A 63,695-nucleotide genomic window follows, 5' to 3' on the forward strand; every position below is an offset into this window, starting at 1 on the left:
AGTTAAAAAAAGTCATAGTATTGTATGTAAAAAAAGTCATAGTATAGTATGTCAAAAAAAGTCATAGTATAGTATGTCGAAAAAAGTCATAAAAAAAGTATAGTATGTCGAAAAAAAGTTAGAAAAAAAAAAAGTCATAGTATTGTATGTCGAAAAAAAGTTAAAAAAAAGTCATAGTATTGTATGTAAAAAAAGTCATAGTATAGTATGTTGAAAAAAAAAAAAAAAAAAAAAGTCATAGTATGGTATGTCGAAAAAAGTCATAAAAAGTCAAAAAAAAAGTATAGTATAGTATGTTGAAAAAAAGTCATAAAAAAAAAAGTCATAGTATTGTATGTCGAAAAAAAAAAAGTCAAAATAGTATTGTATGAAAAAAAAAGTCATAGTATTAAAAAAAGTCATAGTATTGTATGTCAAAAAAGTCATAGTATTGTATGTCATCATAGTATAGTATGTCGAAAAAAAGTTAAAAAAAAAAAGTCATAGTATTGTATGTAGAAAAAAGTCATAGTATAGTATGTCGAAAAAAAGGCATAAAAAAGTCATAGTATAGAATATCGAAAAAAAGTAATAGTATTGTATGTAGAAAAAAGTCATAGTATAGTATGTCGAAAAAAAGTTAAAAAAAAAAAGTTAGAAAAAAGTCATAGTATTGTATGTCGAAAAAAAGTTAAAAAAAAGTCATAGTATTGTAAGAAAAAAGTCATAGTATTGTATGTAGAAAAAAAGTTAAAAAAAAGTCATAGTATTGTATGTAAAAAAATGTCATAGTATAGTATGTTGAAAAAAGTTAAAAAAAAGTCATAGTATTGTATGTAGAAAAAAGTCATAGTATAGTATGTTGAAAAAAAGGCATAAAAAAGTCATAGTATAGAATATCTAAAAAAAGTAATAGTATTGTATGTAAAAAAAGTCATAGTATAAAAAAAGTTTTAAAAAAAGTCATAGTATTGTATGTCGAAAAAAAGTTAAAAAAAGTCATAGTATTGTATAGTATTGTATGTCAAAAAAGTCATAGTATAGTATGTCGAAAAAAAGTTAAAAAAAAGTCATAGTATTGTATGTAGAAAAAAGTCATAGTATAGTAAAAAAAAGTTTAAAAAAAGTCATAGTATTGTATGTCAAAAAAGTCATAGTATATTGTATGTCGAAAAAAAAGTTAAAAAAAGTCATAGTATTGAATGTCGTTTTTCATAGTATTGTAAAAAAAGTCATAGTATTGTATGTAGAAAAAAGTCATAGTATAGTATGTTGAAAAAAAGTTAAAAAAAAGTCATAGTATTGTATGTCGAAAAAAAGTTAAAAAAGTCATAGTATAGTATGTCGAAAAAATAGTTAGTAAAAAAAGTCATAGTATTGTATGTCAAAAAAGTCATAGTATAGTATGTATGAAAAAAAAGTTAAAAAAAAAGTCATAGTATTGTATGTCGAAAAAAGTCATAAAAAGTATAGTATTGTATGTAGAAAAAAGTCATAGTATAGTATGTTGAAAAAAAGTTAAAAAAAAGTCATAGTATTGTATGTAGAAAAAAGTCATAGTATAGTATGTCGAAAAAAGTTAAAAAAAGTCATAGTATTGTATGTAGCAAAAAGTAAAAAAAAAGTCATAGTATTGTATGTAGAAAAAAGTCATAGTATAGTATGTTGAAAAAAAGGCATAAAAAAAAATCATAGTATGGAGTATCGAAAAAAGTAAAAAAGTCATATATAGTATGTTGAAAGCAAGTCATAATAAAAGTCATAATATAGTATGTCGAAAAAAGTAATAAGTCATAGTATTGTATGACGAAAGTCATAAAAAACTCATAGTATTGTATGTCAAAAGTCATAGTATAGTATGTCGAAAAAAGGCATAAAAAAGTCATAGTATAGTATGTCGAAAAAAGTAATAGTATTGTATGTAAAAAAATAGTATAAAAAAAAGTCATAGTATTGTATGTCATGTAGTCAAAAAGTCATAGTATAGTATGTCGAAAAAAAAGTTAAAAAAAAGTCATAGTATTGTATGTCGAAAAAAAAAAAAAAAAAGTCATAGTATGTATGAAAAAAAAATTAAAAAAAGTCATAGTATTGTATGTAAAAAAGTCATAGTATAGTATGTCGAAAAAAAAAAGTCATAGTATAGTATGTCGAAAAAAAGGCATAAAAAAGTCATAGTATAGTATGTCGAAAAAAAGTTTAAAAAAAGTCATAGTATTGTATGTCGAAAAAAAGTTAAAAAAAAGTCATAGTATTGTAAAAAAGTCATAGTAGTATGTTGAAAAAAAGGCAAAAAAAAATCATAGTATAGTATGTATGAAAAAAAGTCATAAAAAAAAAAGTCATAGTATAGTATGTCGAAAAAAAAGTCATAAAAAAGTCATAATATAGTATGTCGAAAAAAGTAATAAGTCATAGTATTGTATGACGAAAGTCATAAAAAAGTCATAGTATTATGTCAAAAAAGTCATAGTATAGTATGTCGAAAAAAAGTAAAAAAAAAGTCATAGTATTGTATGTCCAAAAAAAGTTAAAAAAAGTCATAGTATTGTATGTCAAAAAAGTCATAAAAAAAGTATAGTATGTATGTAAAAAAAAATAGTTAAAAAAAAAAAAAAGTCATAGTATTGTATGTAGAAAAAAGTCATAGTATAGTATGTCGAAAAAAAGGCATAAAAAAGTCATAGTATAGAATATCGAAAAAAAATAGTATAGTATTGTATGTAAAAAAGTCATAGTATAGTATGTCGAAAAAAAGTTAAAAAAAAGTCATAGTATTGTATGTCGAAAAAAAGTTAAAAAAAAGTCATAGTATTGTATGTAGCAAAAAGTTAAAAAAAAGTCATAGTATTGTATGTAGAAAAAAGTCATAGTATAGTATGTTGAAAAAAAGTTAAAAAAAGTCATAGTATTGTATGTAGAAAAAAGTCATAGTATAGTATGTTGAAAAAAAGGCATAAAAAAGTCATAGTATAGAATATCTAAAAAAAGTAATAGTATTGTATGTAGAAAAAAAGTCATAGTATAGTATGTCGAAAAAAAGTTAAAAAAAAGTCATAGTATTGTATGTCGAAAAAAAGTTAAAAAAAAGTCATAGTATTGTATGTGGAAAAAAGTCATAGTATAGTATGTCGAAAAAAAGTAAAAAAAAAGTCATAGTATTGTATGTAGAAAAAAGTCATAGTATAGTATGTCGAAAAAAAGTTTAAAAAAAGTCATAGTATTGTATGTCAAAAAAAAAAAGTCATAGTATAGTATGTCGAAAAAAAAAAGTTAAAAAAAGTCATAGTATTGTATGTCGAAAAAAAAAAAAAAAGTTAAAAAAAGTCATAGTATTGTATGTAGAAAAAAGTCATAAAAAAGTATAGTATGTATGAAAAAAAAAAAAAGTTAAAAAAAAAAGTCATAGTATTGTATGTAAAAAAGAAAAAAAAAAAAGTCATAGTATAGTATGTCGAAAAAAATAGTTTAAAAAAAGTCATAGTATAGTATGTAAAAAAGTCAAAAAAAGTCATAGTATAGTATGTTGAAAAAAAGTTAAAAAAAAGTCATAGTATTGTATGTAGAAAAAAGTCATAGTATAGTATGTCGAAAAAAAGTTTAAAAAAAGTCATAGTATTGTATGTCAAAAAAGTCATAGTATAGTATGTCGAAAAAAAGTTTAAAAAAAGTCATAGTATTGTATGTCGAAAAAAAGTTAAAAAAAAGTCATAGTATTGTATGTCATAGAATGTAAAAGTCATAGTATAGTATGTTGAAAAAAAAAAAAGCATAAAAAAAAAGTCATAGTATGGAGTATCGAAAAAAGTCAAAAAAAAGTCATATAGTATGTTGAAAGCAAGTCATAAAAAAGTCATAATATAGTATGTCGAAAAAAAGTAATAAGTCATAGTATTGTATGACGAAAAAAACTCATAAAAAAAAGTCATAGTATTGTATGTCAAAAAAAAAAAGTCATAGTATAGTATGTCGAAAAAAAGTTAAAAAAAGTCATAGTATTGTATGTCGAAAAAAAGGCATAAAAAAGTCATAGTATAGTATGTCGAAAAAAAGTTAAAAAAAAGTCATAGTATAGTATGTCGAAAAAAAAGTAAAAAAAGTCATAGTATAGTATGTCAAAAAAAAAAGTAAAAAAAAAAAGTCATAGTATTGTATGTAAAAAAAGTCATAAAAAGTATAGTATGTTGAAAAAAAAAAAAAAGTCATAAAAAAAAGTCATAGTATAGTATGTCGAAAAAAGTAAAAAAAAAGTCATAGTATTGTATGTAGAAAAAGTCATAAAAAAAGTCATAGTATATAGTAAAAAATAAAAAAGTCATAGTATAGAATAAAAAAAAGTAATAGTATTGTATGTAGAAAAAAGCCATAGTATATTATGTCGATAAGTCATAATAAAAGTCATAGTATAGTATGTCAAAAAAAGTTAAAAAAAAAAGTCATAGTATTGTATGTAGAAAAAAAGTTTTAAAAAAGTCATAGTATTGTATGTATGTATGTCAAAAAAAGTTTAAAAAAAGTCATAGTATAGAATATCGAAAAAAAGTCATAGTATTGTATGTAGAAAAAAGTCATAGTATAGTATGTCAAAAAAAGTCATAGTATTGTATGTAAAAAAAGCCATAGTATATTGTCATAAGTCATAAAAAAGTCATAGTATAGTATGTCGAAAAAAGTCTTAAAAAAGTCATAGTATGTCATAAAATATTCATATCATAGTATAGTGTTATAAAAAAATAAAAATATATAGTTTAGTCAAAAATTCACAATATGAAAAAAATCTAAGTATAGTTTATTAGGTGTCACAAAAAGTCATAAACTGGTTTACCACTCCAATTTCATTGTATAGTTGGTCATACATAAGTCATAAGTTATAGTATATTATTTCATAAAACATCATAGTATAGAAATGTCATAAAAAATTGTTTTGTAATTTATTTAATAAAAGTCAGTGTAATATTTCAGTTTAAGTCAAAGTGTAGAATGGCACTAAAACTCATAAAAATGCCAAAGTTAATACAAAATGTCATTAAAAAGTAATATGTTATACATTTATTCATAAACAATACAATTGCTTTTTCAGCAGTAACAATACCAGAAGATACAAACAGGTGTTAAAATACTACATAGTTTAAAATTAGTTTTTAGAAATGACAGTTTATCGACTTTTCTTTCCTCAGTGTGGGCCTTTTATGTTGGGTTTTTATTGTATGTATTTGCTCCTTAGTTTGTTCTTATCGTGTCGTTTGGTTTTATGGTTTCATCAATTTGCTGTTTTATCAGAGTTGAAACTTTACCTAAATGTGTCATGCCTCACTTGTTATATTGTCTTGTTTTGTCTGTTCAAGCACTTTGTAAGCGCATGTTTTTAAAGGTGCTATATAAATAAAGTTTTTATATATTGAACTTCAAATGGACCCTGATGAGTTCTTGGGTGCATCTTAAAATGTTTTTCCCCCCGTGGTTTATTAGATATAATGGCTCCATCATATCATGTTCTAACAAGATAGCGTCTGTGCTGTAGTTATTAGCCGTCTTTAAAATATTCCAGTTAAAATGCATCAATCTGGATGCAGGATAAACACTAATCTGTTGAAATGAACATCATTTTATAAAACATATTTGAAAGGACAAACATCTAACCAGCCTTGTCATGTGTGATGATCATGGTGACATTTTTAAATACATCAAAAATCACCTGATAGCAACAATGAATATTTCATCTGTAGGCAAATAACAGTTAAGCATTAAAGGGGCTCTGAAGATCTTTTACATGCATTTTTACTAATTATTGCATTGTATGAAAACTTAAATGGATGGTGTTTGCAGCCCATAATAAAGACTCAACCTGCGATATCCTTAGTTTTTATCCCACTTAACAGAGATCATGAAAGTGATTTTGGTTACTTTTTCAAATTTGAATATAGCTCCTCCAGAGGCAGAAAATGCAAAACAACCATTTGAATAGTAAACTGGAACATTTAAGTGGGTATCCTTTAGATTTCAGTCCTGGTTGATTTAGAATTTCTACTTGAGTGAAAACAATTTAATTGTGCTTATAGAGTTTATCAGTCTAGAGTCTTTGGCTGCATCTGGAATTCCATACCAACACATTTACAGAGTTGTGTAGTTTAATTATTTTGTCTATAAAATGGAGCAAAACTGTAATACAGCATTTTTCCCCCAGGAATGGCACCACAGACACCCAGATCTAATACTGCAAATGTATAAACGTTGCAATACTCAATCATTGCGTTACCTCCCTCAGCAATAGCAACATTTATGTTAATAAAAAGCTTCAACATTGCCACTTTAAAATAGTCCCAAAACTGTAGTACTCCTTACAAATGGTAAACATACTTTGGCATCTCCAATTTCCCCTTTAAGCAAATTCCACGTGCCTATACAACATTACAAACTTATAAATTCTCAAGCACAGATTCAGTGATTACTTGTGGACGTTAATGAGACCAGGACAGTTAATTAAAGACTCCAGACATATCAGTTAATGCTTAAACACCTTTATTGTGCCCAATCTGAACAAACTCCACAACTGTAAGTAGCAGCAAACTTGGCAGACCACAATGAGGTAGACTTTCAAAACTCTAAAAAGCAGCTGGGCCAAGTGACAACAAGCTCAGCATGACAAACTTAATGGAAAAAGTAAAAAGACACTCAAGTCTTTGGCACACAGCTTATTATGCATTTATGTCCCAACTGGAACAGGAAGGCAAAATGGGATTAAGAAAGCGTTGGAATCATTTACTGGGGTCTACTCAAGCTCTGGATCGATTAAATTTATCATCAGCTAAGTGGAAGTTCTTACATTCAACGGGAAACTAGCAGCTGTTCTAACGAAGGCGTGTCCCCCTGCTGATGTACAAAAGTGATTAAAAACCACCGCCACCTCTCCACACGTGCAAATTAAAAAGTGCAACAAAATAAATCAAACTTTGTACAATCAAATGCTCATTCACTCGAGTCTCACCGGGATCCATCAGGTGCTTGAGAAACGACGGACAGCCCAGTTGAGGCGTATCCAGTACTATTGTTACTTACATTTAATATAACTGGACAAACAAAGCAAGTTAAAGTAGTACTTCCAACATTTTGTGCCCATTCAGTTGAAATTTGGGAAAAATTAAAAAAGAAAAAAGCTACAGAAAAATCGTATGAGATAAATTGAAAAAATAAAAGATGGGTTTTCCCAAAAAACAGCCGCCTGATAGAATTGTTCAAAATTTTTCATGTCATGACTTAAAACCGTTGGTGTACAAATTAGTAAAAAACTGCGTAAAAATGTCTGAAATGCGACTGGTTTAAATGAAGCCCAACATTCAACTCCCTAAAGTAAGAAACACCAGTTGGCTTGCACAGAAAAAAAAAGAAAAACAAAAAAAAAGAAAATAGAATTGCCAACTGGGGGTTAAGATGGGAGGCAGGGAGCAGTGGGGGGGAGAAAAATAAAAATTTAAAGGCACTGTATGGCATTTGCCAATGAACGGCAATGAGACTTGCGTGATTGCTCTTCACTATGCAACGCATGAAAAAAGAAAAAGAAAAAGAAATGGTATTTTACATCCACTTCTCTAACCGTCGGCGGACTCTCATCTTTCCGTCTGGAAAAAAAAAATGCATAAGTGTGAAGGGCACCTTGTCTTTCCCCCCCACCTCAACAAGGTCACTGTGCAAAGTGCCGATGTGAACAACAGCAAAAATGTAGCAAGTGCAAAAAGTGAACATTTTCCTCTACAGTGATATCAACCCCCGGTGCCTGGTGGAGTGCCGTTGTGCCCCCCCGTGCCGAGGGACATCCGGCACACGTGCTCTCTCCTTGGCGGGCAGCCTCGTTCTTCAGCTCTCTGGCCCTTTCAGAGTGTTTGGATCCATCTGCTCTAGCTGGAGTCCCGGTTCTTCTGGTTGCGCATGAGAGGCCGGTGGTTGCTCAAGATGTCCATGGAGTGCTGCCAGTGCCAGCAGGAGCGGCAGTAGTACTTGAAGCAGGCCTGTGTGAGAAACCGAAAAACAGAGAATGACATGTCTGATGTTTGGGAAACACTTTAAGTTGATTCATTTAAAATAGTAATAGTTCAAAATAATCTATTCCCAAAGGAGATTTTATGTGGTTTGCCAAATAGATGTGCAGAAGTCGACATTTATATCTGCAGTTCACATTTGAGCCACATGATGGAACCTAAATGTCTATTTATATTTAATCTAAAATAAAAGGCTGGCATACTTTTTTATTTTTTACAGAGGGGAAGAAAATGAGATCGTGTAAACTCCCCCAAATGTATATTTATAGGTCTTATTTATTAAGAATGTTAGTAGTTTTTAATAACCTGCATAAAACAAAGTTTTGATTTATTAAAAGATATACATCTCTTCATAATGGCTGGTTTATCTAATCAAGATAATATTAGGCAATGCGGACATGGCAGTAAGATGTCCATGAACGTTCATTCATCGCTGCTCCCACGAATTATAAACAAGGTCTATTGTGAATCGGCTGTTTTTTTAAAGTGGATCCCCAGAAAATAGAGTATAATAATTCTGCTTTTTATTACAGCTTGTCTTGTTGAATAGCATTAGCCGTTGTGTCCGTCAGTTCTAACATTGTACTTTGTTTCCACTGACCTGGTCTCTGCAGAAGAAAGGCCCAGGTTGGCGAAGGCAAACTTGACACATAGAGTCTTCCAGGTATGGGTCGATCTGGACCTGAGGGGAGAAGTCAAAGCCAAACACTCAGCTCACAGAAAGCAAGGTGCAAATAAAATTAAAAAAAGCTTCTACTGTAAGTGAGAATTTGCTGATTACAGTGGAACTTAAAAAAGATGTTTGCTGCATAAGGCATTTTATTCTTAAGCACATTTAAGAACTGCAATGCAACAAGAAAAATGCAAAAAGGCCTCATTTAGAGAAAGTGTTTAGTTTGTCCATTCAGGGCTACTGTAGAAACATGACTCAGCAAAAAAAAGACCCGCTCTGTATGTAGATGTAAATGGGTTTCTAAAAAGGTGACAAAAACAAATCTTTTTTTAGGTGATTGTACAATTTAGAAAACATACTTGATATACTATTCAATTTACAGTTCACTTAAATACAAACTGGTCCTATAAAGTACTTGAATCAGTTAATAATTAGTTAGTTTCCATTGTTGATTGCAGAAATTACCTTCTTTGTAAACTTGGGGGTTTTGATTTCCACAAATGCTGCACACACAGCCTTCAGGTAACTGCGCTGATTGTTAAAAGTGACACGTCCAGAGCCTGAAATCAGCAAAAAGTTTGAGAATCAAGTTTCCATGGCAATAAATATTCTGCACAGAAGCTTAACATAAAATATATTTGATAACAGTCGGTATAGGTTTTCTCTTAGTAGCTCTTACATTTCTACAAAAGCAGATTTTTGCCTTTCATAAATTTCACTCTAACAATTTTAAAAGCAGGTAATCTGACTATGGGCTCTCACCTATGGGGTACTTGTGCTTGTCCGTGTCGATGCCGGCGTACATGACTCCTCCGAACAGGTCGTTCATGATGCTGGCGAGCGCCTCGGCGTTCAGCATGCCGTGCAGCGCGCCGACAAACACCGTCTTACTCGGGTCCAAACGCTGAGCCGGGCAGCGCACGTAGTTACTGTCAGAGATCACCCACGGGATCACCTGCACCTGTAGCAGAACACAAACGGGAGTCTGTTCACAGATTGTAAGTTTGAACTTTTCCATGCAAAGTTTATGCACGTGTAACATTTTGATATTAATTAAGGAGCGATCTGATGTTGCAACTGATTAGAAACCCATTTACTTTTTTTTTTTTCATTAAATAAATATAAAAACATTAAGTTTAAGACTGTTGGAGAAAACAGATGCATTGATTCCAATTCCCTCTTGTTATAATAACTAATTTACAGAATATAACAATTTTCTATCATTTTAGAAAAGTTAAATTTTATGCTCATAAAAATATTCTATGCTGCCTATTGTAGAGTCTACACTGAAAATACTCTGGTACAAGTAAAAGTCCTGCATTCTACTTTAGTATGCAAGTATAATAACGAAAACATAAAGTACTCAAAACAAATTATATTATATTATTAAATTATCATTACTCATGCATTAATGTCAAAGTAGGATTTTACTGATTAAGTTGGTCAAGTTAATTTTGTATTATATTCTGTCAGACTGCAATTTATTTCAAAATGGATTAATCTGATGATTATTCTTCAATTAATGTATTGATTGATTTGTATAACAAGTGACCAATAGTCCAAAACTCAAACTCAAGAAAAAACACAAGTATCTCAAATTTGAACTCAGTACAGTGATAGTAAATGTACTTAATAGAAGTTAAAAGGATAGATTTAGACAAAACTCAACTTTTTAGGTCTCACAACTAAACTAATTTCCACCCACCAATGAGTGCAGAATGCCCAATTGTGCCTTTCACGTTTAGTTTCTACTCACATCCTTGCATCTCATTCTGCGGCTGGACATCTTGAAGTAGTATTCTCTGTTGTCCTCGGGGTGGAACGGGTCCTGAGAGCAGGCGTGGAGCAACGCCCGCACAGACTTCTCGTTCTCAAACACCAGATAAACGTAGCCTAAGAACACAAAATATACATTAGGATTAAGGCTGAAACTAAGGATTATATTCATTGTCTAATAATCCGAGTTATTTTTCAACTAAGCAATGTTATTTGATGTAAAATGTTAAAATTGGTGAATGTTTTTTAGTTTTGCCCAAAACACAAGATGCCATCCTCAAAGTGTTAAATTTTATTGTCAGTAAAGTAAAGAAACCAGAAAATATTCACAAATCTGGAAGCAGAGATTTGACTTTTTTCTTATAAATGACTCAAACCAATTAAATGATTATTATTACGATATTGTAATTTAATAGTTGACAGCTATTCTATTAATAATTCTATTGAGGATTTTAAAAAATGTGGCCTCCAAAATATTAAAGTGAGAATTTAGACTCGATGAATTTTAAAATGGCAACTCTTATGAATACCAAAAAGACATTAAATTGTAATCTGCAATGAGTTTACTTAAAAAAAGTTTGAAAAGGAATCTGACTGAATATAAACAATTTTAAATCAGTAAATAGTTAAAAAAAAATTCCCTAGACAGATTATTGCTGCCTTATCTATTAGGCATAAAAATGTGTGCATCATTAAAAATGTCTAAAATTATGAAGACTTTGCAACAAGAAACAAACAGCAGTCGAACAGCTTACAAACAACCAGCAAGTTGAACAAACATCTGAAAATCACAAAAACCAAACACTCATAAGCTTTTCACAGAAATTTACCACAGATCTAATACACATTGAGAGGTTTTTCTTAAGATGTCTACTTCCTCCACGTTTGATGCTACATTTAAATCCCCTTTATCACCGTCCAAAGTATCTCTAGAGCCCCACAGTCACTCACCACCATGCCATGTGTTCACCACTGTGCCACCATGAAGGGGAATAAAATATAAATAGCCTACCAGCTCGTCGTTACCTTTAGCCACATTACCTTTGGGAGGACAGCGAGGGTGCTTTCCATCCTTACCGGGCCACTCCACAGTCAGAGGGCCGTAGCCACTGAAGGTGTTGATTAGGCCGGCTGGAACAAAGCAGGACCAGTAGATTATTTGAGTCTGGCTTCCAGGAAGTCTGTCCATTTATAGTTTTAATGGGTGTGGTTGTGAGACATTTTGTCATAATTAACTCTGATTTTTAAGGTTGAGCATCAAATAAAAAGCACATTAATTTACTTAAGAATCTAGAAATGTGGCTCAAACAGCCTTTAACAATATCCCACAATTATGTCTACTAGGGGAGAAATCTCTTGTACCAGCAGGCCTCAACAAAAATCAGAGATCAGACTGACATTAACAGGTTTTTTTAAGATTATTCTGCAAAACTGGAAGAGAGGATAGGATTTATGGGTATATATATATGTAGGTATATATATATGAACGTTTGTGTATAGAGGTATAAATGTTAATGACAATTAAAGGGGGTGTTTTATGTTTTGTTTTTAAATCCAATTTAATCTCTATTATTTGTATTACCGTCGGTGAATCAATTTCTTGCAATTATGCACAATGTTAATGTGTTGAAATAAAGAATAAAAAAATATATTTTATTATATTACTTTTCCTGAAGTTTAAGGCTTTTGCCGTGGAATAGTTTCAGTATTAAGATGATTTAGGCAGGTATTATATCAAAGTCATAATTTCGATATTGTAACAGGAGGAATAAATCTAACTTGGGCAAAGTGGTCGTTACAACACAGTGATGGACGTTACATTCAGCCCTAACATAATGCCTAAAACAGAACTATGTATAAAAATTGCATTTAAGCACCAACTTAAAGGGCTGCTCACTTATTGCACTGTAAAATGAACGCCATCAATCATCCATAAAGTCCTCAACAACATGTCGGGCGCTAACATTAAAGCGGCGGTTACCTTCTGTGATGTCCCAGGGAACGCCACCAAGAAAGACCTTGCAGGAGTACAGAGGGTCCTTGTTGTTTCTGGGAGGCAGCTGACCGCTCCAGGTGAACGTGGCCTCGTTCACAGCTGACGGGGCAAAAAAATAAATTAAAAAGGAGTCAGCCAAAATTCAGAGGACACTGCAGTGTATAGCATTACAACTAATGGTGCAACATATTATAAAACTCAAGGATTGGATAAACACAAAAGAAAGGAGAAAATATGACTTTTAGAGATCCCTGATCATGTTTTTCAATTTTTGCAGATCATTGATGATCCATATTGGCAGATACAGATCATGATTTTATTTTAGAAGCTATAAACAAGGCTCCAAACATTATTATTTTTTTGCTTTTCAACTGCTCTGAAGTCAGTTTAAACCATCAAAATTGTATCCTTTAACTTGCATGTTTTTAGATCAATTTGAGATAAAGAACAATTTTACAAATTAGGAAAATGAAAGATTGTATTTTTATTGCTTAGAAAAATCAAGTCATTAGTAGTTTCTAATGATATATAGATATATAAATAAACTGCTTAGAGGTAGCGTTGGGAAGTTAAACAGCTCATAAATCATCTCTAATATCATTTATTCTATTATTGAAAAAAAATCTTTCAAACAACTGGATTTATTTACATTTCTCACCAAAACTATATTTTAAAAGACATAATTAACCTTTGCCCAGATAGTTGTTTTCACTGAACAGAGCCTGAATGCATCGTAATGTAACTGAATGGAACCTTCGTACGTTAGCGTATAGCAGTGCTGCTAACGTTACTAGCTCTCCTGTCAATCACAGATTTGTTCTTCACAATGCAAAATGATCTGATAGTGAATAGAAAGCAGAAATGCAGGTTTCCTGATCGCATATTTTAACTGAATATCAGTCGATAATGATAATCAGTAAAACTCAATTTTACACTGTGATGGTTAAACTGGGTAATTAATCTGTGGTTCACATGCGTGTCGACAACAGTCCGTTACACCACTGATCATAAAACTGAGCATAGAAAAGTGTAGAGCAGTGAAAAGATGAGATTCTAGATTCACCTGCAGCCTGTCTGTGCAGACGAGCCTCCCTCTCAATGCTGAACGTGTCGTCCGGCTGGTCGAGTATCTCCGTACCGGGCCACGGGGAGCCGCTACGCCAGCGGCGGGAGAGGGCCGAGGTGGGGCTGGCGCTGGATGGGGGGGTCATGGAAGAGCTGGAGTCCTGGGGGTCCAGACGGGAGCTCAGTCGCAGCAGATCCTTCTGCATGCTTGAGGCCAGATAAGGCAGGGGGGAAATCCTCAAAGTCGACTGGAGGGGAAGAAAGAAAGACATGTCAAGACCTTACTGGAGACCGTTTATCAAATACAAAGTGTGACGAGTTTGAATTATAATTAATATAAATGCTCAAAGAAAGTAAGCCCAAACAAAGGAAAGACATCTGCAGAAGAAGGCCATATAAAAAAATAAAAACTGTTCATCCTCTCACTGTAACATAAAATTACACCTTTACAAATCATGGAGGTGCTCTGTTCACCCTTTTGCCACTTGCTGTTGTTTGCAAAGCATTTTATGAGCCTCGCCTCCACCTGCAGGCTTAGAGTCGAGTTTCCCCCCTAAGAACCTGCTGTTTTCTTAAGGAGAACAATAAGGTCAGAGCATGTACACCAGATATTTAGATCAAATATCTGTATCTGGTTCCCCAATATGACGTTGATTCAAATATCGGACTGGGGCTATAGTGCCATGTACTGACACATAAATACTTAATTGTTGAGAAAAGTCCCTCCGGCCGTGTCTGACCTGTAAAGAAGCTAGTTAGTGACGCTAGCATCTTTAGCACGGAGGAAGCATACACTTCTAACCAAACCCAGACATTTTAAATAAGAGGACCCTTTTTTCCCCTGAAGATAATTCATTTGTTATCACGAGAAAACAAAGATCGCTTTCTCAAAATAAGAATTCATGAACTTGAGACAATGATATAGTAAAACAAAAGGTTTTATAATGTCTGTTTATGGCCTCTGCATAAATAAGATGCCTTGTGAAAAATTACATTTTCTTATTTGGTGAAATTTAAGAATATAAATAAGGCAAAGCCTGTTTTAAGAAAGAGCCAAGAAACTATGATTTATGGAAACTACAGTTCAGCATATTGTGACTCTTCATCAGCCTCAATATTTGTTAGTAAAAGTAAAGTTCAGCATTTGAAACTAATATTCCCTACCTCTGTAGGAGAAGGAGGGAGGAAGGAAGGAGCAAGGAGGAAGAAGGAAGAAAGTATTAGAAAAATGAGAAGTAGAATAAGAAGGGGGAGAAGAACAAGACCAAGAAGAAAAAATAGAACAACCACAACAACAACCAAAAGAAGAAGGAGGATGCTGCTCCTTACCAGCATGTCACAGAGGTGGTCTGAACCAGAGCTGAAGCCGCTGGTCTCCGAGTCTTCCGGGCTGCTGGATCGAGAGTCCAAGAAGGAGCTGGAGTCCAGGCGGTTGGCCATGCGGGCCATGCTGGGGAACTTCTCCAGGAAGTCAGCTGTCATGCTGATGGACTCTGGGGGCAAGTAGCCAGGGGGCTTCCCAAGGAGGCTGCTGAAGGGGCTGTTCAGAATACCCAGCACTGGAGAGACGGGACAATCACAACATCTATGAGATGATGCAGCCATTTTTGACGTAGTCTGTTTTACAATCAGATGAGCAAACTGAAGATGGGAAGTGTGTGATGAATCTACCACTGGAGCTAGCTGTTATTTTCATTGTCAATTATTGAGTCTATGAGTTGTCCTATAAAATGTCAGAAAATTGTGAAAAATGATGATGTCTCGGATATACTGAGTTTACGGCCATAGAGGATTAAAGAAACTAGAAAATATTCCCATTTAAGAAGCTTTTTTTCATTAAAATGACTCAAACTGTTTAAGTCATTCATCAAAACAGTTGGTGATTAAATGTAATAGTTAAGCACTATCGATCGATTGTTTCATGTCTCGTTGAATCTACCAGGGGGAATGAAGGAATTGAATGTTTCTAAAATTGTGCATCTTTCTTTGATCATCCAGTTGCACAGCAGGTTCCCACAAAAGAGCAAAAGTGAAGATAATTTGGTTTGTGTGCTGAATCTCAAGAACCACATTGATTTGTGAGAACTGAAAGGATGCAAAGTCAAATGTTTCAGAATGTTCATGCAGAAGAGGATACTTGATGTGAAAGCAGGCTTCCAGCTTGAGTCGACACTCGAAGCATTTTCTATTTCACTTTTGATTCTTTGCAACTTTAAATAAACTGAAACACAATCTCATCTCAGAAGCGACACTCCATTTCCCTTCTGACAATTTATTCGTCACCGTTCCCAAACAAAGTCTAGCGACATCGACGCAGCAATTCCTTGAGTATGAACAAGCAGCTTCCTTTAGAAAACAAGTGAGCTGACAGATTGGTACTGTACCAGTGAACACGAGGCTCTGAGGGGATTGTTCATCTGTAGGCCGCATTCAAAGCTCTGTCCCAGTTTGATGCAGGGCCCAGTTTAGAAAAAGCTCTAAATGAAGTTAAGTCGGTTCAGACATGCAGTGATAAAAGTACAAATGGGGTCAGGACAAGTGGGCCATCATTAAAGTCTTAATACATCTCCAAAACTCATCTCTCAAAAGCAGCCAACTTGGACTGTTTAGTCTGTGCACTCTGGATGTTAGGTTTCATGCAGTCTTGAGCAACAGGTATTTAAAACATTTAGAAGAACTTCTGCATTAATATAAAAAGATCTTTGCTTGCTTTAGGTTTTTTCTTTTAGAGGGTGAAATGAAAGTAGCTTGAGGGGATTGTTTTTGTGCCTGCTGGATTGCTAGAGATGCAGCAAAGCAAAAGTGCCACATCATCCTCCCTGGTGACGCTACAGTCTGTTCCAACACCCAGACTGCTGTTAAACCAACACATTATAAACCAGTGAAAACCAGCTCACAGATGTTATGATATTAGTAATGGTGAATAAAGGGGTTATTGGGAGAGCTAATAAACTCTTGGGACAAACAGCCACCTTGGACTAAACTCTGGGACATTCTGTGGTATAAAAACATGACAGAGCTGCAGAATATTACTATAAATAAATATAAAAGCAGGTAAACAAATGTCTGGTACTTACTGGAGGGGGAGCTGGTGTGAACCTGGGAGGGGGAGTTGAGTGCGTCCGTCTCCTGGCTGCTCCAGGGTCTGTCCCAGCCGGACAGCCGGAGGGACTGGAGGCCCAGGCCCAGGTCTGTGACACCCGGCGGGCCTCTGGATGACGGCATCTCCTGGGAGCCGTGCATGATGCCGCTGCCACCACCACCGCCAACACCACCACCGCCGCCAACGCCTCCTCCGCCGCCACAGTTGGGGAAGAGCATCCTCCTGCTGCCCACCGCAGCCAGCTCCGACTCTTTTCAATCCCAAGATCCAGTTCAGAGATTCACACACAAAAAATAAAATAGAAAGAGAAAGAGAGGAAGTGTTATATTAAAAAAGTAGCGTTGTTTCAGTCTGCGTTACATAGAAAAGGTCAGGGAGTAATCTCATAAAAAAACAAACTTCCCTTATCTCCCCCCTCCTCTCTGGCCAACAGGGGAGCTAACCTGCTGCCTCTGTTCCCGGTGAAACTGCCATGCATCTCCGTCCGCATCACTGACCCACCTAGCAGCATGTGACATGGCTGCTGATGCACTCACACACCCCTGCTAATGACATCAGCTCTCTCTCCCCCACCTCCCTGCTTCCTTGCCTAACAACTGTGTAATGAAAAATTCCTGTCGGAGCTATTGGCTTGTTGATAGAAGTGCTCCTCTCTCGGAGTCGGTGGCAAGACGGCAGTAACAGCTGCTGCTTATGCCGTCTCGCCTTGTTTCCTGAGCAAGCTGACTACGAGGGAGAGAGAGAGAGAGAGGGAGGGAGGGAGGGAGGGAGGAGGCAGAGCAACGGCAGCATGGTGGGAGTAAATGACTCAGCAGACTTTAATTTAAAAAAGAAATCCAGACATTAGCATGCTCCAAAAAAAAAGCTTTTAGATTTAAATAACTTGCCAAATCAAAACACATTGATTCTGATAATTCTTTTGCACAAACAGAGTGAAGTCACAGTGCATTCAGAGCCTCCCGATGAAGCAGCTGACTGATCAGATGTTGAGGACGGAGCGTTTTGCACAGACAGCTCCTCCCTTTGCCCTCTCCACCAGCGCCTAGAAAGCATCCATCTGCAGCCCTGATTCAGCAACACGAGAGCTGGAGCGGCCACAGACTGAAGTTTAGCGCCGTTTCAAGATGCAATTCACTTTTAATATCACTTTAAAAAACTTGCAGTAAATAAGTGTTGTACTGCAGCAGAGTGAAACCTTTATTTTTATGTAGAATTTGGAGTGAGACTGAATAATTATGCTAATTAACAAGGCACTGTGCTGATCTTAAATCTTGGCAAATCTCACCCTCTTCAAAAAAAACACTTCAAAGTGCTGCAATGCTGCAAAACGGCGATGCAGCATGAATCAGCTGTTGGCACGCAAATGAAAATGACAAGCTGAAGGAGGCTGAGAAAGTGAAAGTGGCTCCTTCTTTGGTCGGGATTAAGACTAGGAGTTTTCTTAATCTAGTTTAAGACTAGAGGTAATGCAAGTTGTGTTCAGGGTCATTTTATGAGTTTCTGGTCCAAAATGTGGCACTTTAACAAAAGGACAAAACAGCAGCAGGGGATTCAAAAATCAGTAGCTACAACTGAGGTCATGACCTCTGCATTTTTAGGAAGCCAATAAGAATTTACCGCCAAATACAATTTCAGAAAACAAAATTTATGCAAGTAATCAACTGGGTAAGTTTCATGATGATATGCATTAGTTCTTTTTTACCCTATTCACCTGAAGTGTCTTCAACATGTATGTAATTTAACAAAACGTATCTTTAAAGGACATTTTCTCTAAATTATTTTTTTCTCAGACTCTGATCCAGAAATCTCCACTTCAGTAGCTCTTACATACACCAAACTTTACAGTTTCATTCCTCTCTGTATTCTGAAGGTTTCTACAGAGGGGTTTGTTCATATATCATTCATAGCCTGATTTATACAACATTTATTACTAAAGACATGGAGAAAATGTATTTTTGCATGTCAGTTGACAGTATATTCTGATTTATGGAGTGATACAAAGAGATATCCACAATCGTCTCTGTACAAACCTTTGCCTGTAATACAACATGAAAACCCAACTTCATCCAATGTTCACATTTCTGTTCTGGAAATGTATGCAAATGAGCACATATTTGATAAGATAATGCCTAATGTGCATATTTAAACGTTCATTTTCAAAGAAGCAATTGTCTTAATGCACACTATCTGGAGAAGTTTCATGGTGATAAATACACATTTCATGTTGAACCCCATTCACCTGTAGTGTCTGCAATTTAAATAAAACACAAGAAAACAACATTTTGATGTGAACTGTAACTATAATGTGGTTTGATGTGTTGAGTTTAGGGCCAATGGAGGGACTTGACTTGCATTGATCCCAGTGTTTCTAAAACAATGCAACCATTTAGATTGCTTTTTTGCAGCCAACTCGACCTGCTGCAGGGTGTAAAATACTGAACACACTTTACCACACAGCAGGTCTGGCTTTCCCTTGATGGTGTTGTTGTTGTTTGGTGTGGTGCACACACCGGTGAAATCCAGAGCGTTGCCCAGCATGGTGTTCATCCTGCGGAAGATGTCTGCGTTGCTGCAGGTGGACAAGGCCGGAGACTCGGAGTCCGGGCTGTCTGGCCTGCGGGGATCGTTTCTCTGCAGGAGTGAAACCAGAAAAAGTTTAATTAATGCAAAATTAACTTTAGGAGGTTTTGAGACATGTTGTTGAATGCAAACATATTTTTGAGACATTTCTTTAAGGTAGGAATAAAAAACAAAAGTCCAAAAGAGAAGTCTGTGGTAGTTGCATGTCACACAGAAGGTCAAATGTGCACATTTAATTCTTATTCTAATTAGTGTATCTGTAATAAATTAATGCAAAATTAACTTTAGGAGGTTTTGAGACATGTTGTGGAATGCAAATATATTTTTGAGACATTTCTTTAGGGTAGGAATAAAAAATAAAAGTCCAAAAGAGAAGTCGGTGGTAGTTGCATGTCACACAAAAGGTCAAATGTGCACATTTAATTGTTATTTAATGCTTATTCTAATTATTGTCTCTGTAATAAATTAATGCAAAATTAACTTTAGGAGGTTTTGAGACATGTTGTTGAATGCAAACATATTTTTGAGACATTTCTTTAAGGTAGGAATGAAAAACAAAAGTCCAAAAGAGAAGTCGGTGGTAGTTGCATGTCACACAAAAGGTCAAATGTGCACATTTAATTATTATTCTAATTACTGTATCTGTAATAAATTAATGCAAAATTAACTTTAGGAGGTTTTGAGACATGTTGTTGAATGCAAACATATTTTTGAGACATTTCTTTAGAGTAGGAATGAAAAAACAAAAGTCCAAAAGAGAAGTCGGTGGTAGTTGCATGTCACACAAAAGGTCAAATGTGCACATTTAATTCTTATTCCAATTACTGTATCTGTAATAAATTAATGCAAAATTAACTTTAGGAGGTTTTGAGACATGTTGTTCAATGCAAACATATTTTTAAGACATTTCTTTAGGGTAGGAATAAAAATAAAAGTCCAAAAGAGAAGTCGGTGGTAGTTGCATGTCACACAAAAGGTCAAATGTGCACATTTAATTCTTATTTAATTCTTATTCTAATTACTGTATCTGTAATAAATTAATGCAAAATTAACTTTAGGAGGTTTTGAGACATGCAAACATATTTTTGAGACATTTATTTAAAGGTAGGAATAAAAAACAAAAGTCCAAAAGAGAAGTCGGTGGTAGTTGCATGTCACACAGAAGGTCAAATGTGCACATTTAATTATTATTTAATGTCTCTAATAAATTAATGCAAAATTAACTTTAGGAGGTTTTGAGACATGTTGTTGAATGCAAACATATTTTTAAGACATTTCTTTAGAGTAGGAATGAAAAACAAAAGTCCAAAAGAGAAGTCGGTGGTAGTTGCATGTCACACAAAAAGTCAAATGTGCACATTTAATTATTATTTAACTCTTATTCTAATTACTGTATCTGTAATAAATTAATGCAAAATTAACTTTAGGAGGTTTTGAGACATGTTGTTGAATGCAAACATATTTTTGAGACATTTCTTCAGAGTAGGAATGAAAAACAAAAGTCCAAAAGAGAAGTCGGTGGTAGTTGCATGTCACACAAAAGGTCAAATGTGCACATTTAATTGTTATTTAATGCTTATTCTAATTATTGTCTCTGTAATAAATTAATGCAAAATTAACTTTAGGAGGTTTTGAGACATGTTGTTGAATGCAAACATATTTTTAAGACATTTCTTTAGAGTAGGAATGAAAAACAACAGTCCAAAAGAGAAGTCGGTGGTAGTTGCATGTCACACAAAAGGTCAAATGTGCACATTTAATTATTATTTAATGGTTATTTAATGCTTATTCTAATTAGTGTATCTGTAATAAATTAATGCAAAATTAACTTTAGGAGGTTTTGAGACATGTTGTTGAATGCAAACATATTTTTGAGACATTTCTTCAGAGTAGGAATGAAAAACAAAAGTCCAAAAGAGAAGTCGGTGGTAGTTGCATGTCACACAAAAGGTCAAATGTGCACATTTAATTATTATTTAATGTCTCTAATAAATTAATGCAAAATTAACTTTAGGAGGTTTTGAGACATGTTGTTGAATGCAAACATATTTTTGAGACATTTCTTCAGAGTAGGAATGAAAAACAAAAGTCCAAAAGAGAAGTCGGTGGTAGTTGCATGTCACACAAAAGCTCAAATGTGCACATTTAATTCTTATTTAATGCTTATTCTAATTAGTGTATCTGTAATAAATTAATGCAAAATTAACTTTAGGAGGTTTTGAGACATGTTGTGGAATGCAAACATATTTTTAAGACATTTCTTTAAGGTAGGAATAAAAAACAAAAGTCCAAAAGAGAAGTCGGTGGTAGTTGCATGTCACACAAAAGGTCAAATGTGCACATTTAATTATTATTTAATTGTTATTTAATGCTTATTCTAATTAGTGTATCTGTAATAAATTAATGCAAAATTAACTTCAGGAGGTTTTGAGACATGTTGTTGAATGCAAACATATTTTTGAGACATTTCTTTAGAGGTAGGAATGAAAAACAAAAGTCCAAAAGAGAAGTCGGTGGTAGTTGCATGTCACACAAAAGGTCAAACGTGCACATTTGGACTTATTTAATTCTTATTTAATTCTCATTTAATTCTTACTTAATTCTCAGTATAATTAGTGTCTCTGGGACTCACCAGGGAAAACGCCATGCTGTGTGCTGACAGCTTCAGGAGGGATGTGCAGGATTAACCGCAGGCCCGACTGGAGGTCATCTTATTAAACGTGCTGAGCTGCTCATTAGTCTCAATTTAGGGAACGTGTGCTGGGCCTGCTGCTCACGTGACTCACATCAAAGAGCACGAAGCGAGGGATGGAAAGTCACGTGATAGTAGTTTAAAATGTTTTATGTTAAAGTATTTAAGCTTTAAACATGTTTGGGGATTTTATTTGTTTATGATTTATTTTATATTTATACAGTACCAGTCAAAAGTTTGGACACACATTCTCATTCAATGGTTTTTCTTTATTTTTATTTTTATTTTATATATTTTTTTTTTATATATAAAAAAAGTCAAAAGTTTGGACACACCTTCTCATTCAATGGTTTTTCTTTATTTTTATTTTTTTTATTTTATATATATTTTTATTTTATATATATATACAGTACCAGTCAAAAGTTTGGACACACCTTCTCATTCAATGGTTTTTCTTTATTTTTTTTTTAGATATTTTTTTATTTTATATATATACAGTACCAGTCAAAAGTTTGGACACACCTTCTCATTCAATGGTTTTTTTATTTTTTTTATTTTATATATATTTTTTATTTTATATATATACAGTACCAGTCAAAAGTTTGGACACACCTTCTCATTCAATGGTTTTTTTTATTTTATATATATACAGTTCTTTATTTTTTCATTTTTATTTTTATATATTTTATTTTATTTTATATATATACAGTACCAGTCAAAAGTTTGGACACACTTCTCATTCAATGGTTTTTCTTTATTTTTATTTTTATTTTATATATATTTTTATTTTATATATATACAGTACCAGTCAAAAGTTTGGACACCTTCTCATTCAATGGTTTTTCTTTATTTTTATTTTTATTTTATATATATATTTTTTTTTTATATATATATAAAAAGTCAAAAGTTTGGACACACCTTCTCATTCAATGGTTTTTCTTTCTTTCTTTTTTTATTTTATATATATTTTTATTTTATATATATATACAGTACCAGTCAAAAGTTTAGACACACCTTCTCATTCAATGGTTTTTCTTTATTTTTTTATTTTAGATATTTGTTTTATTTTATATATATACAGTTCCAGTCAAACGTTTGGACACACCTTCTCATTCAATGGTTTTTCTTTATTTTTATTATATATTTATTTTATTTTATATATATTTACAGTACCAGTCAAAAGTTTGGACACACCTTCTCATTCAATGGTTTTTCTTTATTTTTTATTTTAGATATTTATTTTTATTTTATATTTTTATATATATATACAGTACCAGTCAAAAGTTTGGACACACCTTCTCATTCAATGGTTTTTCTTTATTTTTATTTTTATTTTATTTTTTTTTTTATATATATATTACAGTACCAGTCAAAAGTTTGGACACACCTTCTCATTCAATGGTTTTTCTTTATTTTTATTTTTATTTTTTATATATATTTTTTTTTATATATATACAGTACCAGTCAAAAGTTTGGACACACCTTCTCATTCAATGGTTTTTCTTTATTTTTATTTTTATTTTTTATATATATATTTTTATTTTATATATATATAAAACCAGTTAAAAGTTTGGACACACCTTCTCATTCAATGGTTTTTCTTTATTTTTTTTTTATTTATATTTATTTTATTTTATATATATTTACAGTACCAGTCAAAAGTTTGGACACACCTTCTCATTCAATGGTTTTTCTTTATTTTTATTATATATTTATTTTATTTTATATATATTTACAGTACCAGTCAAAAGTTTGGACACACCTTCTCATTCAATGGTTTTTTTTATTTTTATTATATATTTATTTTATTTTATATATATTTACAGTACCAGTCAAAAGTTTGGACACACCTTCTCATTCAATGGTTTTTCTTTATTTTTATTTTTATTTTATATATTTTTTTATTTTATATATATACAGTACCAGTCAAAAGTTTGGACACACCTTCTCATTCAATGGTTTTTCTTTCTTTCTTTTTTTCTTTTATATATTTTTTTCTTTTATATATTTATATATAATTATGTGGTAAACAAACAAATGCTCAACAAACCAGAATATGTTTTATATTTTATATTTTTCAAAGTAGTTGAATGAGAAGGTGTGTCCAAACTTTTGACTGGTACTGTATATATATATAATCTATAAAAGTTATACATTTTATTGTATAATATAATTATATATATATTATTATAATAAATAAAATATTATATATATATTTATATATATGTATATATATATATAAATATATATATATATTTTTTTTTTTTTCTAAGTGGACAAAATGTATATACTTTCTCATAATGGGGGGAAAATACTCCAAGTATCCAAATATTTCCTATAAAATGCATTCTGGGATGTGCCCCATAGTATTAAAAACACATATTATGATCTACAAGTACTAATATAATGTACAAGTGGACCATTGTGTTATAAAAATATTGAAGTACTTTGCGCTGTACATGTTTTGGATTATCTTGGTACATTTTATTAAAATATTTATGTAATGTACAAATATACTTCTGTTTTTCTGTACCATATTTTAATTTAAATAAAATATAAAAAATGAAATAAAGACATGGAAACACAGGTATCAAAGCTGTGAAAATTAAAGAGCATCCAGGATATTGTTGTGTATTTTCATGATATTCACTTTAAAGTAGATATCTTGAACTCTCATGTTGCTCCACTTTAAAACAACTCACTGCAGTTTAACACACTGTGTTTCATTACAGGAGATAAATATTATATTCTTTGTAAAGAAAAAAGTAGTACATCATCAATTCAGATCCCAAACGCTGGCTGACTTACTTTGCACCATGTAAATTCAATTATTTTTAAAGGACTTTAAAACGTTTCTTCACATCCTGTTCGATGAATTCAAACTCTTATTTTTTGTGGAATTTTTCTCAGAGATGTTTTGTATTTTGCATCTGTTTGTTTTGTGTGTGACTGGCCTTTGATATCTATGAGACACCTGATAAAATAAAGGTAATAATGAGACTGAATGCTGCCCAGTACGATGCCAGTTTGACCTGTTAGTCAATGAGCCTCACTGGAGCAGTTGGCGGGTTCAGGACTTTTGCTCAAGGGCACTTCTGCAAGCACTGACTTCTTTAACTCTTATAGTCATAGAGATGATGTGCAAGATTATACAAGATATTTAATATTCTGCTAGAAATACACATAAAATAGCTCCTAAATCAAAAAATGTTTGTGGTGGTGGGACGTAACTAAATACATTTACTGAAGTACCAACTGATGTTAAGTACAATTTGAGGTACTTTACTTGACTTTATTTCCATTTTATGCTACTTTATACTTCTACTCAACTACATTTCAGAGGCAAATGTTGTACTTTTAAACTCCACTACGTTTATTTGACAGCTACTTTGCAGAGTCAGATTATTAATACGAAATATAATCAACAAATAAATCATGATGTATTATTATAGATTAATCCTTTTGGCAGAATATGAAGTATATACAATTATCTTCATCTTTACCAGCTTCAACATTAGTGTTTTTATTTAAATCCTGACACCTTCGTTATTTTACTAAAGTTCTGAAAGCAGGATCTTACTTGTAACGGAGTATTTCTACACTATGGTATTGCTACTTTTACTTGAGTAAAAGATCAGAGTACTTCTTCCACCACTGCTGGTAAGGGTCAGATGTATGCATCTCTCTATCTGACACCTTCAACGACATTAAACTATTTTAATAACATTAGTTAGAATCTTTATCTTCTGTAAAAAATGTCTTCAGCTCACCAAAACACAAAATAATAAGTAATATATAGAACAAATATCATAGCAGAACACCAAATAAAATATTTAAATAAAATATTTAAAATGCATTTAAAATAAAAGCATAACATTCGGTGTCAGCATGGTAACAGTCAGCTGTTGGTAAAAGTGAAGGATGACTTCCTCTCCATGTTGAGCTTCAAAGATGCTCAACATGGAGTTAAGATGGTTTTCAATATAAAAAAAATACCTGTAAAGGAGATAAAGTTAGTATTTCTGATTAACAATCACTTTAAAAGACACTTAACATAAAGTATAAAAAACTGAGTATTACCAGAGTACTTTTACTACAGTAAAGGATCTGAATACTTCCTCCACCACCAGAAGACACTCTTACTTCAGTAGCTGCTTCAGGGCTGCTTGTCATGTGGACTTTTGGCCAGAAGGGGGCAACAAAGTCCTTCATTCAAATCTCCAGGCCTCTTTCAACCTGGCTGTTATAAAAAATAATAATAATAATAACAACATAGTTTAGATTTTTTATTTCTAACTAATTCACACTTTAAGCAAGTTGACATAATTTAAATACTTTGTTGGAGTTCTCTTCTTTAAATTGTAACAATGGCATAAAGCACAATTCAGTGTTTTCAATCTATTGTTTACAAAAGAAGCAGTTAATAATAATACTAATACCAATGCTACTACTACTAATAATACACCAGATTTATAAAGCAGGATTCAAAGTTCTCACAAACGCTTTACAAACTGTAGGATAAAATAAGGAAACAAGTAGTTAAATATTTAATCAAAAGTTAATCAAATAAGAGGATAAGAATAAAATGGTAATAAAAACATTGGGGGAGGGGAAACGGTCGGGTCAGCTGGGGAAGGTAAGTCTGAAGAGGTGGGTTTTGAGGGTCTTTCTGAACAATGACATTGTTTGGTACATAAATGTACAGTATATATGATGTACATAGCATAAATCTGATTTAATTATGTTTGAACTATAATAAATACAAAAGAAAATGCCCTTTCACACATTTCTCACACCTAGACAGTAAGAGCACACGATAATCTAAATGTATTTTTATTTTAACAATCTGAAAAATATAAATACTTGAGATTTTATTGCACATCAGAACAGAAACCTCTTCATAAGACGATATTGTCTTCAGCCCTCCTGTCTGCAGACTTTAGAATAAAACACAAAATTCAAAGTGTTTTAAACCAACCATACAGTTATTGTGTCTCTTTCTTATTGGCCATAAACTATTCCCAATTCCAGTGTTTTATAGACTAATAAATATAAGATATTCTCAGTATGTTGTGGTTCATATCTGATCCCGACACACAGGTCGTGCCTGCAGATGAAAACAGCAGAGCAAAGAAAATGTTATGTTGCATCTCCATCTTCGCACTCTATTGATTTTATGTCAATCCAAATATTCTGTGTGAAAGGGAAGTTAACTGACCCGTTTTCTCCATAAAAGGGCAAATGGACAATTCTTGAGAAAATCATCTTCTGAACAGGCCGTTCGTTTTTGCGTGTTAACCCTTTACATTTATCAGATCTCAATGATTCTGCATCCATCTATGAGCTATAGTCTCCTTTTAGAGCTGCAACCAATGATTTTCATTAGGGATTAATCTGGGGTGGATTTTTCCTGATTTAGTAAACAAGTCAAAAAAATACTGAAAAAGACAATTTCTCAGAGCTCAGTATTTTTTTTTTTTTTTTTTTTTTTTTTTTTTTTTTTTTTTTTAAAGGTTTTGTTTGTCTGAGCAACAATTTAAAAACACAAATATATTAATCCTATAATTAAATATGAAAAGCAGCAAATCCTAATATTTGAGTAAATGTTGACAGTTTTGCTTGATAATTTAATCTTAAAAACATTAATTTCATGTCAGACAATTTGTGGATTCGGCACTTGATCTTGAGTTTTGTTTAAAAGGGGTTAAAAAAAAAAAGGAAATAAAGGAATTGAATTAACATCAACCCAAAATATTAAAGCTTTAACATTAATGCTTCCAATATAAATGCACATTATGGCGTTCAGTTTTTACTTTAAAAAAAGTCTAAATGTGCCACAGATTAATCCGTCATTGTGTTCACACACACTATACTTAATTGGCACAATATGGACAAATGTTTACAGTTAACCACCGGTACAATGAAGCAGCTGGTCGTACTGGGAACCAGTCACTTAAGAGTCCCTTGAGGAGCCGTCGCGGTCGGCTGAGCATCTCACCAGTTCACGAGGGCAGAGTGTGGAGGTCAGCACGATGCAAAGAGACACTAAAGCAGCCGTGCATGAGTTGAATTATTGATGGCAACATCTGATGACCACAGGTTTCGATCCTCAGATCTGATCGGCTGCTCACTCAGTAATAATTATAACAGATGCCCAAACACAAAATGCATTCACTTCTTTTTTTATTATTCATAAGATGGCAATATTTTATTTTTACATCTTATGCACAGCAGATACAAAGACAAACATGTTTCTAAACCACAAACTAAATTCCTCCATCGCTCAGATCCTGCTTCCCATTTCAAAATGGCCGCCCCCAAGAAAATAAACAACCTTTTACGTTTGTAGTCCAGTTTCACATTCTGAAAGATCCGTTTTTACAGCAATCTCATTTTTAAGCAGAACGGCACAAGCCACGTTCAGAATACTTCCATTTTTTTGACCGATACCCCTTTCCCCCTTTAAACAAATTGCACTTTTTTTCCTTCTTTAAAACTACGTCAACAGGATTATAGGATCAAAAAGTAACACCGAAAAACACAAGAGACGACTAAACATCCAACTTATACAGGTTCATTATTTTTTTTTTAGTTGCACAAAAATGCATAAATATACATTACGCAAAAAAAAAGTACAAAAATACTTGTACTTTACTTTTTTGCTCAAATAATGACAGACACTGATATGATTGGTAAGGACATGGGGTTGTCATATAGAACGGAGGGACGCATTCACGAGGTCCATGCGAGATAAGCCATTTTACACAACAGCCCAGCTTTCACAGAGGTAAGACCAAGGTTCTACAGGAAAAACAAAACATTTCGCTGTCTAGGCCAAAAAAGGGTAAAGAGGCAACACAAACACTAAGTAAATTAGGATACACAGAACTCTGCGTTCTAAATTCATGCCATAAAGACTAACATGCAATGACTCTTAACGCTTCTAAACCTCTCAGGAGTACCAGGGACTCCACGAGAGGACTAGCTTAACAACGGTAACTTCAATGCCTCATTTTTCCTCAGCAGTTATGATCCATGACATTTTAACTAGGCTTTTTGCATGAGGTTCTTTTTTTTTAATTCTTCTTTTTATTTTTTTATTTGAAGTGCTAAGATGGTACCGCAATAGTTGCCAAGGATAAGCTCAGATTGTCGACAGCAAGATGGTTTCAACTCAGACTCCCCCCAGAGACAATCGGGAGGAGATATAAATACTGTTTGTTTATAATAATGCACATTTGTCCATTAAATAAACCTGATTAAATTAATGAAGAGCTTGGCAAACCTCACTTCGGCTGGACAAAGGTGTGGTTTCCAGAGGCCTGAAGAAAAACAAGGAAAACAAGCGTTAGTCTAAACACAATAATAAAGCCTTCATTTAAAAAAAATAAAAATAAAAAACTAACAAAATACCTAAAAAGTATACTTTGACTTCTCCAGCCCAAGACAATTTATGCCAATTGATTATGTGAATCATAATTTCTTTTTTTTTTTAATTTAAGACTACTGAATTTACTAAAACAGCAAAGCACTGTAGTTTTTACACAAATAGTACTCCAAGATAAGTAAATGGTGTGTTTTTGGAGACTATTTCAGCTGCAGATTGATACTCATTTGGAGTTTAATTTGCAACAGGATGGTGAATGTAGAATTATCTACAAATAAATTACATTACCAAGCTCCATCATAATGGAGGAACATGTCATAAGTCACATAAGTCGAAATGGTTGATAAGATAAAGCTGTATTTGTGTTTTCCTCTCGTCAATAAATCCCATGAAAATACCACAAACCAGGATGGAGTTGATCCTACAAACTGTTTTCTTTGCCAAAGAGCTCCATTGTTTTCCAAAAACTATTCAAAAACGCATCAATGAGCCACTGAGGTGCATTGGGTGACAAAAAGAGAACATTCCCATTTAAAAGCAACGTAGTAGGATGGACGTTTTAGAGGTCACAGACTCACTGAGGTGAGGTTTTACAGAAACGACTATCAATCAGTGGAGTAGTGACGCTAAGCAGCGTACAGACTAGGAGTTAATTATTCAAATTAAACAACTTAATGCTTCATCAGCGCACTCTAGTCACAAGCAGATTGTCATCAACAGATAACTTTTTTTGGCCCAATTTCTGTAACCAGTTTAGCATTTAAGCATGGTGGAATAACTCCTCTCTCCTCTGGCTGGTTAGCTAGCTAGATCATTTCTAGTTAGATAACTTGCTAATTAACCAAGCTACCCTGCTGCTTCTCTAACTACTAATTTGTGCACCACATGTATTCATCCGCTGCTGAAAAAAGTCACTAACACTATAACTCCTGTTTGGATAATATTTGATGAAAGCTACAGAGTTCAGTTATTTAAGGAGATTATTTAGCATTGTTTTGTTTGGATTAAAGTATATATATTCATGGCCTGTTCTTGGGGCTGAGTGCAACAGGCAGGTCAGACCAACGGGCTGCTGTTTTTAATCTTTTCATGGATTTGTTGACAAAAGAGAATATCGCCAGCCGTATCCTTTAACAACCAATACGTTTTTAGGGCATTTCCACTTATTCTGCAGTTTTCAGTCAAACATTGTGTTAGTCTCATTATGCAAGTTGGCATGACATCAGGTGAGCAGTTAGAAGAACACTGTTTGACCAAAGGTTACTCACTAAAAATCTAACAAAATTGCCGGGACTTCCATCCAGGCTGGGAAGTCTCAGAGGGCGTCGGGTACCAGCGCATCTGAAGAAACAAACAGTCATGTACAGCAGAATTAAAAAACAGGCTTCACTCATCAATTCTGCAGATCAACACACTTGTGAAAAGGGGCAAACAGGTTTAGGAGGACGGTCCCTTTAAGCCCTGATCACCGGAGCCATGGGAATGTGGGTCACGTAACTTCTCATTGAGGACAATAGTCGTCGAGTAATTAAGAGGCATGGAAATGTGGAGAACCTCTCCATGTGTTAAACATTTCCACAGGAAAAAGTAAGAGATGGTACCTTTACATACATGTGGCAGAATGAGACATTTCAACACACTGAATAAAAAAGGAGGTCATCAGACATTTGATGTTACGCCGCTGTGTCAAACTACGACAGCCAGCAGTCAGTGTGGAGGGAACCTTTAGCGATCTTTCACCGGATTGCAATTAAAAAGGCTTCCACCCCCCCTCTTTGTTTGGCTACACAGTCAGCTTATGTTCCAAAAGGAACGTGGACAGTAAGTTGGCACCTCTGGAGAAAAAGGCCATCAGGTCGGACAATTTCTCCAAGCGAATACCTCACATTCCTCCGTCCTCTTACGCCCAGACAAAACGGTCCATGTAAGAGCTGCCTACTGTTGCAGCGTTTTACTCCCTGTGCTCTTACATCGCAGGAGGAAGTTAGATCACAATGAACTTTAAATGACCCAACAAAAGGAAAATATTTTCCATTGCTATTGTGAGCAAAGCTGCTCTATTTCTGTAGCATTTAGCTTGAAATGTAAACACTTTGTGGCAAAAATTCCATCGTGTCTGCAGAAAAATGTTTCATCCAGTTTGTTAATTCCAATATTTAAAATGAACATTTGCAAACCAGATGCAAACATGACATTTAAACAGTTTACATTGATTTACTGTCTGAATGCAAAGAAGCTTTAGTTCAGATTTAACTCCATTTTAAGGATGAAATTAACACTTCTTTATGACGTAGACCGAAACATGTTATATTAGTGAAAGCACATTTTATCCTGCAGCACACAGACAGGACAGTGATGCACTTAGCCCCATTAAAAAGGAATAATTTATATCTCCATCCACACACAAAGAAAGGACATGAGCCAAAGAAAGCCAGATGACAACCACAAAAAGGGATTTAAGGTAAGAGCGTGTAAAGTTACACCACATCAAAGCATGAACACGTCACTTTTGCTGACGGCAGAGCGAGAGTTGAGACATTTTCCATTTAGAGATGACAAATCGTTTTATTGCAATGTAACCTAACTTTATTGTTTTATGACAATATGAAGACTTTGTACAAGTTGTGCAGCCAACATCGACTGGAACACTTTATATCCGTTTTATCTTTGTGCCTTTATTGTTATATCTCTAATGACCACTGGGATTGTTTTAATAATCTGAACCTCTGCTTTTAATTAAAGTGGTGCATCCTTAAAAAGGTGGATTTAAGCCAAATCCATTGACATTTGTGAAGAATTTATTTTCTATGGAGAACAAGAGAACCTGCTGTGCGTTGCATATTCAATACGGAATTATAAATCACACTGCTCTTCTTGGCAAGACCTACCCGGTGTAGCTGGTTGAGGCAGAAGCGATGGTTTAGGTTAGACATTGACCTCAAGTAGTTTGGGGTCAGGATAGCACATTAAATGATTGTATAGGAATTTGCATAATCATGGCTCCAACATAACTTTATGCAAATAGTCAGTCCAGGCTCATAAAACTCAGATCAAATAGTAAAACTAGGCAACATTGATCAAAAATAAATCAACTTATTGTTATTGAATTGCCTATTTCTCACCTCAAATGTTTTTATAAGCTGGTTATTTTTTTATTTTTTTTAAATGAAAGTTTGTGAACCAGCCGCCATTTTGAAGGGTTCCGACACATCTGTTTGTTGGCCAGATATGGTGCATTTCCACCAGTAATAGAGAGGCGAAACCCCGCCACTTACAGTTTCCCCCATTGGACCTTATTTTGAGAGTATTTGTTGTAGAAGTCAATGGCGAAAGATGAATATTTTATTTATCCTTTTTTAATTGTGCAATAAATTTGTCATGTGATTTTTTTCAATTTAAAAGTTTGTCAGTTTGTCGTATCATTTACTTTTGTGTGAACCCGCTTATTGAACTACATCTCTCTTCTCACAAAATGTACCTCAACAACACGGCGGTTAGCTTGTGTTGCTAGCTAGCTAACTTGGTTATGTTGCACACACAAATTTAACATTATCTTACCTGATGTGTTTTATCAAGCGACTACTTTTATCAGCCCGGAAACAAAAGAATAAGCGAGACCTCGTAGTTAGTGCGAGTACATCCTGGTACAAAACCCACAAAATTCTGAGAGACGTCACTAATGCAAATTTCGGGTGTGTAGTATTTCTATTTACGTATTTTCATACTTCAGTTTAAGACAAAATTTGATTTTCTTGGACGTGCAAATATTATCTTTTAAATATACAAACATATGTTCGCAGTGCATGGCAAAATTCACACGGGATCAAAGTATTTGTCTCTCGCCATTTAATATTGTACATATTTTTAACGAATTTAGCTCCTATGGTGGTCGAGGATGTCGCATGTGCACAGATTGTAAAGCCCTCTGACGCAAATTTGTAATTTGTGATTCTGGGCTATACAAAATAAACTAAGAAGAAGAAGACTGAGGGGCTGGACTTTATCTCTCTATAGTCTAATTCTACGTTAACTAGGTTTTAGGATTGTACCTGGATGCAGGTGTTCATTCTGTGTCTCCACAAAGGTTTCCTGTTTTGTTAGAGCTGAAGTTGTACTAGCGGACACTTAAGAAAGAAGAAGGAAAGAAGGAAAGAGAAACACACACCGGTTGGTCCCTCACCTGGGCGTGGAGGGCTGCAGCAGCGGCAGCGGCCGCTGGGTACGTGAAGGCTGCGTGAGGGAGGCCTGGGGTCAGCTCCGTGGTGTACAGGGGGTACGGAGTCCAGGCGTCCGGAGACGCTGGGATCAGCGCCGCCCCTGTCAGGTCATCTGGGGAAGTGGAGGACGGGAGGAAACGAAAAGGCTGACTGACCTACCCTTTAAATATACGGCCCTGCATCATGTAGGGAATCAGTACAGAAGCTAAATATTCTAAATAAGCATCAAAACATTTTCAAAAATAGGTTTTGTTACTATAATGTGGTTTTTATGTTTACTACTGACGAGTCTCATTGTTGTAAGAGCTGCAACTGCCTCCAAAAGAATAGAATTTACTTTTACACCCCTTTAAAAAAAATAAAAAAAAAGAGGTAATGTCAGACCAGATTTCCCTGCCCATTCATTTCTATGTTGAACAGGCCGTGACACTTTCGATTGAGATTGACCGCCTCTTTCTCTTCGCACAGAGTTCAATCGGATGCATAACAGCAGTGTTTTTCTAATGTCACAACAGTTTGAGAGCAGCTGGAGCTGAAAGGGAATATATTAGTTATACGATGCCAGGAAAATGTTTGGGATCGCCCGACACAAAAATGTCATTAAAGTCAGATGTATAGGAGGAATACGAATCTATGTTTGAATTGTCTCTCATACTTTCAGTTAGTAGAAAGACCTCTTTACTAAATAATATCCCTCTGAGCAACAAATCATAGAAGAAATCATCAGGCATTGGTTAAAGAAACAGGTAGCTTAGCATCAAAATGTGAGCAGATTTAAACTGGAGCAGCTTCCTGTTTCACAGTCAAATGTTTTTCGCAATATTGCAGCCGATAACAAGCTGGACTTAACAGGTAACATGTTGCTTTAGCAAAGCTCTTCTTCAAACGTCACAATATTCATAGAAAGTTAGTCTAGTCTATTGGAAAATCAGCTGAACAGATCACAGTTCTAACCTCTTTGAATCAGAGAGACTAACTTAATATTTAGAGCTCAATTATGACTGAGGGTCACTGACACTCTTGACTGGAAGACAAATTTGAAAATCAAAGGGGATTTGGGGGAAAAAATGGTTCCAAAAGTATTGTTACTCTGTGGCAACAGACTAAAAGCAATTTTTAAATCATGAAATTCTTTGTCTTCTAAGGCGAAAACTAGTTCATAAGTAAATTATACATTAATTGTCTGAATTAATCAAGTTTTCTCTAAGTAGAAATCATCATTAATTTAAAAAAAGAAAAACTATTTTAACAAGTTACTCCAAACCTTTGAACAGCAGTGTTTTCTGCATGGTGAAAAACAAGGATGTAAAGGACAGACAGTAAAAGGTTGCACAGAACGCTGCACAATTTACAATTTTAGTGAACCGTTTTCTCACTTTTTTACAACCCGAACCACGTGTTTTTTCTGCTTTCTGCCACAACACGCAATGAAAAATTCCGCAGAGCGAAATCTGGTCTGAACGCAGCCTTGACACTTGTCGACAGGTGATTGTTGACATCTACAGAACCAAGCAGGTCTTTTATGCAGAGATACAACTGCTGCCCTTAAAAAAGACCCTGTGAGAGAGTGGAGAGACTTTCCCAGCTGCACAGAAGCAAAGCGGCTGAACTACGAGTCGAGATGACGCATGCATGTGGAGGTGAGTTAGTCTTTTAATTAGTCAGATACTTTTTAACCTCCTATAACAATATGATATCCTATGCTATGCCAAGGTGAGAGTGGACGAGAAAGAGCCTAAGAGTGGTGCAGCCGTACAACTTACATGGGTCCCGTGCAATGAAGTGAGCTCCTAGAGCAGGGTGGATATTTGTGGGGTTCGGTGTGGCCATCAGCTTACTCTTTGCCATCTTCGTGTTGGCTTTAGCAAACTCTAAGCGCAGGGTCTGGGGGCTTTCGGGGTCAAAACGGATTCCCTGGGTGGAGAGACGGAGGAAGGAGGGGGGGAGATAGTATCGTAAGGGAGGTGGGCTGAGTTTAAAGGGGCTGTAGCTCAGCAGTCTCACATGGCCTCCTTTTTCCTAAAGCTGTGTTGAAATACTCCGGATGCATCCTCCTTAAATAACAAACTCTCTTCAGCTTTCTTTTATTTTAAAAGACTGAAGGATACACTCCGGGAATATTCCAAACAAGCTCACATCCCTTTTCTCTCCTCGTGATCAGGAGGACAGAAAAGGGATGAGGAAAAAATAAAAGGAGACCGATGGAGACTTTTGAGTGTAACTCCTTTCAGGTGGTTGAACCCTGCTTGTGTTTTTGTGCCCTAAGCGTTGTGCCCACATGCAGGTGAGTAGTACTTTGGTGTGTATGTGTGTGTGTGTGTGTGTGTGTGTGTGTGTGTGTGTGTGTGTGTGTGTGTGTGTGTGTGTGTTTAAAAAGAGGTGATGCTCATGAGGAAGGCTATGCTATGAGAGAGAAGTGTTAGATACTGCCAGATATGGTGGGCTACTGGGTGACAAAATGAGAGGTTATACTACTGGAGATGTGTCCAAATATCACTACAGATGTGGCAAATAGAACAAAGTATTACGGTTTCAAAGCGGTGATATGCAAAAATAAGGAAAGCTATACCAGGCTAAAGAAGGGGGTGTGTATCAAGGTCAAAGTAAACTACCGTAAGGCTACGGGATTCTGGCCTCTTTCCAAAAATGGCCCTGCCATTGAATTGTAGAAGACAAAATGGGTTGACGTTGAGAGATTTTTTTGGGAAAGAAGAATTTTTTTTAAAGCTCCCAATCATGAAATAAGGGACAGTTTACCCCAAAAAGAAAAATATACATCATCCTCTGACCTGTAGTGCCATTTATTAATTAATGTAATTGGCCGTAGAGATGTCTGTCTTCTCCAGTATAATTGGACTATATGACACTTTTCTTGAGTGTCAAACGCCAAAAAGTCTGCAAAAAAAAAAAGCAGATTTACGGAAAGTGTTCATAAAAAAAAAAAAAAAAAATAAAAAAAGGTCTCAAAATGTCTGCGAGAGGGTCCTCAAAAACTCGATTTGAGAGTGGGACAGAACTAAACCCTCATTGACTTTGCAGGAACTTGTGGCGATCATGATTGGACCACAGATTCACGCTCTTCTTCTGTAAGGTGATGCGTTTGACTGGAGTAGTTCAGTAGAAAGAAAGTAGTTCCTACAAGAAACAGCTCACAACAAGGTCTGAAGATTATCTTGAGTAAAAGTCATGATTTCTGGAAAGAGACAGTTTTTCAAAATATTTTTTTTCATGCTTTGAGCACCACAAGTCGAGTGTCATCTAGTCCCATTATAATGGAGAGAAGACCGACGTCTTTACGGCTGACATCTCCCAAACAAGGCAACTCACATAAAAACAATCTTTGAATTGATAAAAAGCACTACAGGTATGAGGAAAAATATGAATTTATGATTTTGGGTTGAACTGTCCCTTTAACAAAAGGTTAGAACAAATCTAAGAAATACAAGACAACATATTTAAAAAGAGGATTTAAACAAAAAAAAGAGGGGAAATCCAGGAAAACAGCAACAGACCCAAAGAGATAAATAAATAAAAACAAGGCAATGCTTACATTTAGAGAATTTTTGGCAGCTTCGGCTCCAGTGCGACTGTCAAAGGTTACAAACCCGACAGGCTGGAAGGAAAAAAGGGAAGAAACACACTGAAAACATACATCAATAACAATCTTAAAACATGCATTTCTCAAATATCACATTGATGATTGATATTTATCTTAATATCATAAGAAAAAACAAGAAAAAACAATATTATCATCAAGTCTTTAGCCAATGTTAAAGTTACAAGTTTAGTATTTTTCAGTACAGCATTAAAACAGCTCGGAGCCGTCTCACCTGTTTTGATGTTAACTTAATCAGTGACCCTTCATAACCCTGCGGGAGAGAAAGATAGCCAATTATCCACCCTGGAGTCACATGCAGGAAGTCAGGCATGAACGCTTCTCGCTGCGTCAAGAGAAACCTGCCTGTGTGCACCTTCAGTCTGAGCTCTGCAGCAGGACGACACCGGTCCTTCAGAGTTGCATTTATGTTTGTTGTGGTAAAATAAGGCTAAACATACACACGCACTCAAATGCAACTAGACTTGGCAATAACTCAATATGGTAATTTATCGTCCTTAAATGGAATCATATAGAGATTGATAGAGATACACAATTAGGTCATCTAAATGGATAAGCACAAACTCAGGCTTCTCAGAAAATCTGCTAATTAAATTAGAAAATCTGTCAAGTATTTAATTCAGTAAAGTGTGCAAAAAATATATAGATCGGGTTGCAGGATATTTTTTTAGGGTGGCTTAATAAATAAAGTAGCAGAATTTCTTCCATAGTCTTTTATTTGATGTTTACATCTTCAGTTCACTTTTGAGCCACATGAGGAAGCCTGAATGTTCGTATTGTTCTGATCATTGTAGTCAACATTGAATCTAAAGTAAAATGCTAGCAAACATTTGTTTTTACTGATAACGAGAAAAACGAGAGCCTGATTTTTGTTGTAACTTTTTTTTATGTTTTTGATGATGCATGAATTAAACAAAATGTGTATGTCTTCTAAACAGCTGGTTTACACGTTCATGATATAAGCTGATGCAGAAACGGCATTAAAAAGGTGAGGAACGTTTATTTGTCGCTCTTCTCACAATTTATAGATAAGACCTGTAGTGAATTAGATTGCAATGGCTTTGTCATTTAAAAGAGAAGATATTTTTGCGGCGAAACACAGGATGTTTTTTTTTTTATTCCATCTGGTCTTGTTTTATAGCATTGGCCGTTGTGTCTGTCAGTTCTAACATACTCATTACAATGTTGAATATTGAAAAATGGAAACAAGGTTAATGTTGCTGCACTGACGTCAGATGGATCTATTAAAACCCCCCAAAAAAGAGACCACTGTAGCGTTTGTTCTTTTTTTTAAACCAGAAATCATGATATACATCTTTTATGAGATAAGAAATGACATATCAAGTTAGAAGATTTGGGCCACATTGCACATACCTAAATGCAACATAAATTGATTTGACTAAACATAAATATCCTCTCAGCTGAAAATAAAGAAATGCAATCCATGTTTAGTATAAAGCATGTTGTCAGTTATGTAATGGTTCTCTCTTTACGCACAAGTTAAAGAATGACTTCCAGATAGAGCCACTGGTTTTAAAACCAGGTTAAAAAACTGCTTTGGTAAAAGCAAATTCCTGAGAAATGAAGGGGAATTTTGCCTGACTGGAGTATTGATAGATGGGATCTCTGCTGATCCTGATTTACAGCTATGGAAAATTAAACAACTTTCTCCAGCTGTCGTAAATCCTTAACAACAATCTGAACCAGATTCAGCCTCAGAAAAACAATGGAGGTAGGAATACAGTTTTCAATATTAAAAAAAGGTTTATCTTTCTTTGTAAAGCTTCAATGAAACCCATGTTTCTGTTTCTGTAGAGGCAGAAAGTAAAACAGTGTCTCAATGACTTGAAGAAACAAAACATTTCAGTGGTTTCACAATGACTGAATGTTACGTGGGTGAAATAAGATTTTAAAAAATAAAAAACTTCCATACAGGGTGGGCGAGCTGGGTCAGAGAGGGTTGGTTGGCCAATCGCGAGGGCTACTCATTTACACATTCCACCAGATCATCCATGTGCGAGGGACACCACTTCCAATTTGGTTAGTTAGGACACGGGTGGGAGGGGAGTTTATGGAACTGGAGTCCAGTCAAATAAAAAAAAATGGGAGCAGTGGACAAACAATGATGTGGCCTCATTTCCATATATGCAAATATCTGCACGGCCATTAAAAAAGGGGGATTGTTTGCAACTAAAAAGGAACTCTGATGACCTTTTTTCTCTGTGTGAATTATGATTCTGCATCATGAAAAGTGGTTTAAAAACGTAAAACCTGCACTCTGGTTTACAGCTGCTTCCTCATCACTTAAACTCATCGTCCTCTGTGTGCAGATAATCCTTTTAAAAATACTTTCCACAAGTTTTTTCCCCCAGAACCTGGCTCTATACCTTTGTGTTGTTTTTAAGAACGGTGAGAAGTCTGCAGCATTCCCATACATCAAATCACACGGTTTTACAATCTGTGCAACCAGATATTCACTTAGAAATAACTTACCTTAAAAGGTCTGAAGAGAAGGTAAAGTTCCCGTGGTTTGATGTCGACCGGGAGGCCGCTGACAAACAGTGTTCGTACCTGTGAACAAAAAGCAAAAACCTGGATTTAATATTCTGTCTGTGTTTTATTGATGTCTTCATTCTCTGGATTATCAACTCTGAGCTGCACCAAAAAAGATTTATAAATGCATGGCCAACATCTCAGTTCCTCAATAACAAACACACATGGATGGCTTTTTACAGTGGCCTGGAAAAAAATGCTTTATTTCTGACTTTTTAAGATTAAAAATGCCACAAATCATTGTGAAAATCTTAAAAACAGACAAACTGAACTACAACAGCCATGAATTAAACTGTCACGTTGTTCTGTATACAAGTGATGCTCGGGATTCGAACCTTTTCAAGCTTGTGACCCTTTAAAGTGAAACCACGTCTTGCAAACCCACATTATTTCCTCCAAGATTGTTTTATTTTGATAAATTAGGTCAAATCTTCCTGTAATTAAAGCAAAAAGTATCAGAAATACACATTTTTGCATGATAAACATGTTTTTTCCCCACGTTTTACTTTTAACCATCTCGTGACCCCTCAGATTCATCCAGCGACCCCTTGGCTGGGCCCTGACCCTCATGTTGGGAACCTCATCAAGACCCAACATTAGATGACCCTCAGTATTAAACATCTGCCTATGAATGAATCCTGTGACCCTCCAACATGATAGGAGCTCAACTGTTATCAAATACAGTCCTTATCCTGATGGGGTCCACCAGGGTACCATTCAAGGACCCCTGGACTCCCCCCCCTTCCAAGCAGACGTTTGAGAACCGATGCCGTGCACGGTCCACTGTGGCCGTGGAAAACAAACAGCGCAGTGCGGAGGCCCATTAGTTCCCAGCCGGTGGGGAGGCCCTCAGTACAATGGGGGCTGCCAGACGAACAGCGATGGACAACAGCGCACAGCGTGACGCCATTTCCTTCCTCTGACCCGCGGACCTCGACCCCGCCGGCATTTTTCAGGTGCCGCACAGCAGCAGTGATTCTCAGCCGGCACATACAGCCACATGGAGGCCGGCTCAGCGGGACACAAACTAAATGGAGATGTTTTTATTTGTCCACCGGCTTCTCGTGGAGTTGTATGAACCTAAAGAAATCTAAAATGCTTCATTTTTCTTTCAATAAACAACTATTTATAACCAAGACAATTCTGTATGTTGATGATTTGACGCTCTAACACTCTAAATTTACGTTTTTTTAAAGCTTCTACACTGACGTCCTGTTTCATCTCTGCTCTTGAACACAAGGAGGTAAAAATACACCTTAAAAAAAAAGGAAACCAGGCAAAGAAAAGTCAAGAGGCCACACGTGTCTTTGTTGAAAGATAATGAGAACAAAGGAGGAGCAACAAAAGGCCCAGTGCTCCCCTCAGAGTGTCTCCGTAAGGAGTCATTAAAGAGGAAATATAGCTGGCCACACACACACACACACACACACATCTGAAGAGTGGCAGCTGAAAAAAAAAAAAAAAAAAAAAAAAAAAAAAAAAGAAAAGAAAAGCAAACATGGATCATTTTGACTTCCATGTTGAGGCTTGATGAGTTTGATTTTAGGTCTAAATAAACTCAAATTCAAGGTTTAAATCTTGTAGGTCTGATGCCATAACATTATAAGGTATTTAATTATTTAAAAAGAAAGTGCCATGTAGTTTTCTTGTGATCTTTCTATCATTGAAGTGGATTTTAAATATATACGTACACACAAAGGATGTCATGTAACATGTTTATTAAATCTAAAGCGTCTAACAAACATAAGTTGTATATCTTTAAGGTTTCAGTTTCATGATGACCTGCAGCCACTTCACGAATCTCCCCCCCCAAAAAAAGACAAACCTGCCTTTTTGTGTGACGCATCTTATTTTGTTTGGCACGTGAATGAAAACAAAATGTCACCGCAACAAACTGTGGTTAGTCAAAAATAAACAAAGAAAAGTCAATGGACATTTGGAAAATAAAAGGAGACCATATTGCATTTAACATTGGCTATAGGACATTCTTTTTTTCTAATTAAGACTATGAATTTTTTTTTTTTATTTGTATAGTAACAGAGAGTTTTCAAATTAAAATGATTATCTTTTTTTAAATTAAATACAGCCTATAGTTTGGAGCAAACAGAAAGCCTCATGGTATTCTTTGCAAGTTAAATCACAAAGAAAACAATAACATATTTTAAAAATACACTGTTAACAGCTTAATTGGTTCATTTAAGTGCAGTAATTGCTTCACACCTGGTCACACACACGTTTTAATTAGTAAAGAAAACCCAAAATTCTTAAGGAATGAATGTTGAAACAAAAATGTTGGAGGAAATTCCTGCACTGACTTCCAGTGGAAGTGGTTTCGCCCCTTTAAATTACTTCCTTTTAAAAGAAGCTGCTTCACTTTGAGATTAAAAAACAAAAGAAACTTCAGCAAACAAAGTCTTTAAATGACTTTAAACACATTTGTTTTATTCTTATGTTAACTTCTCTCTCTTTCCACACTGACCTCCTCCTCGATGGAGACGTTGTTGTTCCATATATGCAAATATCTGCACAGCCATTAAAAAAGGGGGATTGTTTGCAACTAAAAAGTAACTCTGATGACCATGGTATTCTTTGCAAGTTAAATCACAAAGAAAACAACAACATATTTTTAAAAATACACAGTTAACAGCTTAATTGGTTCATTTAAGTGCAGTAATTGCTTCACACCTGGTCACACACACGTTTTAATTAGTAAAAAAAAATAAATTGTGAGTCAAATTGTTAAGGAATGAATGTTGAAACAAAAATGTTGGAGGAAATTCCTGCACTGACTTCCACTGGAAGTGGTTTCGCCCCTTTAAATTACTTCCTTTTTTAAAAGAAAAAAGAAAACTTCAGCAAACAAAGTCTCTAAATGACTTTAAACACATTTTATTCTTATGTTAACTTCTCTCTCAGTGGTTTAGCTGCTTCACTTTGAGATTAAAAAACAAAAAAGAAAAAAGAAAACTTCAGCAAACAAAGTCTTTAAATGACTTTAAACACATTTGTTTTATTCTTATGTTAACTTTTCTCTCTCAGTGGTTTTGCCCCTTTAAACTACTTAGCTGCTTCACTTTGAGATTAAAAAACAAAAAAGAAAAAAGAAAACTTCAGCAAACAAAGTCTTTAAATGACTTTAAACACATTTGTTTTATTCTTATGTTAACTTTTCTCTCTCAGTGGTTTCGCCCCTTTAAATTACTTAGCTGCTTCACTTTGAGATTAAAAAACGAAAACTTCAGCAAACAAAGTCTCTAAACGACTTTAAACACATTTCATTCTCATGTTAACTTCTCTCTCTTCCCACACTGACCTCCTCCTCGATGGAGACGTTGTTGTTCGGCTCTGCGTCCGTTTTCAGGCTCATGTCTGCGGTCTCTCCTGCGGATTCAGCTGCTGCCTTCAGGATCAGGCTTTTCCTGGTCGGTGGATATTTCCCCCAAGTCCTGCTGAAGCTGCAGTGGAAGTCCTGGAGCCGTCGGAGCCCGAGTCTGGGAGGAGAAGGGCCGAGCTGGTGCGGAGGTCGTGCGTAAAAGGACGGAGAGGTGTCCAAGGAAATCTTGCAAGTATTGCGAGAGAGAATCATTCATGAAACCCCAAAAAAAGGAGGAGGAGAAAGAAAAGAAAAAAGTGTGTGGAAGACAAATAGATTGCTTTGCTAAAACTAAAAGGTGGGATGTGTTTGGTGTTTGGTTGGTGTGTGTGTGAGAGTGAGAGAGGTGTGGGGGGGAAAGAAGTGTGCGTAAAAATCAGAAAGCTCTGAGCTCACATCAATGCCCTCAGCTGTGGGGTTGTGAGGGGGAAGAACTAGTAAACTTTTCTCATTGGCAGCTCTCTCTCTCTCTCTCTCTCTCTCTCTCTCTCTCTCTCTCTCTCTGTGTGTCTCTCTCCCTCTCTCTCTCTCTCCTCCAGCTTTTCAATTAGGTCATCAATTATCTGCTGTGGAGCCTAATTACTCACCAGATCCACCTCAGCTGTTGCAGGAAGAGTAAACTCATAGAGCCACTGGGAACTCATCCCAAACCTCCCAAACAATTCAGATATATATGCATATGATATATATATTGTATTAAATATACATTTGTTTTTTTGTTTGTCATCTCCAAAAATTCAAAAAAGGAAAAGAAAAGTGTCTTACTACACAATTTCACTTGGAATAATAATAATAATATATAAAAAGAATATATAAAGACATGGCAGGTAATTGTTTTGTATTTTTTTGTCACCTTCAAAAAATTTGAAAAGGGTAAAATAAAGAATGTAACTAGGAGAAGTATCAATATAATATATAATAATAATATAATATAATAATATATATAATAATAATAATATAATATTTGATCTTCTACTGTCTCTCTGACACTGGGGCTTCATACTGACCGAGAGCCACTGGGAACTCATCCCAAACCTCCCAAACAATTCATTTATAGATATATATGCATATGATATATATATTGTATTAAATATACATTTGTTTTTTTTGTTTGTCATCTCCAAAAATTCAAAAAGTGGGGAAAAAAAGGAAAAGAAAAGTGTCTTACTACACAATTTAACTTGGAATAATGTTAATATAATATGATAATAATAATAATAATAAAAAGAATATAAAAGACATGGCAGGTAATTGTTTTGTCACCTTCAAAAAATTTGAAAAGGGTAAAATAAAGAATGTAACTAGGAGAAGTATCAATATAATATATAATAATAATAATAATAAATATAATATTTGATCTTCTACTGTCTCTCTGAATATATATATAATATATTTATATTTATTTTTGTTTGTTTATTCTACTGTCTCTCTGACACTGTGGCTTCATGCTGACAACATATTTAATTTATTTTTATTCTATCTTTTTTATTCACTGTATAATCGATAAATTTATCTGCAACTATCTTGATAAGCGATAAAAAAAAATCTCTGATTGCAGCTTCTTAAATGCGAATATTTTATGGTTACTTTACTCTTCTGTGACAGTTCACTGATTATACTTGACACAAAACATTAATTTTCACAAAATAAGTGTTTGTTTGTAGCGCTATGTGGTAGTCTAAAACATGTATGACCACCCGATTAACAACCAAGAATTTAAGGGCTATTTAAAAGAAAAATTTAAGGCATTTTATTTTATTACAGGTAAATGTGCTTTAAAGCAACAAAGAGTACAATTGATGATTTAATTGAATTCCTATTTAATATTAAATATTGTGTAGGCCTTTATCAGAGTAAAATAAATATTGTGTATTTTACTAATATGTCAAATAGTTCAAAAATATTGTACAGAAGCTATTTGACTTTGTTTTTATAAGAGCTTCACCTTCATCATCATCATCGTCTTCCTGTTGAGATTTAAGGAAATATTTCCTATGTCTCTCACACACACACACACACACACACACACACACACACACACACACACACACACACACACACACACACACACACACACAAAACAAAACACACATTGATGTGATGTAACGGTGATAAATGAACTTGATAAATGAATAAAAGGATAAACCGTGTTTACAGAGATATAACATCTTTATCTGTGCCACTACAAATCTATAGATTCAACACTAATAATGATAATGTTAATATTAATAATGACAATAAGATGAAGAAGAAGGATAATAACAATAATAATAACAACAAGAAGAAATGCTGCCTGTGTGTGTTTTAATGATCTGATCCAGGCTGATGTAAGAGGGGTGGAGAAACGTTCGTGTTGTGTATTGAGGCTCGGCCCTGGACGTGATCCCAGCATGCAGTGCGTTTCCTCACAACAGGACGGCTCTCAAAGGCCACACAGCTTCCTGACTTTGTATAGGAACACAATCAGACCTGCAGGGCGAGGAGGGGGGGCGACAACGACGTATTCTCACTGTACTTCTTCTGTGGTGTTGATCTAAAAATAGAGGAGCTCTGCTGTGTTTTCAGTGTTTCTGTAACAATTGACTGAACCAAGTGGTCAATATAAAAACATAAACATAAACATATATATATATATATATATATATAAATATATATAAAGAGAGAGAGCGAGAGAGTCAGTGCATGAGAGAAGATACAAACAGTGTATCAATGCAGCAGTGAATTAATACCTTGTAGATTAAGACAAAGCATTGATCACGTGTATAAATGATCGTTGATTACTGCTTTTCTTTTATTTACATTATTGTAAACAGAATATCTTTAATTTTTGGAATGTTTGTCCTGCAAAACAAGACATTTTACCAACAAAACAATCTCAAAGAACAACCAGCTAATCAATTTATTCAATTTAATGGGAGAGAATAGTCGTCAGATGAATCAAAATAAAAGTAATCATTAGTTGCAGCTCTACGTTAAATCATTAGAAAATAGCAGCTCATCCTCAATTTTAGAATTAAACATAATATTAAATGATTTCATGAGACAAAATCAATAGATTCCAATAAAAATGGAGCTTTTTATGACTGATTTGTTTGTGTGTTGAAGGGGGAAGTTGGAGGCCTTTAGGAGCCAGAGTTCTGTGTGAAGGTGACGATGATGAAGATGTTTGAACCTTTTACTGGATGAACTCCAAGTTTTATGTGAGCGTTTGTTGTGGGTTTAAGCACGTTTAACATATTTTTCTCATATGATTTTTGTTTTGTTTTTATGTCCATGTCTGTGTATGTTTCCTCTTAAAGTTTAAACATAAATTGAAGTACAGCTCCACATTTCATATGAATAAACTACATAAACAGAGATCCGTCCCTTCCACTCAGCAGCTGCATTATACTTTTTTCATAATGTTAAGGAACGACACGTATTACGCTCTGTTTGTCTTTGCAGTAACACTCGCTGCCCATGAAATATTGACTGTGCTGCCGAGTGTTCATTAATCTATTCAGCACGAACACTTCGTTCAGTCTGAACCATGACGGGTTCAAATTCAAAGGAGGCCACCGTCTTTATGCATCAGACGACAGCTTGTTATTTTATTTTGCCTGGCTAAATAAAGGTTAAATAAAAGAAAATATAGATAAAATATGCACCTCATTCTGGAGTTATAACACTAAACCTCACACTCTCCTCCTCTTTACTTATAGAAGACAAAGAGAGGCACATAATACGATCATAAAGCTGCAGCTCTGTCAGTTTTGCAGGAATCTCTGTGCATATTAATAAATATATATCTTTATAATATATATATATATATATATATATAAAGATATATAATAAAGAATCTGTGTTTTATAGACATAAAACATATAATATATATGTTTTATATCTTGTAATGCATTACAGAGAAACACATTTAATTGCTTTAAATATGAGTTTGATGGTTTAATAATTGTGTAAATGTTCCATATTTTGATACATATTGTTATTAACATCAGGATAATTTTCTTCCAGCCCATTCACTGCATATTTTTCTCGATATAATGAGATTTTTCTAAACCTTTGCATGAAACAAAAGCTGATTATTATTGTTTGAGAACATGCAAACAAAATATGTATATTAAAAAATGCTTGTTTATAATATTTATTATTTCTGAGGATTAAGGACCTTTTATCAAATCACTAAATATGTCATTTGAAGCCTGAAAAATGTTTTTTGTTGCATATCATGTCCTCTCTTTCTCTTTTCTTCCCACAACTCTTAAATGCTACTGTCAAAAAATGGCCAAATTCTAAAACAAAAAAAAAAGGGCCCATTGCCATACAAAGGGTTAAAAAGCAAGAATGAGTCACTGAAGCTCTGAACCTTTTATGCCCAAAGAAGTCACTGCCATCTTCTCTGCAAATATAGATCTGTGAGCAAACGATGTCTTATTCATGCGTCTCCTCGGTCAGATTCAGAGGAAAGCTTGACGTCGTCTGGAGCTGAATTCATAGACGTCTTCTCTCTAAGTGTCGGCATAGAGGCTTTACATAATTGAGGGCCGATACTTTTATAGTTGGAATTATCAAGAGATGTTTACTTTTTTTATTTTAAATGGATTGCCTCAGAACCTCGGGGGCTTTATAGGAATTTAAAACCGCTGCTGCTGCTTCTCATTAATTGAAGAAACGAGATAAAACTTCTGCTTTTACGTGTCAACTAGTCCCACATGTCTCTAATGTGTCTGGTTTTTAAAATGTGGAGCTGTAGATGAAGTTGTTGGGACTTTACAGAGTCAGTTCAGGAAGATGTCACGTATATAAGATTGCATGAGAAATGTTCTTATGGAGGCTCTTTTTCTACTGAGTTATTAGTATTAGATACAGTTGAATTAACACAGTCTCAGGATAGTTTGTGAAACAGTCATGAAATGCAATCCATCGGTTTTGTAGGGCACGAATTGTCTGTTTGTTTATTTATCGCGTCACTCAGAATTAGTTTTTTTTCAGATCCATATTATGTATCAAAACTAACAGTTTAGGCATTAAAATCACTTATTAATGTTTAGGAAAAACATGGTTGGGCTTAAAATAAATTAGGTTTATTCCAAAAAAAACAAACGTTAGATTTAGTCAATGAAACCAGTGAGGTCTTATCTATATAAAATAAAATTCCATCCACACGACCTTTGTTTTTTAAAATATCTCTATCCACGCTAGAACTCAAAAACAACTCCAAACGCACGCCGGGCCTGTAGGTAGCGATAAAGGCTTCGTCAACAACGCGGAAAATACCAGAGAAGAAGATTGTGAGAACGCTCAGTGTGAAAAGTTTCCTTTGGCGGTGAAAATAAACGGTAAACAATGGTAAAGAAATAGCTAATTATTGATTTATTTGCACATATATTTGGTGCTATGGCAAAAACGATTGACTCATATGTGCGGACGGATGGAGAGTTGCTGCATAGCGTCACTTTGAGGCGATGAAAGCCCAAGAAAACGTTGATTGGGAGTCTTGTTATACAAAATATTCAGACATCTTGGTGGCATTTCAAGAACCTGCCAAGAAGACCCTGAGAAGGTGGGGTGAAATGGGCCAGTACGAATTAGGAAGATGACATCATCGCTTACAAAACGTTTCTTTTGACATGTCGCCACAAAAATCAACACTTTAGAAGGCATTTTAAAAAAATATCCATTAAGTGTCCTTAAACTCAGTTTGCGTGGGGACGAGAGGCCCAAATGTATTGAGGTAAATATACGTATTATAAAATATCTGTACAAGTGTTGACAGGGCCCTGGCTATGTTTGGGAAAAACATCATGACTGGGCTTAAAATAACTACGTACAGATTTGTTTGGGCAGCAAAAGTGGTTCAAAGTCCTGTGATTGTTGGACCCACAATAGGTGGTCTTTTTAGATATTAAATACTACGTCATTAGCTCGTTACATAGTCACCAGTTGATGCCTTTCGTTTTTGTATCCGCCGTGAAAAAGGATCCTTAATTCACTCTACATTGGCATTGTCTTCGTCCTGAAAGACACAAAACAACAGACACTCTGTGTCCATGAACAGGGAACTAATACGACCGGCTTTGATACTGAACTGGTTGGACAGAAGTCTTTGTCATTTGTTCCCAACGTCTTTGGCTTTTGACTGTTAATACAAAAAACTTGTCACAGGTTGAGTATGTCCATAATCCGATGCTTTTCACTTCTAAGAATGCTTGGTTTTAATCATTTTAGATGCAGAAAGAGGGGAAATCATCTTGTGGTTTCAAAATAAAAAAGAGCAAAAGTCAAAGATGATAGAAAAGTTAAGGTTTTTCTTTTTTCCCCATCACTGGTAATTAGCTCATGACCATGTTGTGAAAGAAACCCCTAAATTAAATATGACATATTTTATTAAATCGTCAAAAGCAGTGTCTTATCCAGAGATCTATTCATATTTAACCCTCCTGCATTAATATCTGTCTAACTTTTACATGCTTTTATAAATTCTAAAGGACATAAATAAGATCTTATAAAGTTAAATCTCTTGAAGTCTACTGTCTCGGTGGTGGGTTTGCTTTTCAATCCACATCATTTTAATTTAGATTTAAGTGCAGATCCCAGAGTGTCTGAATACATTTATAGATTTTGGGGGGAAATAAAGTCTTTTTCCATTTTGATGAAATTATGTAAAAATAAATAAACAAAACTGTCATGCTGTAAAAATGATTTAAACAACATTAAAGCTGCTAAAGAGAAAAATTGAAGTGTAAACTGGATGTGAGGGAGTTTCCGAGCTTTACCAAAAAAGCGTTACGTTCCACTGAATTACCCGTCATTGTGTCCGGCAGATAATCCAAACAGTTCAGGAGCATTAAATCAGATTTCCCCCCCTCTCATTTTTTACCCACAAAACACCTGACAAAAAAAACCGAGAGCGAAACAGCTCAGAGGCTCTGGATAAGCCCTCATGTTTTATTTGCGAAAAGCGGCCCCATTGTCCCATAAGTCACCTCGCACAGCACTCTTCTGCTTCACGCCACACTGAGCCCGTCCTCCTGCGTTAGCGTCACCCGCTGCTAATGCACTTAGCTTGTGTTCTGCGTGTCCTCTGTGGTACGGCCAAACATCCATTTGGAGGTCCTAGGAAAAAAAACTTTGAAGCTCTTCCACCCACACAGGGGGAGGCGAAAGGGGGGAGAGCGCATTTGTGACGTTTTTCGTGAATACTTTGTCCAATAAGTGGAGCCTCTTCACGACTACATTAGAGCTGAAAACAAACATTTATGTAGCCGCAAAAAAACAGAGCGACGGGTAAGAAATGTGGTTCCATCATCTGAAGGATTTCATTGAGACAATCTAAACCAAATAATATCTGTAATATTCTATCAGTTATCCATTTGGTCGCCATGTTTTATCTGTTGCCCCCTTTTTTTGTGTGTCTTCTAACACTTGTCAGACATTGTCACACCTGCTGTGAGAGCCGGCGAGGACAGAAGGAGGGCGGCGAAACCTCCACGTCTGCTCCGAAATCAATCGACCCCTTTACACGCTGCACCGCTGATACACGAATCAAACATACCTACGTTTGTTTTTCATCGATAGACGTGCATTCAAACGTTCTTTTTAAAGGTGACGTCATTTGTGTCGCAGCAGTGAGGGAATTTTCTTTTCTCCACTTAAGTGAGTTCGGGGGAATTGCAGAGTGGAGACAGCCGACGACATCTATAATGATTTTAATGCTTCGCTTTTTCTTTTGATTTCACAGCTGCGCTCGGAAGATGTTTCACAGCTGCTGTTTTCCATCAGCTCTTCGTTGTAGGCGAAGTTATTAAGATGGAATTTTCACAGGAGGTGTTTTTCACACAATGGAGGAAGTTGAAGAACAAGTATTTTCGAGTGATTAGATTCTCAACAAAATGACTTAAAGTTGTTGTTTTGTCAGGTGCATCACCACCAGCTTAACCTTAACCAACACCAGCGGCTGAATAAATACAGTGAAGACAGTGTGGTGATATCGGGGCCCTGGAGAGAACTACAACTATGTGCCAAAGACCACAGTACCTCAAATGGCCACTTGAGGCTCTAAAAGCAAAGTTACTCCCCACAGATTGTAATAAAGAAGTGGACATAGACGCGGTAACGTCACCCATTGGTTTGTGGACTGTCGTATTGAAGTCTCGAATTTGACAATTTGGCAGTTGACATCTTGATATTTTGCAACCAGTGAACAGAGGTTACAATATTTGGACGGCGGAGGAGTGACGTAGAGACGCCGTATACAGCTCTGGTGGCGACATGTCAATATCAAGGTAGTCCAGCCCTAAAGCATACCCTGCTTTATGGTCTGTTTGACTCTAAATGGAGCATCATTTACTAAATGAACATCATGCTGTATTGAAGAAGACTTGAAACTAGAGATTGAGACCATAAACTCATGTTTACAATGTTTACTGAGGGAATAAATCAAGAGAGAAGTAGAGTCATTTTCTCATAGACTTCTATACAACCAGAGGAGTCGCCCCCTGGTGGACAGGAGAGAGAATGCAAGTTTAAGACACTTCAGCATTGGCTTTACATTGCCCTTGTACAAGCCCTGGAAAGAAAAAGTCGCATTATAAAGAAATGAAGGTTGAATGTAAACAAATTGATTTGACTGCAAAATATGAACTCAAATGAAGATTTCTCCTGTTTCTAATCGGTTGACACTAGCTTATGTAAGCAAGCTTAATATTCTGTTTTACAGAAAGAAAAGATGATTGGATTTCTTTTGTTACATTTCTTGCATATATTGTTAAATAGATACTCACTATGACCAGGGATCTAAAAGGGTTAAAAAGGACCTAAATGACCACTGCTTCCAGTTTTGTTTTGCCTACTGGGACGCTTTGTTAATGTTACTAATTACACCTGTGCATTTCCTGCTTTGACGTCATCTAAATGTTGGCTGTGAAAAATATCTGTTACAATCAAAGAGTAATGTAGGAATGTAAACTGTCACAAAACTTTCATGAATACAAAACATTTTGCTTGACATACCAAAGAAACCACATTGATCTAATCCTTAATCAGCTGAACTGGGAGTCAAAACCTCTGCAAACAGCAGCTGGAACAAACCATTTTCTCTCTCCAACACCTCCTGGTCCAGATGTTCACCACCGACCACATCTATCAGGCCTCACGACGAGGAAAGAGAAACAGCTCACAGCTTTACTGAAGAGGCGTTTGGACCAAGCTTTCTCACTGACACCAATAATGGAAAGCATACGAACGCACCGAAGAGAGCCTTGTATTTGTTTTGCACATCTGCATTAATCATTTGTAAAGAAAACAAAAACTTGGCCGCATCAGAAATATGTATTCATGCAGTCGTTTGGCTTCCTGACGTTTGTGGAACACGGTAACCCCAGTTCATTGCCTCCACCTCTCCTGGATCTCAGCGCTGTTATGTTTTCTACAACAACAGAGTCGGTGCCAGCAGCAACTGTGTTTATTGTTTCATACGAAGCAGAAAACAAAACTATGAGGCTCAAAAATGTTCTGAGGGATCTGCCAGATATACTACTGAGAGATTGTGTGTAACACATTGTTTTCTGCTCGGATATAAAAAAAAAACATTTTTTTGTTTTTTTGGCAGTCTGTCGATATTTATGTTTTTCTCACAGAGACATTTTTTGGGGAGGATTCTGGAAAAACGACAGATGATCTTGTTGTTAACTTAATATCAAAGTGTTTCCTCTTACACTCCCACTCTGATCGGTCCTAACAAGAGGAAATGACGATGAAAACAACCTACTGGGACCATTTAAATGGTCATTTTCTCATGAAACTAGCAGATAAAGAGTAAACCCCACTGAGAATTTACTCAACATGGGAAAAAACATGCCAAAAAAAAAACATTTCTGGATCACATTCCTGAAGAACTAACCATGCAAATTAAAAAAACGTCTTTAAAATAATTTAAAGACATTTAAGAACTAAATAAAACAACAAACCAGCTTATTTCTGCATATTACAAAGTTGGTGTCTAGGAAACACTAAGTTACTGTCAAAACGGTGAAAGATAAACACTTTCGCAACATCCTCCCTCAGCAATAAGGTCCTCACTTCCTGTTTGTGTATGGAATATGGGACACGGAGGGTTATGCTATTTAAACCAAAAGGGCAGCAGATTCCCAGCCAGCAGAAGCTGTTGGGAATCTGGAAGTCTGCTGCCAGCTTCTCAGGGGGACGAGGAGTGGGTGGGAAAAAAGGCCGAAAGCAGGACGAGAAGGGAAACTAGATAATGATGCAAACGAGAATGGAAAATAGGATAATTAAACTGAGGGGGGGGATGGAGTTTGTTCAGGCAATTGTGAGGCGGAAGACAGCAGCATGATATCAGATTTTAAGATTTAAGAAGTTTGCACACATGCAGCTTTACATTTTTTTTTTCAGGAATCAGCTTTGCAAAAGAGGAAGAAAGACTTTTAGACCTCAAAGATAAACACAATGTGTTTTGGTAATAAACACTATACGTAAACATATTTTTTGTTTGTTTACAAGACAACTTCACAGGGCACCTTTAACGTTAGCCTAGCTTAGCATTAAGCAGACGGGGCCTTGCTAGAAAAAGTGCCTACCAACACCTCTGAAGCCATAATTATCCATAACTTAAATCCATAATTATGAGAAAGGTAAAAAATGACAGAGCAGAGATGTTTCCAGGTTTGATGCCATGGTGATCTAATAGAGAGCTGATGATGAAAACAGTTCATTGTCCGTTCAACTCCAACTCTATTTCTACGACCCAGACCCATTATGAGGATTGTGTGCAGCAGAGTGTGGACATTCAACCAGCGCACAGTTTTCAAAGACAGGAAGGCCTCTTGATAACAATCAGACCCACCAGTGCCTGCAACGCCCTCCCGCCTGCAGGCACCCAAACACAGCCGACAATCTCCTCCAGCAAGATTTAAATGATGTTTGGACACTTTGAGCTCAGCTGGGAGACGAGCGGTCATGTTCTGGTTTTTGTGGCAGCGCCTCTGGAATGTAAACTCCCCGCTACCCACTCATAAACACAGAAGACTTCTAATGAAATACGGTGGAAAGCTCTATTCTCACGTGTTAAGTTCCACATCATCACATGACTAATAAATCTAATCGAACTTTAAACTATTTGGACTCAACAATAACAATCATTATTACTGTTGGGGATTTTTCTTTTTTTCTTTTTAATTACCAGTGGGATTATTTGTGTTAGTTTTATCATCACAAACGTTGTGTTTGAGGTTGTGGCTTTGAGGCAGATGTGTGTTTATTATGCTCAGATGAAGATGACTCAACTCAATCATCTTTATCTCAGCAAATCCTTTACTTTCAGTTCTTCATTTGTTCATTTATTGCACTTCTTGGAGACGTATCCCTCCTCCGTTGCTCGCCTTGAGGTATCTTCCTATTTTTTCCGTGTTAAAGATTTTTTTATGGGGAGTTTTCCCTGTTTCGATGTGACGGTCCAAGGACAGAGGATACTGTTTATTGTGCAGCTTGCAAAAGCTCTCTGAGGCAAATTTGTGTTGTTGGGTTATAAAAATAAAATGTAATTCTTTCCAATGACACCTCACAGTGATTAAAGCCGAACAAATAAACTTTCTGCAACTTACTAAAGACAAATAAATAGCATGTTTAATGAAAAATGGAAGAGAATTGAGCTCTTAAATCTAAAGTTTGGTTGCAGATTGCTGCAAGAAAATGCAAATGTGGTACCTAGAATACCACTTTGCACCTTCAACACATCATTTGATTTTCTTTTCTTTTATGCAGACTGACTGTAAGAGGCTTTCAGAGCGCTGTGATGACAGTCCAACATGCTGCTGTCTACCACCAGAGCCAGTTTAGAGCTGCAAGAAGCTATTTTTGTGGTGTAAAGGGATGAGCAATGAGCGGATATGATGTTAAAAGTTTCAGCCTATCATGGTGGACTTTAAGCCAAGATGTGATGGTTTATAAAAATGCGAGATATATTGGAGATAAGAGAACGGCTTGCTACAATACCTGTAACATTTCTGAGGAGTTTGAATAAGTTATTCTTGTAAAATTAAATGTGTCAACACTATATTTCAAATGTTAGCGAGAACAGGGGAACTCAAATGCACATTTTGCTTTTTGGCGTGTCAGTTTATTAACGTGAAGCTCCATCTCATTTTATTACTGTTCATAGTGACTAACATCCTCCAGAAAAATTGAGAAATGTTTGACGGTCATTCAGTTGCTCCACCATTTTGGTCCAGACTGAAAAAATCTCAGCAAAGGTTATATGGATTTCCATTAAAGGCTGACTGCACACTTAAACGTGTTTTTATTAAGCTTTAAACTAATTGATATGATTGTACTTTGATGAAACAAATTACTGCTGGTGTTTATATTGACATTCTTTTTTACATATATGTTTAAAAAATCTGTCATTTCACGGTGGAAATATGACTCTCTTTTTAAAAAAATCAGTCTTAATCTTTCAAGGCCAATTCTGAGATAGAGTCGACCGTTTGTGATCTATGTCAGTGCGCCACAATGAGCCTGGCATTTGTGTTTCACAGTGAAGTATCTTGACAACTATACAACTAAACAGACATTTATGTTCCCCTTTTGGACCAATTATAGGCGAATAACTCTCGTGATCCTTTGACTCTTCCCCTTAGCTCCATTATCAGGTAAAAATTGAAATGGTCCGATTGTAAGGTTTATGACCAAATACCTGCAAAACTAATTCAAGTTTAAAGTTCTATCCATTTTCTTCCGCTTATCCAGAGCTGGTGTGGTATAACTTTTAAAGGTGCTAATTGGGGGATATTAGCATGCTAAGATGCTAAACTGAAATGAAGAACATGGTAAATAATATACCTAAACATCAACATGTTAGCATTGTCATTGTAATTCTATGTGTCATTGGACTTTGTTTTTACATCATGATGCTCATATACAGTCAAAGTTGATGAACAATTTTCTCATGTTTAATTTTTAACGTGAAGATTTCGGCCATATCATCTGCTCAGAGAATTGTTTTTGTTGCTGCTGTTTACATTCCTTATGATGCAAATTCAAAAAATGCTCTACAGGAATGCACTACTGTTTTTCTTTTGTTTTGTTTGTTTCCTTGTGCATCCCTGTGTTGCATAATGACGATAAATGATCGCTGAATCCTTCAATCATTCTTAGCTGACATTAGCATTTAACAAAAAACAAAGCTGGACTGAAGTACAGCCGCCAGCTGTACATGTGGTTTTATTTCTACTACCAATTCTGTTTATTATACAAATATCAGCTTGATGGATGGATAGATCATTTAAATACCCAAAACATGTGTTTACCTGTGCACATATATTTATTTTCAATTTATATATATATTTTAAATGAAAATAGACCTTGTTGCTGCCTCTAACCGGTCATGCAGAGCAGTCTTCAGTGCAGTGAGACCTTCTTAAGTGTTGCTGGGTAAAGCTCACAGAGCATCAATCACCGGCCTCCAATCCAAACACACGTTAAACTCACATTGTTCCCTCCGCCGCTCTGCAGACCCGAGGCATGGCTCTCATCTAGTGGACAATAACAAGGCAGTTAATAGCAGCAGGAACGCAGGTCTGTCCCACTCAGAGACACTAAATCAATCTGTTTCACATAAACATCGGGCTTTTTACGCCACTTGCTCATCCTGAAACCTGAGTTTGGAGTGTGATGTTTTTCTAATTTATTACACAGTGAGAAACAGACGAGTTAGGTAAACAAGCGTCCGCTCTTCCTCATAGTTCCGCTGCTCATCGTTCATCATCTGTCCGAGCTCAGAAATCTACATTTTTTCAGTTAAGTGGAGCTATTTTAGGAATACAAGATTGTTCTCTTTTTATATACATAGTGACATTTATTGCTGACAAAATCATCAAGTTATTGCACTTTTTACCCTAATAAGTTGTTAAAAAGTTATATCAATGGAGGCCCTACAGTGGGTTCATCCAATAGTGATATGGTAAAAAAAACATCTAATTTTGTGAGTTTAGATCTTAATTTATGTGAACTAACTGCACAATAAAAAAGGCTTTTTTTGTCTTAAAAATCAACTATTTGATATTGTTTTTGGATACTTAAATAAATGAATGAATACATTTATCATCTCTACGAATGAAGTGTAAGATATTTTTAGGCACATCTTTAATCTGTGAGGCTCTTAAAACACTTATACCAGAGGCAGTGGAAAGATTTACTGAAACTATTTGGTTTGTTTGAAAAGAAGAATCACACAAAGACGTATATGAGAGAAGCATCAGAACTCCAACACTTAAGAGTCTTTATTTTTTTTGTAAAAGGTTAACTATCGTTTTGGTATCTCACAACTAAGATTTCTTTAATCGTCAATTTAATGTTTTTTTCATGCTGAATGATTTATTTCCAAATAAACTTATGAGCAAATTTCTAGTAAACACAAGATTTAAAGTGGCGTTTTAAGGAAGAAACAGATCTGTTGATTAAATCAACTAATTGATTAGTAGATATGAGTGTTAGTTGATTAAGGATTACTTTGGTGGAGGACAGCCCTATTTAAAAAAAAAAAATTGTCTTTAAAAAATTTTGTTAACTTACTCAGTTGTTGACAATTTCAGCCGAATATATCTGAAATATCTCTTTAACACGTTTGGACAATCAGTCACTTGTTTTTCAGATTTGCATGTGAGAGCCTGCACATGCATAATGTGAACACAAACACACATTTACTATTTCAGAAAAACATTCTTTGTCACACTCACAGGTTGAGGAAAAGTTGTACATTAAATACGTTTCACAATAACTGCAAACAAATCACACAACAATGAGGCGTCTAAAATCAATATTGTCTAAAGGTGGAATTTCCTTTGCATATAGCTTTAAGTCGTCACTCATTACAAGTGAAACGCACCAACCGTTAACTTAAAAAGGGAAATTCAGGTTGCAATTTAGGGCTGGGAGGCATTCAGCAGAAGTAAAGAGTGCAGAAGCAGTGAGCAGAACTAATTTCATCAAATATTAAACTAGGTTTGGAGACTCAGCTGAGCAGCAAAGGACTCCAGAGGGATTTCCCTGCATGTGGAGAGCTGGAGGATCATGGGATATGTTCGCACAGGAAGTGAACGTGGGTGGTAGCCATTTTAAAAAAATATATTAATATAAAGTATTGTCAGAAAATATCGGAGCTCAAATTACCAAACAGGCGAAGAAATCCCACTTTCATAGCTTTTGGCAGCAAAATAAATAAATGTATTTATTTGTGATAAAATAATCTAAAGTCAAGATTCACTCACTACCTTTTTTTGTGATATCTTTTGTGCATTTGGGTAATACTGACAATGTTGAAATCATCTTTTTCAGGGCTGTTTGTTGTGCTAATTCTAACACGTCTCACATGCTGGTCAGTAAGTTTTTATGTCTTTTACATTATGAAAGTGCCAGACAGCCTACTCCCCATGCAGTTGGTCTATGTGTGCTTTGTGTTCGATTTATTTTTCGGTCTTGGTCCTGAGATCATGAATCCATGGTGTTTTTTAGTCAATCTTAGACTAAAACTGTGGACATTTTAGTCCCGTCTTAGTTAAAGAAAACACAAACATGTTCTGTCTAGTATTAGTCAACAAAAACACAAACTTTTTGTCATGAAAGATAAGTTGTCAAAGAGTGCAGTTTTAGTTACAGGTGCATTCTGTAACATTATATCCCATTTCTGCCAAAAGTTACCCTAAATGCTACACACTGTACCTTTAAGAACAAGAGAGAGCATTTAGCAGATTAGCTAAAATAAGCCAAAATAAGCTAAAAACTAAGCTAAGATAAACTAAGCTAAAAATAATAAAAATAATATAATTAAATAATTAAATTAAATTAAATTAAAACAATTTTTTTTAAATTAAATTTATTTAAACAAAATAAAATAAGACATTACGTATAAAAAAACTATTAAAAAACTTATGAGGAAAAATATTTACTCAAACCAACCCTGCCTATAATTTGAAAATAATTTAAATACATTTGGCCATTATTTATTTGTTTTTTAATAAGGAGTGTTTTTAATCCTGTTTTGTGACATTAATAAAAGGTAAAAACCAAGTGCACTCATTTTTTATATCTAAATGAAACTTCCTGCAGAAGCTGAGATGCTGGAATACGTCTGTGTCTGTATTTCATCTCGCCGATGGAGAAAAGCCACTTCATGCTGAGTGCCTTTCCTTTTTCTGTAAGACCTTTTGGATGAGTTTGTCAAAATGCCAAAAATACAGTTTGGCATTTATAATAAAAAAGGACCGGCTTTATTGTTGTAAAGTGAAAGTTATCTTGAGAGCCCATCTGAATCACTTTCTAACATCCACCTCACTCACAGAGAGTGCATTCTGTAACAGTCTATAACAGTCTATAACAGTCTATAACAGTCTATGACAGTCTATAACAGTCTATAACAATAACAGTCTATAACAGTCTATAACAGTCTATAACAGTCTATAACAGTCTATAACAGTCTATAACATTCTATAACAGTCTATAACAGTCTATAACAGTCTATAACAGTCTATAACAGTATAACATTCTATAACATTCTATAACAGTCTATAACAGTCTATAACATTCTATAACAGTCTATAACAGTCTATAACAGTCTATAACAGTCTATAACATTCTATAACAGTCTATAACAGTCTATAACATTCTATAACAGTCTATAACAGTCTACAACAGTCTATAACATTCTATGACAGTATATAACAGTCTATAACAGTCTATGACAGTCTATAACAGTCTATAACAGTCTATAACAGTCTATAACAGTCTATAACAGTCTATAACAGTCTATAACAGTCTATAACAGTCTACAGTAACAGTCTATAACAGTCTATAACAGTCTATAACAGTCTATAACAGTCTATAACAGTCTATAACAGTCTATAACAGTCTATAACAGTCTATAACAGTCTATAACAGTATACAGTCTATAACAGTCTATAACAGTCTATAACAGTCTATAACAGTCTATAACAGTCTATAACAGTCTATAACAGTCTATAACAGTCTATAACAGTCTATAACATTCTATAACAGTCTATAACAGTCTATAACAGTCTATAACAGTCTATAACAGTCTATGACAGTCTATAACAGTCTATAACAGTCTATAACAGTCTATAACAGTCTATAACAGTCTATAACAGTCTATAACAGTCTATAACAGTCTATAACAGTCTATAACAGTCTATAACAGTCTATAACAGTCTATAACAGTCTATAACATTCTATGACAGTCTATAACAGTCTATAACAGTCTATAACAGTCTATAACAGTCTATAACAGTCTATAACATTATATAACAGTCTATAACAGTCTATGACAGTCTATAAGTCTATGACAGTCTATAACAGTCTATAACATTCTATAACAGTCTATAACAGTCTATAACAGTCTATAACAGTCTATAACAGTCTATAACAGTCTATGACAGTCTATAACAGTCTATAACAGTCTATAACAGTCTATAACAGTCTATAACAGTCTATAACAGTCTATAACAGTCTATAACAGTCTATAACAGTCTATAACAGTCTATGACAGTCTATAACATTCTATAACAGTCTATAACAGTCTATGACAGTCTATAACAGTCTATAACAGTCTATAACAGTCTATAACAGTCTATAACAGTCTATAACAGTCTATAACAGTCTATAACAGTCTATGACAGTCTATAACATTCTATAACAGTCTATAACAGTCTATAACAGTCTATAACAGTCTATAACAGTCTATAACAGTCTATAACAGTCTATAACAGTCTATAACAGTCTATGAGTCGTCCTCTGCTCTCTTCAGGCTGCATGAATTTTATTTGGGGGTAAAGTTTTGTACATTTTAGGGTTGAGATGCAGGACGGAGTAACGGGGGAACTGAAAAAAGAGAGAGAATGTTGTTTTTTTTGGCGAGGGGGGTAAAGTGAAGTGCATTACCCGCGGGCGCCCAATAGGTTGGCACCGTCCCGTCGCCCTCCATCGCCTCCACTCAGCTCCTCCAGCTGAGGCGTACTTAGCACCATTCATAATGCATGGTCTCCACCCACAGGCCTGTCATGGCTTGTTCCCTTCGACAACTCAGCCCAACTCCGCTTTCTCCCCTAAGAGGACGCCGACGGCTGCATAATTTAGATGCCGCCCGCTGTTTTTCTGGGCTCATCTCTTATCAAAAATGTAACAGACTTGGGTTTCTGGGGGGGATTTTTTATCTAAAGGGAGAAATGGAAGATGTTCCAGTTTAGACAATGGCCTAAAACTTTTTCCCCTTGAAACTTTTCTGCATCATGTCTGGCTGACAGAACATAAACCTCCACACAGGATGAAGAATAGACGCATGTACTGCATATTTAAAACCAAAAATGTTTGGATTAATTCAGGACGACTAACAAGGTAATCTCATGTACAATTGAAGTAAAATCTAAAGTCACAAATAAAACATTCTCCCTAAGACGACTTTGAATGTCTAAATATGAAATCATGTGTCTGAGCACATGTGCTCGTGTATATCAGGGAGGATCAAAGTATAACATATTTAATAAATCAGAGTTTTTTTTGTTTCGTGGAGTTGATGGAGGGAAACAAAAGGCCCATTGAGGGAGGCTCATGCAGCCGGTGTAGCCAGCTGCAGTCGGGGCAGGTCAAGGTGACTGAGGTCACGATGAGAAGAAAGATGTTTAAGAAAGACGGCAAACACCTGCTGAAAATATCTGACTTCACTCTATGAGAGAAAAATAATACATGGGTCACTTTGTATCAGCTGATGTGTCGTCAGTTAGTTCAGTGAAAGTAGGAGTCAGATATTTGGGGAATATAGCATGAAAAAAGTAACTTCTGGACTTTCTCAAAATTGAACTTAAAGGTTCTTTACATCAGTGTTTCCAATCTTTTTTTTGTGGGGTCCAACTTTGAAAAAAAAGACAAAGAATCACTATCCATTTAACAAAAAGTCTGTTTCTCGAGTTCGGGATTTCGCCGTCACCATCTTGGATAACAACTGTGGCCATGTTGTTTTTTTGCAACCAATGAACTGAAGTTACAATATTAAGAATGACACTGAATACGTCTCTGATAGCGTCAGTGACCTGTCAATCACATTAAGCCCCGCCCTAAAGCATACCCTGCTTTATGGTCTGTTTGACTCTAAATGGAGCATAATTTACTAAATGAACATCATGCTGTATTGAAGAAGACTTGAAACTAGAGATTGAGACCATAAACTCATGTTTACAATGTTTACTGAGGGAATAAATCAAGAGAGAAGTAGAGTCATTTTCTCATAGACTTCTATACAACCAGAGGAGTCGCCCCCTGGTGGACAGCAGAGAGAATGCAGCTTTAAGACACTTCCGTATCAGCTTCACTCTGCAGAATGGGAGGTTGCCGCCTGATGTTAACTTGTTTAACTGTTTTTTTTATATCTGATCTGTGTTGTAAATATTGTGAATGGAACACAGATAAGTAAGCAAATCCAATAAGCTAAATTCATTATTATTATTATGATGCATGTGTGGTTTAAATTATGTGTAAGATTCTGTTTCTGTTCTGGCGACTTTGATAAAGAAGCCAGTTTTTTTATACTCGATCTACGTCTCCAAAACGAAAGAGTTCAAAACCACTACCTTATTAGGTAAGCAGCGACTGGTGGCCATTGTTCCAATCAGAAAACAGACCAGCACGTCTGCAAGAACAATTCAACATGTGGTGAGAAACACCTAACGAGAACAGCTTCACCTAAACAGACTTCATATTCAAATAAATAACCACCGACACTCATAACAAACGCCTGGTGTTTGTTTGAGAGTTATTAGTCTCAATTATAGTTCTAATAACGTTTCTTTTTTTTAACTACAAACTTGATTCTGTACTTTCATTGTAATTTTGTCAAATTAAAGAGATGTTTAAAGCCTGGGAGGTTTGAAACAGTAGTTAACTTTTTTTGTGGCATCAACAAAGTAATATTATTTCATGGTCATGTAAATATTTAGCCCCCAATAATCTGACCATGACAATAAGCCACACTTTACCACAAACCCTGCTATTATGTTCCAGCAGCAACAATAACTTCATTTACGTCTCCATACAAGGAGACGGACTGTAATTACTGTTTACTGCGGCCTCGGCTCCATTTATGGTGAAACCGTCTTGCAGCGAGTCTGTAATCTCAAGGATTTTTGCAGGCTGCTCATGAAATGACTGTCATGGGTGAGAGGATTATTTAATTCCTGATTCGCAGTGAGGTCAGGATTTCACATGCCAGTGAGTGAGGCCTCGGCTTTAAATAGGAGCTTGATGATGAGAGGGAGAGTCAGAGACAGAAGAAATGTTGAATTAAGACACTTCTTCTTCTTCAGCAGGTGTTGCTGCTGTTTATTATGTTTATTAGGTCCAGTTCAGTAGCTAAATGAGTTTCAAGACTACACCTTTGCTTCTGGCTTATATATACATACATATAACCCTGATACAAAATAACATATGCAATGCAAAGGTGTGACAAGTTAAGAATATTACCGGTATAGTACTTGAGTTTTTGTACTTGGGAAAACTTTGTTCTGGTTCTGCACTTCATTGAATAGAAATATTGCTAATTGTTCTTCACAATAAGTATATTAAAGGCTCCTCATAAAACTCATT

At 35.1% G+C, this 63,695-nt stretch overlaps 2 protein-coding genes across 4 annotated transcripts; both read right to left on the bottom strand.

The window, feature by feature from the left end:
• Window positions 1-6,499: 6,499 nt before the first annotated feature.
• cpeb1b (cytoplasmic polyadenylation element binding protein 1b) lies at window positions 6,500-21,961 on the bottom strand. 2 transcript variants are annotated; one of them, XM_054611354.1, is made up of 12 exons: window positions 21,838-21,961; window positions 19,136-19,256; window positions 16,600-16,875; window positions 14,852-15,081; window positions 13,521-13,770; window positions 12,443-12,556; window positions 11,488-11,592; window positions 10,442-10,578; window positions 9,448-9,646; window positions 9,151-9,245; window positions 8,614-8,694; window positions 6,500-7,982 (listed from the first exon to the last, which is right to left on the bottom strand). In XM_054611354.1, exons 1-12 carry the CDS (start codon window positions 21,850-21,852, stop codon window positions 7,872-7,874), a joined length of 1,734 nt encoding a protein of 577 aa, XP_054467329.1. In that variant the 5' UTR covers window positions 21,853-21,961; the 3' UTR covers window positions 6,500-7,871. The 2 variants fall into 2 exon arrangements, with proteins under 2 accessions (XP_054467329.1, XP_054467320.1); XM_054611345.1 differs by having other exon boundaries at window positions 19,076-19,256.
• Window positions 21,962-28,065: 6,104 nt separating this feature from the next.
• On the bottom strand, window positions 28,066-43,544 carry LOC129101947 (RNA-binding protein, mRNA-processing factor 2a). Of its 2 annotated transcripts, none has more exons than XM_054611848.1 (8): window positions 42,984-43,544; window positions 39,611-39,688; window positions 37,332-37,370; window positions 37,052-37,114; window positions 35,265-35,415; window positions 33,465-33,613; window positions 30,553-30,625; window positions 28,066-29,219 (listed from the first exon to the last, which is right to left on the bottom strand). In XM_054611848.1, the coding sequence occupies exons 1-7, from the start codon at window positions 43,254-43,256 to the stop codon at window positions 30,560-30,562; spliced, it is 819 nt and encodes a 272-aa protein (XP_054467823.1). In that variant the 5' UTR covers window positions 43,257-43,544; the 3' UTR covers window positions 28,066-29,219; window positions 30,553-30,559. The 2 variants fall into 2 exon arrangements, with proteins under 2 accessions (XP_054467823.1, XP_054467822.1); XM_054611847.1 differs by having other exon boundaries at window positions 33,450-33,613.
• Between the last annotated feature and the right edge of the window lie 20,151 nt (window positions 43,545-63,695).

Source organism: Anoplopoma fimbria, chromosome 2 (assembly GCF_027596085.1).
Source record: "Anoplopoma fimbria isolate UVic2021 breed Golden Eagle Sablefish chromosome 2, Afim_UVic_2022, whole genome shotgun sequence".
Classification (NCBI taxonomy): Eukaryota; Metazoa; Chordata; class Actinopteri; order Perciformes; family Anoplopomatidae; genus Anoplopoma; species Anoplopoma fimbria.

Excerpts from the sequence above, each read along its gene's own strand:
- cpeb1b (XM_054611345.1), bottom strand. Across the intron at positions 15,082-16,599 it reads TCACACCAGCTCCCCCTCCA|TGCTGGGTATTCTGAACAGC; the intron begins GTAAGTACCAGA and ends CCGTCTCTCCAG. Across the intron at positions 11,593-12,442 it reads TCCCTGGGACATCACAGAAG|CCGGCCTAATCAACACCTTC; the intron begins GTAACCGCCGCT and ends GCTTTGTTCCAG.
- LOC129101947 (XM_054611847.1), bottom strand. The coding sequence starts at position 43,256 with ATGATTCTCTCTCGCAATACTTGCAAGATTTCCTTGGACACCTCTCCG. Across the intron at positions 37,371-39,610 it reads TTCTCTTCAGACCTTTTAAG|GGTTATGAAGGGTCACTGAT; the intron begins GTAAGTTATTTC and ends TCTCTCCCGCAG. Across the intron at positions 30,626-33,449 it reads CCCAGGTGAGGGACCAACCG|ATGCGCTGGTACCCGACGCC; the intron begins GTGTGTGTTTCT and ends TTGTTTCTTCAG.